Genomic DNA, 72089 nt, shown 5'->3' with positions numbered 1-72089 from the left:
CTTGACCTCCAAGAGGCCTTAGAATTAAAGAGCTGACCCGTCCATAATTAAGTATTGATTTCTGTGGGCTTATATGTGGCGTGAGAGTTGAACCACATGATTTCCCTTCCTTGATTTTCTACACAGTGTGTCTTGGTTCTATGTGATCTCTCATGATAGCTATTCAAAGTAATACTGCTACGCCAAGTGAGCTGGCCTGACAAGCCAGGGGATAAAGATAAATAAAAACACAAATGACCTGCTAAAAACGGAATATCCCAACCACTTGAGTTACCTGCTTGATCTGGATGTTACTTTAGTCTAACCATATAAAAGATACATATAAAAGGGTTCCATGATACAGCAAATTTAAAAAAGACTTCTTGACTGATCAAATAAGTTACTTTCAATCTTATATATATATTCAGTATGCTTCCTCTCAACATGGGTTTGGCAGGTCACGATGATTCTATGACTTGCTAGAGAAGTTGGTACATTATTGACTATCCTGATCTTGATCCAGGTATAGGGAGCAGGCAAATGAAAACTGAGACTTCTGTTCTCACATCCAGCTGTACATCAACAGCAAGTCATATGAACAATGGTGGCACAGTGGTTAGCACTGATGCCTCACAGCGCCAGGGACCCATGTTCGATTCCCGGCTTGGGTCACAGTCTGTGTGGAGTTTGTACATTCTCCCTGTGTGTGCGTGGGTTTCTTCCGGATGCTCCAGTTTGTGCAGGTTAGGTGCATTGGCCATGCTAAATTTTCCCTAAGTGTACCCGAGCAGGTGACAGAGTGTGGCAACTAGCGGATTTTCACAGTAACTTAATTGCAGTGTAAATGTAAGCTTACTTGTGACACTGATAAATAAACTTTAGTTTACTTTTGCTTTAAAGTCAGAGAGAACATTTAGCTTCTGGCACAAAAGGCCGGTATAAAGAGGTATTAAATTGTTCCAAAGTGATTATTTGATGGAATGGGTGAGAAAAAGCAACTAAGTGTACATTTCAAACATGCCAATTATCCGAGAGGTTTCACATGCTGTATCCTTTGGATAGACCAATTTTAGTGATTTTATGGTCATTATGAAAATAATGCAAGTGACGCTTTATGTAAGTGCACAGTTTAATTTAAGTTGCAGAGTTGATTTTCTGAGCAAAGAAGATTGTGGGCTGGATTTTCATGTTAGAGGCAGGTAGTAGAATCAGGGAGGTTTCTGGCTTAGTGCAGCCGTCTCAGGAAAATTGATGCTGAAAGGCATGGGACGGGATTTTCCGGCCATGCTCGCCCCAAGGCTTCAAATCCCTGCCCGAGTTTAACAGACCTTTGCATGGTCTGCCGAAATTCCTGTCCTGTCTGCTATGATTTCTGTGATGGGCAGTACAGGAAAATACTGCCCATGGTTTCCATTGTGGGAGGACAGGTGTTTCTGGAACACTGCCCACTGCCCCCGCTACATATTAAAGCTGGCCACAGGGCTGCAAAATGCTGAGAAGGGTGGATAAAATGCCACCTTGGTTCTCCAGGACTTCATTGTAGTTGTTTTACTCAATGTTAGGCCCTCTAATCCTCAACTATCTCATCCCCTCACATTCCCTCACTCCCACCTTCTCCCTATGCCTCAACCATGCTAATCCATGAACTTCCACCATACCCTCATGCCAATCCTTGCACCTCATACCTTCCAGACAAACCCATGGCCCTCCACTTACAATGGTCCCTCATTCACTCCATGCTAAAGCATAGAGCTTCAATGCCCATTCATCAAGTATGCACGCTATAAAACAAAGTAACCCTATAGTAACCCTAGCATTTGTGCAGACGCTTAAAAAACAGCCATTCATAACTTTCTCTAAAAGACTGCTGTGAATACAACCCCATAATAGTGTCAATCAACCAGATAGCAGCTCTGTCACAGGGTCATCGAGACTTGAAATGTTAGCTGTGTTTTCTCTCTCTTGCAGGTGATGTCTGATCTGCTGAAATGTTCCTGCATTTTCTGGTTTTGTTGAATAAACACATGACAGCTCTCCAACTTATCTAAATAAATCCATTGACAAGGTTGATCAAAGAAAATACTGTGAATCAAGCAATGGTTCCCTTGTGTGCAGCTGTTTTAACAAATTTATGGAAGTCTGAATTCCTCAGCTGAGAAATTTCAGGCAGCTAGGAGATATCAGTCCCCACAATGGGGTCAGTCAGGTGGCAAATGCAAGTTGGAGGCTTGCAGTCTGTACCCCTCCCCTGTGCTAGTGAAAATTAGGTGCAGGGAAAGAGGGCTGAAATTCCAGAATCAGTCTCCATTCCCATTTAGTAAAGGTTTGCTGAGTGTTCCCAACACAATGGGCAGAATCTTACCAAAACAATGGCAAAGTGTTAACTGACTGAAAACCCAAAGAAACAGGCCAGTTTTCTCTGCAAATCTTCTAGCGCTTTGCCAAAAAAAGGCAGGTGTGTTTCATGCCATCATTTTGAGGGGTGAGGCCTAAACATGTTGGTAAAGCCAGCTGCGCAGAGATTGGGGTGCTCTTTTTACCAGCTGGCATTTCTTCCCGGACCCCCACCCCGCATCAGTTAATGCCAGCATTCCCAGCTCCCACATCCGCTCCCTCCCACTGCCAGAAATAAATGAGTGCTCCCCCTAAAGTTCTCCCCTAAGTACTGCTCCCTGATACAGATTGGCACTGTTACTTTGAAATATGTTACACATTTTACTTAGTTTTTCAATACTTCAGTAATTTTCAGTGGAGCTCAATAAATTTTCATCAGGAAAACAACTATTATGTTTTAACTTGGAAACTGTTAAATCAAAATTCACAGACAGCAAAGGTCTGCTAAATGTTTCATTAAGTCTTATTATCAGATATTTTCCCAGTTGCGACAGGGAGATATCAGAATAAAGTCCAACCAGACCTTGAGCTGCAGTCGTTAAACCTCTAACCACGAGAAGCAGTTCTAAACTTGTGTTATTTCCATGTCTTCCTATTTCATTTCTGAGTAAGTACTACTCAAACTTTCTCACAACGTTGATCCAATTTTGTGTAAACAAATACTTTGGCTTTAAATCTGTAAGAGTAAAATTCACGTATTTCATCTTCTGGAGTAAAATTAATTTATTGATTCATATACCCTACTATTTTTTAATTTATTGAAATTGCAGCAATTTATGCACTTCCCTATTCACAAATCAGTCTAGATATTTTTCTGTCAAACATATTTGACAAGATCAGTACACACAACCATCGATTTAACTATTGAATGGCTTTAGGTGAAACAAGATAGGTTTCCTCCAATTGAAAGTGATTTTCTCCCAGTCATCTATTCTTCTCAGCAGGCTGGTTAGAACTTATTAAAATACAAGATTGGAAAAAGACCCAGGTTCAATTCCAGCCTTAGGTGACTATCTGTGTGCACTTTACACGTTTGCCCTGTGTCTGCGTGTATTTCCTCTGGGTGCTCCGGATTTCTCCCACACTCAAAAGGTGTGTGGGTTAGGTTGACTGGCCATGCTAAATTGTCCCTCGGTATTAAGGGAATTAGCAGGGTAAATTTGTTGGGTTATGGGGAGGGGATAGGGCCTAGGTGGGATTATTGTCAGTGATGGCTTGATGGCCCAAGTGGTCTCCTTCTACACTTCAGGGATTCTATGATAAAATTCTATGATCTGCCGGTGACCTATCAATAAATATTCCACCTGAACATAGTTTTTTTTATAGATTTGCAGCAAAACACCAAACACAGATTGCTTGAATTTCAAATTGCATTGGTTCAAACATTAGTAAAGACAGGTAGTATTTAAAACATAGTCCAATTTGTTGTAGAGACATGACGGGGGGTAAAGGGTTATCACAGAGATGAGCATTTACTATACTAACCTTCAATATTATTGCTAGTTACCAGTCCAAACAAAAAGTGGATGGCCCTTGAGAGAGAGCGGAGAGAAAAATACAATAGTTGACAAACTTGGAATAAAAGAGATACCATCAATACAGTTCTGTTTGTAAAAGCAAGCCGCAAAGACAAAAACTCAAGCCTTGATTGTAATTGAGAGTTGGGATTAGGTGGGGAGTTGGGGAGAGGATGTGTAAAGAGTAACTGGGGAAGGAAGAAAAGTGAGTGTCAGATTTCTGGCCTCAGGAACATGAGATTTGGTTAAAATTAACTCTCTACTCTTAACTGGCATGTAGCAATAACTGGCTATCAGGAGATTTCAGGAAATAGGAAGCACCAGCCGGTATGAAAAGAATGGATCCTGAGGGCCTCAAGAGAAGCTACTGACTGGGGAGGCAGGTCTGCCTGCTCCAGAACCTGTACAAGATGAATGGGTTACATCTCAACAGGACTGGGACTAATATCCTCACAGGGAGATTCGCCAGTGCTACAGGGAAGGATTTAAATTAGTTTGCAAGGCGACGGGACCTGAAGGGATAGCTCAGCCTGGAACCAGGTAATAGAAAAGTAGCAAGCAAGATTAGAAGGCAAATGAAACAAAGATGAGCATCAATTAAACTTAGAATGTGGAATGACAGTTAAAAAAGACAAAGTTAAGGGGACACTACCTAAATACATACAGCATTTACAACAAGATTGATGATTTAAAGAACAAATAAAGATAAATGGATATGATCTAATTGCTATTGTGGGAACACAGCTACAAGATGACCAAGACGGGGAACTGAATATTCGCTGATTTTTGAACTTAGGATGGACAGGCAAAAGGAAAAGGGAGTGATGTTGTGATATAATAAGGGATGGGATCAGAACATTAGGAATGCAGGATCAGATCAGAAGAACAAAATGTGGAATCTGTGGAATCAGACAGCTAACCTTGGTAGGCACTGTTTATAGACTACCAAACAGTAATGGTAGTGTGGAGCATGGTATTAATCAGATTATAGAAGCATTTAGCATGAATAATACAGTAATCATGGGTGACTTCAATTCATGCATATGGACTGGGTAAACCTACTGAGCACTAATTGTGTGGAGGACAAGTTTCTGGATTCTTTTAGGGATGACTTTCTAAAGCAGTATGTTGAGGAACTGACTGGAGAACAAATTATTTTTGATTTAGTATTATTTAGTGAAAAGGGTTAATTAATAATCTTGCTGTAAAACAGTCTTTCAGGTTGACTGACCATAATATAATAGAATTTTACATTACATTTGAGAGTGAGGTAGTTCAGTGTGTAGTCAGGGTGTTAAATTTGAAATGATGACGTTATGAGGGGAAAATTGGCTGAGGTGGATTGGGAAAATATATAATGGTGCTTAGGTAATGGATTGTCTTTTAAAACACTTACATATTTCACAGCAACAAACATTCCTTCAAGGCACAGAAACTCAAAACATAAAATCAATCATCCCTGGCTAATAAAGCAAGTTAAGGATTGTATAAGATTAAAAGAAAAGGTCTATAAAGTTGTCAGAAATAATAATAAGTCTGAGGACAGGGAGCATTTCAGAATGTAGTAAAGGAAGAGCAAGAAACTAATAAAAGGAGAACAGAATATGTATGTAAACTAGCAAAAACATTAAAACAGATTGCAAAAGTTTCTACGGATAAATAAAAAGGAAGCATTTGGCTAAGACAAATATGGGTCCATTACAGCTAGAGTTAGGAAAATTTGTAGGTTAGCAAAATTCAGGCACATGGTATAGGAGGTAATATGGATTAAGGATTGGTTAACTGGCAGAAAACAAAGGGTAAGAATAAGTGAGTCACTCTCACATTGGCAGGGTATGGCTACCAGGATATCGGTAGGAATCAGTACTTGGGCCCCAGCTTTTCACAATATATATCAATGATTTGGACATGGGGACCAAACGTAATATTTCCAAATTTGCAAGTGATACAGAACTAGGTAGGAATCTGTGTTATGAGGAGAATGAGAGATTCGATTCTAATCAGTAATCTGTAAACTGTCTGCGCTTTATATGCTCTGTCTGAGGCCAGAACTCTCCATTCACCTGACGAAGGGACTAACCCGAAAGCTTGTGCGTTTACTATCAAATAAATTGGTTGGACTAAAACCTGGTGTTGTCAGACTTTTTACTGTGTTTACGAGGAGAATGCATAGTAACTTCAAGAGGTTTTGTCGCAATAATCAGATTGACAAGGTAACCTTTTTGCCTATATCTCTGCTGTATATCAAGCAGTAACTCTCCACATCATTGAGCACTGAGGCTGAGATGACTTTGTTGCCATTTAAGGATGGGAATGTTCATTGTGTTCTTGCAGTTAGCTCTTTCATTGTTCATCACCATTCATAACTGGATGTGACAGACCTGATTTGTTGGTTGTAGGATCACTTAGCTCTCGTCTATAACATTCTGATTATTCTTGTGTCATTATTTGACCTCATTTTCAGTTTTATAATATTTTGTGTGTGTATTATTTTAAACAAAAACAGTCATAATGCCAACTAAATCAGACCCCAAAAAGTCAAATATTCTTATTTCAAATGAGTTAACAGGATGACTGATTCTCTCTTTAACAAATGTAATGATAAAATCAATTTTAAATCCCACATAATGAATAAAACATTGCACACAGTGTCCAAAACATACTGAAATCGAAGTATTTTCAAACTTATCAATTGCCTGTTTTTCTAAAAACTCGTGAGTATTATAGAAGCGATTCCAAATTTTAAATGATTTCAGAATCTAGTGATATATCTTTAAGTAATATTCATGAGCTTGCCTTAATCCTCAGAGCCTAACAACCTTGAAGAGATGTGAGAACTGTAATCCAGCTTTGTTTAAATGCTGTCTTTAACCACATCTGACTTTGCATAGAGATATGCAACCTCACAATGCAATTATGTTATAGTGACAGTGATTGACCTGGTGAGGTAGTGAGCCTGATAGCTTGAGGTATCATAAAATTACCAAGCAGCAGGCAGAAATATTTAATTCAAAATCTCCCTTCCTTAAGAAATAAATTTAAAAAGATTAATGCGTTCCTTATTGTAAATTAAGCCAGGTCCAAGTCGTCCTGTCTCTGGAGTATTGGAACCCAGATGTACACTCCAAGATGTGCTTTGGGAAACTGCAGAAGTCTTAGACCCTGCGACAATTGCCTGGGAGGTTTGAACTTTCAATGGACAATTCCCCTACTCCTTGGGACCCTCTGAAAAAGGACTCTCACTTCAAGGTAGAATTCTGACTTATTTATCCCAATAGTTAGTCAGGAAATTTTAGACAGAAAATTCCGAAGCTGGTATTGTCGACTGAGAGTTGGAAGAATTCCCATCTTCCCCCCTTTAAAAATGTCTGCCCATACATTTGATTTTTAGTTTGCAGAGGCAAGCTAGATTCGAAGTAGGGGTAGATGACCCTGGAGGGGTCAGAGATGGCCTGGCATGGGTTGGGTGAGTCAGCCACAGATAAAAAGCCGAGCATTCAGAAAGGTGCACTTGAGAGTTTGTCAATTGTGATGACCCTGTGCCTCAAACGAGACTGGCATAGATAATGTGCAGTCATGTAGATGGTGGCCTAGTGGCATTATCGCTAGACTATCAATCCAGAATTCAGCTAATATTCTGGGGACCTGTTTTCAAATCCAACCACAGCAGATAGTGGAATTTGAATTCAATGAAAAAATTTGGAATTAAGAATCTACTGATGACCATAAAACTATTGTTGATTGTTGGAAAAACCCACCTAGTCCTTTAGGGAAAAAAAACCTTGTCTTCCTTATCTGGTCTGGCCTACATGTGACTCCAGAGCCACAGCAATGTGGTTGATTCTCAACTGGCCTGCAATGGCAACTAGGTTCAGTTCATGAATGATGAACAATGTCACGCTCATTATACTGATCCATTTGCTCTCTTGCCACCATCTATCGGATTATGCCCACACTGTTAATCCTTAACCAAGTCCCTCACAGCTGCACATGGTCATGGCGTAACAGTGAGACTAAGAGGAAAGAAATCATTAGGGTTATTAGTGATGATGGAGGACAACATGCTATTTTGGAGTCACAGCTATATATATCGCACAAAGAATTTATGCACAGCCATCCTCTCCATCAGCAATGATAAGATGACAACGGTTAGTGCAAAAGTGACTGAGAGCAATTGGAATTGTTCATGCCTGTTTTTGCCGAACATTTTCTTTGATAGAATGTCATAGAGGAAGCAAGGGGAATGGGTGGTTCCAGTTGCCTCACATGTCAGGACATTTACTAGAAGAGGAGATCAGTCCTTTATCCTGTTGGTTACTGCGATCCACCTGCTGGAATCAAGAATGCCTGGATACGAATTACAGCTGTGCTGATTGTAGCAGGAGACAGCCAATGTTCGCGGATTCAGTGCTGGGAAAGGTTCACTGATGCGCTGCATTTCTGACAAGATCAGTGACTTGACTTGTCACACCAGAGACAAGGGAAGGGTCAGATCTCCATGCTGCATTTAAAATGCAAGACATGGCACACATTGTGGCTTCACTATGGGGTTTCTATGCACACTTCATGAAGATTTGCACAGAACAAGAAGGCAGTTCCTTCAATCCCATCCCAATTCTCAAACACTCATGCACTAACACTCTGTAATTTGGGAACATTTAAACACTTACTAGAGTGTGGAGCTTGTGCTATAAAAGGTGGACATGTCTTCCACACAGAATCTCTCTGGAAGGATTCTTGCACTAGGGGTGGGTTCTGCAGGACTCTCCATTGAATGTCTTATCCTTTTCAATGTCTGCAGCTCAGTGAATAGCTTCCTTTCTGAGCAGATTCAGACACAGTGTTTCAATTCTGATTGGAGGTTTTGGGTCAATGTAACTAAAATTCACAGGAAGTTGAGTTTGATTTAAGGAGAGGTAAGGTACAAACACGTTTCACTCTGTGTCTCTACAACTTACTGCCACATCTCCAAATTCCTTTCTTTCCCCAAAGCTCCTGAATGTGTTTGGATCTCCCAAATATTTACTCAGAACAGCCCTCTGACCTCCTCTGTTCAGGGTTCCACCCCAGCCTGCTCCGAAGATAACTTTAACCCGAGTCACAAGTAACATCCAATCTGACTGTAAAACAGATAGATTTATCCTTCCTTGTCCTCTTCAATCTGACGGAAGCCTTTGACATAGTTGGCCACACCGTCCACCACCAACATCTTTCCACTGTCATCCAGCTGGCTGGGCCTGCTCTCTATCGGCTCAATTCTTATCTATCGGACATAGCCAGAGAATGTCCTGCAGTAGCTTCACTTTGTATACGCTTCCCATTACCTCTGGCACCATTCAGGGATCGATCCTTTCCTATGTCTCCACTACACCCGTACAAAATCATTCAAAAACAGCACTCCTTTTCCTATGACAACAACTAGCGTACCTCACCATCACCTCTCTCCACACTCCCACTGTCACTAAATTATTAAACTGTCCAATACTGGACGAATAGAAATTTCCCCATTGAAATATTGAAACCATTGTCTTGTACTGTGGTAGAGGAGTGATCTATAAAATCCAGTGGGACTGAATACAAGGCCATACATGCTATCATTCAGCTGGGTAGGACTGCTCTCAACTGGTTCAATTCTGATCTATCTAACCATAGCCAGAGAATCTACTAAAATGGTTCCACTTTCTATTCCCATGGAGCAGCCTTGAGATTCAAATAAAAATGCTGACACACTAAGTAAAAGGACACCATCAATGGATTCTGCACTAACTCCCAACTGAAGCTACTGATGCTGAGAAAATTTACCAGAAAGGAAAAGCTCCAGAGACTCAAGAACCTGGAAGCAGACAAGTAAGATTTTATTTAACTCAAGCAGAAGACTCTATTTCATCCTCCTGCAAAGATGAGATAATTTTTTTACTTCTGGGCCAGCTGGCTGTGAGAAACACCTTTTAAGTCATTCAGTCAGAAGCACCGTTTGAGAGCAACTCATCATGAGACCCAATTCCAGAATCTGAGTCTCGGTGTGTGGCTCATGAGTCTGACAAGAGAGAAATCATCATTAATAATTAACTTGATCTGCTCTGGGTATCTCGCGGCTGCCCAGGTTCCAAAACAAATGTTTAATTTATTATGCTCTTTTTCAAGAGTTCTGAACAGTAACACAGGACCGGTGAATTAAGTCAGCAGACAGCCCAGCTCTGTCACCATCATCAGGCAGAAACTGACATCATAGAATCATCATATCATCCCTACAGTGCAGAAGGAGGCCATTTGACTCATCGAATCTGCATTGACCACAATCCTACCCAGGCCCTATACCCGTAACCCCCTCACATTTACCCTGACATTAGGGTCAATTTCCCATGGCCAATCAACCTAACCCACACATTTTTGGACTGTGGGAAACAGGATCACCTGGAGGAAACTCATGCAGACATGGAGAGAATGTGCAAGCTCCACACAGACAGTGACCCGAGGCTGGAATTGAACCCGGTCCCTGGTGCTGTGAAGCAGCAATGCTAATCACTGTGCTGCCCTATTGGACATGTAAGAAAGTCTGCCAAAAACTGGCATGTGAGGGATGATACTCTGTTCAGCACTAGGCTGTGACACTATCTTGGAAACCTATAACCTCTGAAAGCTGTGCCCTCACTTCTAAAAATCTCTAAAAATGGATTGCAATTCCTCACTTGCAGCTCTATGAGGAGCCATCTCCGGCCCAGTCTTTGAAGGGGAAGATCTTGAAGGTACAATGTTGTTTCATCTCTCAATAACAGATCTGAGGCAGAACAAGTCAGTACACTACTTAATTGGACCAATGACAGATGACATGAAGGGCAGGTCATGTTTGACTAATTTGGTGTTATTCTTTGAGAACATTATGAGCATGGTGGACAATGGGGAACCTGTGGATGTGGTGTATCTGGATTTCCAGAAGGTATTTGACAAGATGCTGCACCAAAGACTGCTGCATAAGATAAAGGTGCACGGTGTGACGGGTGATGTATTAGCATGGATAGAGGACTGGTTAACTAACAGAAAGCAAAGAGTGGAGGTAAATGGGTGTTTTTCTGGTTGGCGATCAGTGACAAGTGGTGTGCCTCAGGATTTACGTAGATGATTTGGAGTTGGGAAGCAAGTGTAGTGTGTCAGAATTCACAGATGACACTAAGATGAGTGGCAGAGCAAAGTGTGCAGAGGACACTGAAAGTTTGGAAATGAGTATATAGATAGTTTAACTGAGTGGGTGAAGGTCTGACAGATAGAGTACAATGTTGGTAAATGTGAGGTTATCCATTTGGTAAGAATAACAGAAAAGTGGACTATTATTTAAATGGTAAAAGATTGCAGTATGCTGCTGTGCTGAGGGACCTAGGTATCCTTGAGCATGAAACACAAAAAGTTGGTTTGAAGGTGTAGCAGGTAATTAAGAAGGCAAATGAAATGTTGTCCTTCATTGCCAGAGGGATGGAGTTTAAAAACAGCGAGGTTATGTTGCAGCTGTATAAGGTGCTGATGAGGCCACACTTGAAGTACTTAGAGTTTTGGTCTCACTTGAGAAAGGATATACTGGCACTTGAAGGGATGCAGAGGAGATTCATGGGGTTGATTCCAAAGTTGAGAGGGTTGGCTTATGAGGAGAGACTGAGTAGACTGGAATATACTCATAGGAATTCAGAAGAATGATGGGAGATCTGATAGAAACACACAAAATTATGAAGAGAATAAATAAGATAGAAGCAGGGAGGTTGTTTCCACTGGGAATTGAAATTAAAACTAGGGGTCCTGACCTCAAAATAACGGGAAATATATTTAGGACTGCGTTGAGGAACTTCTTCAACCAAAGGGTTGTGAATCTGTGGAATTCCCTGCCCAGTGAAGCAGTTGAGGCTACCCCATTGAATGCTTTTAAGGCAAGGATAGATAAATTTTTGATCAGTACAGGAATCAAAGGTTATGGAGAGCAGACAGGTAAGTGGAGCTGAGTCCATGAAAAGGTCAGCCATGATCTTATTGAATGGCGGAGCAGGCTCGAGAGACCAAATGGTCTACTCCTGCTCCTAGATTTTATGTTTCTATTAATATGCAACAAATTGTTGTTGAATGATCTAATTTGGTTATATTTTGAAATTTTCAATGTCCATTTCAACTTGAGATTCAATAAGATACTGAAGGGAGAGAAATTTAATGAAAGAGTCCTGTTCTTTCATTAAGAAACTGGACTCTTTCTTAAGAGTTAACTGGAGTTAAGAGAAACATATGAATTGCTTTTTAGCCATTTCTGTAGGATAGCAGAAGGATGTGAATATGGTGATTTAAAGGCTGAGCTCATCCAGGACAGAATTGTGGAGGGTGTTGCAGATATTCTCTCTCTGACCTCATACAAGTTAAAGACTGCCTGAGCTACACAGACAACACAAGACCATTCTACATGGGGCAGCAATCAATCCTCAGGGAACCATGACAGGTCCCAGAAAGGCAGTAACCACCTAAGTCAGGGAAAACAAGCACTGAACTGCCCAGCAGAGTGACTTTGCTAGCATTGTGGCTATAAAGTGTCATCAAAGACAGATCAATGTCCTGTGAGTACTGCCCAATGTTTCCACTGCAATAGAGAGAGACACATAGGTAAACTGTGCACACTGTGATGTATGTGCCATGTTGGAGTTTCAAAATTCATCCATGAATCAAGATGGAGGACCCAGAAAATGCACAGCCACTCTTCTTGGGGGACACCAGACAATGTAGCTCTTTATTTTGGAGTGCTGACATCCTGGCAAATGGCCAACTAACAAATTTTAAATTCAATTCAGGTGCCAGTGTGACAGTCCTGTCAGACAAGGAACCTGGACTCCAAAGTCATTGCATTCAAAAAACAGACTCCACTGTATGGAGTAAGAGGGAGTTCATCTCTCAGTCCTCAACACGATCCTTGAACCACTGAGGTACGGTACAAACCTTTGAACTGATGTATGTCCACAATCAGTCTTTCTCTCTGCTGAGCAGGAATGCCTGCATGGCCTTAGATCTTCATCAGATAGCAGATGTCAGACTACCATTGTCATTAGTTAGCCTGAGACCTCAAATGTTAAAAGGTATCCAGACACTGATTTCACATGTAATCTCTTCTTCACTTTTGCCCATCATCATTCCAGGTCCTGGAAAGTCCCTGATGGTCAGACCCATGGCACCTGCAGTGGAAATGGTACTAGAGAAAGATCAACAGTCTGAGGAGCCTCTCCCTCCAGCTACAATGATGGTGTAGTTGGTAGACACACTAACCAATGTGTACACATGACAACTTCCAGCCAGCCTGGCACAAGGGATGTTGGAACTTCATAGCAGTTTTGCAGCATCAACAACAAAAAACAGATGTGAGCATACTACTTAATCTTCTTGCCACAGTAATATCCTTCCTCAGCCTCAGTGCTTCCTGAAGATTCAAATGAAAAAGGGTGAAAAGGAACCACCAAGCAAACAAATACCACTTTCAGCCACCCTGCAAGAAACAATCAAGAATAACAACAACCATGCACCATCAAACCAGCCAAATCAATCTCGAGCAGTGGAAGAATCTGATGAAACCATGCCTAAATACCAGTCCAACCTCCAAATCAACAACAAAAACCAGAATGACCAATAGAACAGCAAACAAGATGTGGGAAGCTATATAAGGCCATCAGACCACCTGAACCTCTAACTTTAAGAAGGCAGATGGGGTAACGAGAATGTTGTGAATGTGAAACCTGTAATAGCAACAACGTTGGAAGAGTATTAAGGTTGTAACAACAGGACTTATAGCAATGTAAGATTTGGAAGTAAACTAACTATGTATCCATGTGATAAATACATGGAGGGGGGAGGTGTAGCAGCAGGATCTGGACATACACAGTTAATGTGGATCTGAGTCCAATACCACCCATACAGTGATGTATAAAGACACCTGACACAGAGCCGAGGCAATCTGGAGATGGACACAGTTGGGTTAAGACCTAGAATGGAATCAGCTCCATACCTGTACGCTCTACTGTGTACACGCAGATAGTTATGGGCAAAGACAGATTTACAGTTAGTGGGATTAGATACTGGCTCAATGGAAGAATGATGTAGAGATGCCGGCGTTGGACTGGGGTTAACACACCTGGTGTTGTGAGACTTCTTTCAATGGAAGAAGCCAGAGAGTGTTTGTGGAGGATTGTTTCTCTGAATAGTGTGCCGCAGGGATCGGTGTTGCGTCCATTGTTGTTTGTCATCTATATCAATGATCTGGATGATAATGTGGTAAATTGGATCAGCAAATTTGCTGATGATACAAAGATTGGAGGTGGAATGGACAGTGAGGAAGATTTTCAAAGCTTGCAGAGGGATTTGGGCCAACTAGAAAAATGGGCTGAAAAATGGCAAATGGAATTTAACACAGACAAGTGTGAGGTATCACACTTTGGAAGGACAAACCAAAGTAGAACGTACAGGGTAAATGGTAGGACTCTGAAGAGTGCAGTTGAACAGAGGGATCTGGGAGTACAGCTAAAGAATTCCCTAAAAGTGACGTCACAGGTGGAAAGGGTCATAAAGAGGGCTTTTGGTACATTGGCCTTTATAAATCAGAGTATTGAGTATAAAAGTTGGACTGTTACGGTAAGGTTACATAAGGCATTGGTGAGGCTGAATTTAGAGTATTGTGTACAGTTTTGGTCACCTAGTTACAGGAAGGATGTAAATAAGGTTGAATGAGAAGGTTCACAAGGATGTTGCCGGGACTTGAGAAGCTGAGTTACAGAGAGAGATTGAATAGGTTAGGACTTTATTCCCTGGAGCGTAGAAGAATGAGGGGAGATTTGTTAGAGGTGTATAAGCTTTTTCCACTAAGGCTAGGGGAGAAAACAAACAGAGGGCATGGGTTAAGGGTGAAAGGAGAAAAGTTTAAAGGGAATACTAGGGGGGGGCTTCTTCACACAGAGAGTGGTAGGAGTGTGGAATGAGCTGCTGGATAAAGTGGTAAATGCGGGGTCACTTTTAGCATTTAAGAAAGACTTGAATGTGTTCATGGATGAGATGGGTGTGGAGCGATGTGGTCCAAGTGCAGGTCAGTGGGACTAGGCAAAAAATGGTTCGGCACAGACAAGAAGGGCCAAAAGGCCTGTTTCTGAGCTGTAATTTTCTATGGTTCTATGGTTCTAGGTATCAAGTAAGTATAGAGATAGAAAAAGCAGGGAGAGAAGGAAAGAACAAAAGTGAAGGGCCATGGAAGGCAGGAGAGGTTAAGGGTGGTATTTTATGGCCTCACGCGTCCCAAAACCGTCAACAGACCTTTCCAGGGTCTGCCCCTCACCTGCTCCAATTCCTGTGGTGCGCGGGGTGGTAAAATTCCAGCCTAAGTGACAAAAGAGATGAGGATGCAAGACAAAAGGGGCTGGTAATGGAACAATTAAAGGAATATCGCTAACTTCTCTCTGACTTCTCCTTCACACTTTCCCTAGACATAAAATTTACTGTTTTCCAGTTCTGTCAAAAATTATTGATCTGAAATATTAACTCTGCTTTTCTCTGTACAGATGCCTCTTGATGTGGGTATGCCGGCGTTGGACTGGCGTAAACACAGTAAAAAGTCTGACAACACCAGGTTTTAGTCCAAACCTATTTATTTGATAATATACTCACAAGCTTTCGGGGTTAGCCTCTTCGTCAGGTGAATGGAGAGTTCTGGCCTCAGACAGAGCATATAAAGCACAGACAGTTTAGAGATTACTGATTAGAATGCGAATCCTTACACCTAACCTGCTGTTCAAGACCTGAAGTGGCTGATAATGTGAGTGGAAGGAGCACTGATCACAGTTTAAAGAGATGTGTATTGTCTCCAGACAGTACAGTAAGTGAGGTTTTGCAAACCCAGGCAAGTCACGGGGGTTACAGATAGTGCGACATGAACCCAAGATCCCTGTTGAGACCGTCCTCATGTGTGCGGAACTTGGCTATCAGTCTCTGTTCAGCGACTCTGCGCTGTCGTGTGTCGTGAAGGCCGCCTTGGAGAACGCTTACCCGAAGGTCAGAGGCTGAATGCCCGTGACCACTGAAGTGTTCACCAACAGGAAGGGAACAGTCTTGCCTGGTGACTGTTGAGCGATGTTCATTCATCCGTTGTCGTAGCGTCTGCATGGTCTCCCCAATGTACCATGCTTCGGGACATCCTTTCTTGCAACGTATCAGGTAGACAATGTTGGCTGAGTTGCAAGAGTATTTACCGTGTACCTGGTGGATGGTGTTCTCACGTGTGATGATGTCATCCATGTCGATGATCCGGCATGTCTTGCAGAGGTTGCTGTGACAGGGTTGTGTGGTATTGTGGTCACTGTTCTCCTGAAGGCTGGGTAGTTTGCTGCGAACAATGGTCTGTTTGAGGTTGTGTGGTTGTCTGAAAGCAAGAAGTGGGGATAGCCCTGGTGAGATGTTCGTCTTCATCAATGATATGTTGAAGACTCCGGAGAAGATGTCGTAGCTTCTCCGCTCCGGGGAAGTACTGGACGTCCAGTACTTCCCCGGAGCGGAGAAGCTACAACATCTTCTCCGGAGTCTTCAACATATCATTGATGAAGACGAACATCTCGCCAGGGCTATCCCCACACCCCCACTTCTTGCTTTCAGACAACCACACAACCTCAAACAGACCATTGTTCGCAGCAAACTACCCAGCCTTCAGGAGAACAGTGACCACAATACCACACAACTCTGTCACAGCAACCTCTGCAAGACATGCCGGATCATCGACATGGATACCATCATCACACGTGAGAATACCATCCACCAGGTTCATGGTAAATACTCTTGCAACTCAGCCAACATTGTCTACCTGATACGTTGCAAGAAAGGATGTCCCGAAGCATGGTACATTGGGGTGACCATGCAGACGCTACGACAACGGATGAATGAACATCGCTCAACAGTCACCAGGCAAGACTGTTCCCTTCCTGTTGGCGAACACTTCAGTGGTCACGGGCATTCAGCCTCTGACCTTCGGGTAAGCATTCTCCAAGGCGGCCTTCACGACACACGACAACACAGAGTCGCTGAACAGAGACTGATAGCCAAGTTCCGCACACATGAGGACGGTCTCAACAGGGATCTTGGGTTCATGTCGCACTATCTGTAACCCCCGTGACTTGCCTGGGTTTGCAAAACCTCACTTACTGTACTGTCTGGAGACAATACACATCTCTTTAAACTGTGATCAGTGCTCCTTCCACTCACATTATCAGCCACTTCAGGTCTTGAACAGCAGGTTAGGTGTAAGGATTCACATTCTAATCAGTAATCTCTAAACTGTCTGTGCTTTATATGCTCTGTCTGAGGCCAGAACTCTCCATTCACCTGATGAAGGGGCTAACCCCGAAAGCTTGTGAGTATGTTATCAAATAAATAGGTTGGACTAAAACCTGGTGTTGTCAGACTTTTTACTGTAGATGCCTCTTGACCAGCTGAGTGTCTCCAGCATTTTCTGTTTTTATTCATTGTATGTAACCGAGTTGTATCTGTACATAAGTCTTGAACATTGGAGGCAGACAGATGATGCATGAGCATTTGATGCACATAGACAGAGACCATGCTTAAAACTTCGCTGATTTAACAAAAAGAATCATTGTTGTGGTATGTTATTGTTATTTAATAGCACACAATGGTTTCACATTTTTTTAAATTTAAGATATCCTGCAATATTTAACTGTATTTTGAAATTGATGTGTCTTTTTGTGTTTATTTTAAGGGACAGTTTTCTTTAGGGAATTGATCTATAAATAAATCCTGATGGTTGAAAATTAATAGAATTATTGCGTTTGCTTCTTGCCTTATTCATGCAGCAGGCAGTCACTGTCCTGCCTTCGGTTCATGTATAATAAACCCTGATAAAGGTCAGTGATGAATAAAAGCAATCTCTACTAATTTGGGATTTATATTCCTCAGTATTTCATTTGTGACAGCTTTATCTGTGTCATTACACGCTGAGCTTATCTATTCGCCTTGGCAATAGCCTAGCCCTTGCTTATTTACAAAGTCTGCGAAAGTGGAATGTACATCACTGATTTTGTTCTGTTCATCAGCAATTCTAACATGATTGCTAAAAGTTAAAATCCTTTCAATTATACCAAACACTTAAATCATGTCTCAAGGTATTGCATTTAGTACTTGCACTATTTCCAGGCTATTGTTTTCCTTTTATTCAAAAAAATGGGGTTAATTTATGATCCCAATAATTGCTTTTGTTCCCCTCCTGAGTCCTCCAGGGTTAGGTACAGAGTGGATGGTTAGTCTCTTCAGCCCGTTACTACGGAAATGGTATCAGACGTGGGACAGTCAGATTGGTGGGAACGTGCAGCCACAACTTTCTCATCCATCATTGTTCAAAGACCATGAATTTGGCCGTCACCCACCACTTTGTTGTAATTTATAAGGGGCAAGGCTATTTTAACAGCAAGAAACACCAGCATTTTGAAATTGCCTTCTTTGAACTCACAGTAACATAAATATTTTGCTGACATTGTCTGCTCATTATTGTTCTTTAATAATTGCCATGACGTAATGTTTATCTGGCAGTTACTTAACCTCCTGCTGGACATTACTGTTGTTGGAAGATGCTGAAGCCTCTTCGTTACTGAGAAATTTTGGTTCCCTTATGGCTGCAGAGACTCTTTTAATGAATTATTTCATACACATATTGCTGTTAGTCCTAGAACATTGTGTTAAAAATGTTAAAGCTCTGAAAACACTCATTTGAAATCTTGCAACCTAAGTAATTTTCAGTAAAGACACTCTAATGAGTCCAGGCCCTTAGAGTCAAGCACTTAACATTCTAGTAACATGCACGTGACCATGAATACCTTTACATGGAGAACAAGCCAACAGAATGGTCACAGAGCAATTTTAACCAAGAGCCGTGAACTGTATTGCATTTTGTTGTGGTTTTACTCCATTCAAAATGTTAACTTTTAAAAATGTGACGTGATATAGTATAACTATCAGCAGAAAATTATGAATACAATTCAGGAGCCCTGAAAGATTAATCCATTGGGATTGTATTGTTGTGGGAACCTTAGAACAGACACTTTTTGATTGACTCTGATTCGAAAACTTAACCCTATCAAAAGTGGTACAGATAGTGAGGCTGTCAGAAAAGGAAAAACAAATAAACCATTTTATTTGATGCAACTAGGAAATTTTGTTGAGAAACAAGCTGATACAGTTCAGTTTGCTCATTTATCTCCTTAATGATAGATTGCAGTAACATTCCCATCACCAAGGTCAAACTAACCAGTCTATAGTTTCCTGCTTTTTGTCTCTCTCCCTTTTTGAATAGAGGCATTATATTAGTGTGTTTCCAATCCATGGGGACCTTACCAGAACCCAAGGAATTTTGAAATATCACGACCAATTCATCCACTATCTCTGCTGCCACTTCTTTTAATACCTTAGGGTGCAGGCCATCAGGTTCTGGAGACTTATCTGCCTTTAATCCCTTTAGTTTATTCAATACCTTCTCCCTAGTGATGTTTATTGCACCAAGCTCCTCTGCATTGTCTGCTGTTTTTGGAAAATCTTCATTATTCTCTGGCCACCAGAGTGAATTTTGTGCCCTAGTATGGCATCTTGTAATGCCTGATGTATCTCTGAAGGACTTTGAATCTAAGGACTCTTGGTATGACCAACCTATTGTTGTAGATTAATCAGTCATCCTCAATACGGAGATGTCTGCATTATTTGAAGTACTGTTTCAGGATGAAATTGTTCGGAACATCATCCATCCATTTCAAGGTATTTTCTGATGTGAGCACATTCTGCACCTCTTTTTTTGGGCTTAGAACACTTTGTTCGGCTCCATGAGATTCTGGTAAGAATTTTGTTATAATAGAGGTGTATGACTCCACCTCCCTGACCAGGCTTCCCAACAGGAATGTATGACAATGATTCTGCTATTACTTATGTTTGCCTTGTACATATTTGCTTGCTTCCTTTACCTGCTGTTCCAGGGAAATCTTCAGTCTGATGTCGGCTAGGTTTCCCAATTCATCTCCTTTAAAGATAAATTGTAAACTGTGCCAGCTCTCTGGTTTAACAGCAAACATTCCTGATCTTGAGTCTGCTATACAATTTATCCATTCTAATCCCATTTTCCAGCACTTGGTCCATAGCCTTGTATGCTATGGCATTTTGAGTGCCCTTCTAAATGCTTCTTAAATGTTGTGAACATTCCAACTTCTACCGCCCTTTCCAGCAACGAATTTCAGATTCCCACCAAGGCCAAATACTGGAAAACTCCAAGATCTTACCTTGTTCAAAGAGAGAATGGGATAGCGAGAAGACATAGAAGTGCCTTCACATCAACCAGAAGAAGATCATCAATTGAATGAACTAATTATTCATGTGGTCAGGAAGACAACCTGAATAGGGAATCAATATTCTCTGAAGATTTATAAGCTGCTTTACACAGTTGAAGAGAGATTATTCCACATCTGAGAGTGATGTGAACAAGATTGTGAAGATTGGTGTAACCACCACAACATTTATCTCTTTGAATCAAAGGTGAAGATAGAAACTTCAGATGAGATGTAGAATAAGGTAAATGGTATTTATTGAGTCAGAGACATTGGGGAGATGGAGTAAAAAGGGTGAGTGCTAAATATGTAATTATATAATCTACATCATCAGTAACAATGTTAAATGATCGCAGAACATGGAGAGAGAGAGTTCGATGTAGGCCCTCATGCAGAGATGAATTTTAAAATAGTATAATAAAAGACAGAGGGAGCGAATGTGCCAGAATTTGGCAAAGTGTTAGCACAGTCAGAAGCCAGCATGTTACTGCACAGACCAGTTTTCTGTCAAGATTTTGAGTTGAGTGGACGTGATTTAAGCCGTCACTCTGTGGGGTGGGGACTCAGAGTCAGCAACAGACGCCACAGAGATTGGGCGCTATCTTTAAAGGACGTTTTGATCAGAAATAAAGATGATCTCTCCCCCTGTCCTACCGCCTAGGTATGGAAGGCTCTCCCTCACCTCCCCACAATTAGTGCTGGCATTTCCCAACTATACCCCAATGCCGACTAGGGGCGCAGAAGATCTGAAGCTGAGTTCTCATCGGCAAGAACTGTGATTTCCGGATTTTGAGCCCCTGTTGGCAACCTTGCATACAGCTCAAGATTTCATCCAATGTTTTAAGTTCGGAAAATGCAGCACAGCAATGGTAGTCAGTCAGCATCAGCTTATCAATCATGGAATTAAAAACAGGTTTACATTACAAGACAGCATCCAAAGGTGAAATTGGAAGCTGGGTAAATATTTAACACTGACCGGGAAGGATGTTCCAGATTTTCCTCAGCAGATAACCATCCCTCTCATTAAAGTTTCTTTGTTATTTTGTTTCCTTCTCGTTAAGATAAAATAATGTTTTTATGATATCTCTTTTGTTCATTTGTACAGGAGGGGAAAGATGCTCAGGGAGTCAGACTTTGTTTAAATGGTATTAAATCAGATTCCTACCAGTGACTCTGGGTGGGACTTTCCATGGCCGCCCCCTCCCCCCCTCACATCCCCACCTCCACCTCGCTGCATGTTTCATGGCGGCTGGGATGGCCTGTCGTTAGCTGGGAGTAGGATCTTCTGATCCCACTACTGTCCACAGTTCTAAGCCCCCGCTGCTATAAAACCAGCAACAGGGGCTTACAGTCAGGTAGACCAGAAAATTCTGCCAGTGAGAATGGCTGGAAAATTCTGGCCTCTATGCTTGGTACAGATCATTGAAGATGCTGTTACTCCTACCTGTGGTTCTTTACTTTTAAAACAAAGGATGGAGTGGTAAAGTTGCTTGTAACTTTAAAATAATAAAAAGTTTTTAAAAGTTTACAAAATACTATTATAAAACATAGATATGCTGAAATCCTGCTGTTCTTGATACCAGTAGGACCTTACGCGCAGGTTGCCCAGTGGTGGAGGGTGCATGCAACAGGAAACCCCATTGTCAAGAGTGGTACCATAAGATCCCACTCACAGGGGCAGCACACTGCCTCCTGCCACCGGAGGCTGAGTAGATATCCATTAAGCTGTCAATGAACACCCATTTCAAGGCACTGCACTTCGAAATTGACAGAGATCAAATGTTTTCAATGCAATAGAAAGGGTTTCAAAGATTTTAGCTTGTTAGGAAGGCTCAGAGACTTCAAATCAAAGTTGTGTGAATGCAATGGAGCTGAATGCAAAGCTGTGGAACTCCCATTGCCACCACCCCCAGGTGAAATTGACATGTCCTCTTTGTTCGAGGATTTCAAAGGGATCTGCTCACAGCTGCAGCTTCTGACAGGGAGAAAGGAAAATCTCTGCAGCAGAATGGACTGCGGCAGTGATATTAAAGGCTGCCAGGTGACCAGGGGGCTTTAAGTGACCTGGTCACTTCAGAATTTTCACAGCTGACAGACAGGATTGAAGATGTTGATCACAGAACTGTTTGAAATCTCAATGCCAGCATTATCTTCAGGTCTGCCAGGACTAGAAAGGTGGTCCAGCCACAAGACCCCCTTCCAGAGAGAGAATGGAAAGGTTCAAGCCCACTCAACCCCCAGGACTCTTGGGGGACCCTCCCTGTGCAGTCTGGCAGTGGCAGAGGGGCAAATGTCCACTGGGCCTACCTCTTTGACCACTGTTGGTGTCAAAGATGCCAGGCCAGGGTATCTGTGCCAGGGTGCAAGGGAACAGTGCAAGATTGATCCTACCATGGCACAAGGCCTGGTGGCGGGGTGGGGGGTGTTGAGTGGGAGCAGGCTGAATGGAATGTCTGAGTGGCTAAGGAGCCTGAATGGAGAGTGTGTGGGGAGGGGGAATGAAGGGAAAGCTGAGTGGAGAGAGGGTCTAAATGAGTGTGTCTGAGTTGGGAGGGGGTGAGCAGTGTTGAAGTGGGAAGGAGGATGAGTGGAGTGTTGTAGTAGGGAAGGGTGATGAATGGAGTGTTGGAGTGTGGAGGAGGGGTAAATGGGGGTCTGTATGGGGAGGGAGTCTGAATGGGGGTGCTGAGTGAGGAGGGGCTCTGAATGGAGTGTCAGAGTGGAGATGGGATAAGTGGAATATCTGGGTGGGGAGGAGGCTTAATGGAGTGCCATAATGAAGAGGGGGGAATGAGTAGAGGGTTGTGTGGGGAGTGGGGTGAGTGGAGTCTGAGTGGGGAGGGAGCCGAATGGAGCATCTGATTGAGGAGGGGGGATGAGTAGGGGACTGAGTGGAGGGGGGGGGTCAGGTCACCCTCATGCATGCGCGATTGGAGGGTGACCTATTATTTGTAGGTGGGGAGGAGGATGTGTTTTTCCCCCTAATCAGAGAGAAGTCGCCACTTCCTTTTGGGATGGGGAAGGGGACCTGTCTCCAAGCGCAGAGATCAGGCCGCTGGTGGGTTGCTTAGGATGCCTATATTTTTATCCATCAAGTGGATGAATCTAACCTGACAGATGCTCCCAGTACCAACAGGAACTAGTTTTCCTGCTGGCGAGGGTGGGTGGTCCCAATTTGGGAGAACTATGTCCAGTATCCCAGAATTCATGCTGGGTTGACATATTTTGATTATCTGTAAACTAAACTAAAACCAATCATTAAACAACAATTTCCCTACACGTCTTCTTCAATGGTTTGATGACTCTAAGGGTGTATGAATGTTAAGTATTCACCTGGTCCACATGCATGAAACTAAACTTATCCAATTTATGTATTATTTACCAGTCATGTACTCAATTTTCCACCACGGTAAGACTGCCTTAAAGGAAACAAGCAATGCTGACAGTTCTAAAACACACACACATCTTAATATCAAATTTGTGGATTGTTTCTCAAACATCTCTTTCCAGTTCGTTAATTATAAATATTAAAGTTCAATGCACTAAAACTGAATCTTGTGGGACCAGCTGATAACCAGTCTCCAAACAGAATCAGAGCCATTTATAACAACTTTTTGCCTGCAGTCTGCAAGCCAGCTCACAATCAAGGCAGATAGATATGGCCAGAAGCTTTGATTTTATAGACAAACCTCTTTTTGGAAGTCTAAGTAAGCATCAGAGAAAGGTGGGATCAGACTCTGTGGGGACAATCTTACCCGCTTGTGCTGCCAGTTGATTGGTGTGTTGAGCCGGTAAGATGGGCGAGAGGTGAAAAATCGGGCTCATACCTGGTTTCTCACCTTTCGCGGTGTTACCAATCCCATTGTGCTGGCTGATTTAAATTGTCATCATTTAATTTAAATGCGATTAGTGAATCCCAAATACCATCATCTGGGCTTACTTGTCCTTACCGGCTTGCTGGTGGAAGTCCTCACCGCCAAGAATCACATAATGTCCCCGTCAGCAGGGACTTGGCATTGGTGGTGGGACCGGAGTCCCCTGGGTGGTTGGGGGCAGGGCTGAGCTGTGCCTCTTGGACATTGGTGTGTAGATGCCAGTGTTGTAGCTGTACTGAAACAGCTTGGCTGGTTGTAGCAAGTTCTGGGGCACAAGTCTTCAGTACTATTGTTGGAAGATTGTCAGGGCCCACAGCTTTTGCTCACTGCCTTCAGCCCATTCTTGTGGAGTGAATCGAACTGGCTAGAGGCTGACATCTGAGATGCTGAGGAGCACTGGAGGAGGCTGAGTTAGATCAGCCACTCGGCACTTCTGGCTGAAGATTGCTGCAAATTCTTCATCCTTACCTTTTGCACTGATTGTGCTGGGCTCCTCCATCATTAAGGATGGGATATTTGTGAAGCCTCCTTCTCCAGTGAATTGTGTAATTATTCACCACCATTCATGGCTGGATATGGCAGGACTGCAAGGCTTAGATCTGATCCATTTGTTGTGAAATTCTTTCGGTCTATTACTTGCTGCTTACGTTGTTTGGCATGCAAGTGTTGTAGCTTCACTAGTTTGATACCTTATTTTTAGGTATGCCTGGTGTCACTCCTGGCATGCCCTCCTGCACTCGACATTCATGATGTGGAGATGCTGGCATTGGGCTGGGGTAAACACAGTAAGAAGTCTCACAACACCAGGTTAAAGTCCAACAGATTTATTTGGTAGCAAATGCCACTAGCTTTCAGGGCTCGGAGCCAAGGAATGGCTCTGCCCCGAAACCTAGTGGCATTTGCTACCAAGTATACCTGATGGACTTTAACCTGGTATTGTGAGACTTCTTACTGTCTCGACATTCATACAGGAATCATATTCCTGCACTCTTAAGTCTGAGCTGAAATTTTTTTGTCCCTATAGCAGTACAAAGCAAAAGCTAATTCCAGGAGACATTACAAACTTCCTGCAATTCCTCACAGACACAAAGGGCAGTTTCCTGAAAAGGGCCTGTTATTGTGTCCATTTCTGTCACAATTTAAAGGACATTGCCTTATTATTCCGGAGCTTTAGTCCGGAGGCTTGAAGTTTTCATGCATTTTCAGTACACATAGAAAGACTGCTGGGAAGCAGGAAAGAGCGAGGACAACTAAGCAGGATGTGTCATTATAAATATAAATGCTATAGGCATTGTACTTCTTGCTGTGTATGCAGAAGATGTTAACTGTCTAGCAATAATATGTTCATGCTTAAACCCCAGCTCCAAAGTGAAGCATTTAAGCTCAAATACAAAAGCAAAATACTGCAGATGCTGGAAATCTGAAATAAGAATAGAAAATGCTGGAAATGCTCAGCAGTTATGGAATCAGCTGCGGAGAGAGAAACAGAATGGACTGGATTTGACCACAACCACCAGATGTGTTTTCAGTGCGGGGGAGGCATAAAGAAGACAAGGAATGGCTGGCCAGCCACCTTACTGCCCCTGGAACAATTGTGGGTCAACTGAGCTTGTAAACCACATAATACAGTTGGCATGGACAGGCGGGCGAGAGCAGCTAGGCTATTGAAAAGAAGTTGTGAAGCTGGGAAGAAAGCGGGTAATATCACCTGGGGAGCGTCCTTTGCGTATCAGGGAACACTCCTCCCTTTTTCTCCTCCTAAACGCAGCTTTCCACCTCACTGTTGCCCCCTCACGGACTTGCCCAATTCCTCTCCATCAAAGACCCCTGACCTACCTTGCTTGGGCACCGTGGCTTCCTTCATCGTGGGCTTATGGAGAGTCTGAGAACTCCCTATATGATTTCTGCCATCGCTGGGATATGATCAGATTGACCAGCGGCTCTCGAGATTGGGAACTCCTCTCACTGAAAGGTAGAATTCCCACGTCCAGCTTGCTTGGGCCACCAGCCATGTATTATGGCCACAGCCTGGGATTCTTTTTAATGGGTCAGCTGCTGGCTGACTCTTGCAATTGGGTGGGGAAGGGAGGGGAGGAAGGTGGGCAATCTGCGCATCATTACCACCACTCCCCCAGTAAAATCCATCCAAATGCCACTGGTCAATAACCTTTCAGAATTGGGAAATGTTAGTAATGTATTTGTTTTGATTTATTATCTTCACATGTATTTGTATACAGTGAAACGTATTGTTTCCTACGGGCTACACAGACAAAGCATACCATTCAAACTAAAGGAAAGGAAAGAGTGCAGAACGTAATGTTACAGTCATAACTAGAGTGCAGAGAAATAAAAAGGACAATATTAGAGAGTTGAAAAGAGTTAAAGTACAGTTGAGTGTAAAAGATAGAATTCGAGGGTATGCTGGGGACAGCTCGCAAGAGATCACCTCACTCTGGTGCTATTTTAGTGCAGCGATAATGTAATTGGTTTTAAGCAAATTAAATGGATAGGGTGGAAAAATAACAAAGGCAAGGTCAGTGATAAGGTGTAAGACAGGAGAAATTAAATGGTAAAGAGTTAGGGGTGCAAGGCCAAAGAGAGTGCTAACAAGACAGGGAAAAAAACAAAAGGTATGTCTGGAGGAGGGATGAATAAGGAACAGCTTCCTTCTGCAAGCGAAACAATAGATGAGTAAGATCATAACACGCAATGAGAAAGGAAACGAAATGGGGGAAGGAGTTATGGTCTGGAGGTCTGTGATGTTCCTAATCGAAATCTGAAGTGTTGTTCCTCAGGTTTGCCTTGAACTTCCTTTCAATTTCTGTATCTCTGAGTTAGCCAGCGGTGTTCTAGGTTTCTTTGCCACATGAAAATCACTGCAAATTAGGGCAATTGAAAAGAGAAAATATGCACATTGCACTCATGCTTATTGTTTCTACTCCTCCATAACTAGAAGAGTGGGAGATTTACCCTTCCAACACCTTCCCAAATACTGCATCCAGAAAAGCTGTAATATCTTTGTCCTCGATTTGTAATGCGCCACTTTAAAAACACAAGTCTGATAAATGGCCCCTCGACCAATGGAATAGAGAAATGCATAATAATCTCTGTGGTTCTTGACATAGGTCGAAATAAAATTTGTCGAATTAACTCTTCTGTTCCCAATTCTCCTTGTTGATAAGTTTCTAATTTCAGCAATTACGTATCAGAGAGAAACATTGCCACATATATTATTTGTAATCTAAGTATTTTCAAATTTTACATTCAAATAAATTACAAGGGCTGCAAAATTCACATGCAGAGACTAACAAATTTCCTTTGTTCAGAGATAAGTCTTTTATATATATGAATAATATGAAAGAAACATTAATATTATTATATGTTCCATAATAAACTTCAATTTTCAATTAAATTATCACTATGGGCATGATTGGATTTTCTGTATGCTAAATATTTAATTCTTTATTATGTGAAATGACTGATTCCATTTTTATACTTAATTTCTTTCTCCAGTAGAACATCTCTATTTGCATATAAATTATGTTTAAAGACGCGATTCTGTAGCAGTTGAAATTTAACACTTATTCTATGGTTATCGGCTAAAAATATGATGTTATAAGAACATAAGAACATAAGAAATAGGAGCAGGAGTAGGCCATCTAGCCCTTCGAGCCTGCCCCGCCATTCAATAAGATCATGGCTGATCTGTCGCTGCTCAGTTCCACTCTCCCCATAACCCTTAATCCCCTCTCTTATCAAAAACCCATCAACCCGCGTCTTAAAAATATTTAGCGAGGCAACCTCCACCACTTCAACGGGCAGAGAATTCCAGAGATTCACCACCCTTTGAGTGAAGAAGTTCCTCCTCAACTCTGTTCTAAACCGCCCCCCTTTTATCTTGAGGCTGTGCCCCCTAGTCCGACTGTCTTTTTTGAGCGGGAAGAGTCTCTCCATCTCTATCTTATCCATCCCATTCATCATCTTATACGTCTCAATGAGATCTCCCCTCATTCTTCTAAACTCTAACGAGTACAAGCCCAGTTTATTCAGCCTCTCCTCATAGCTCAACCCCCTCAACTCCGGTATCAGCCTAGTAAACCTCCTCTGCACTCCCTCCAAGGCCAAAATATCTTTGCGCAGGTGCGGCGCCCAAAACTGCACACAGTTATACTCAAAGCGCACATTTTGGCATCTTAGTGGCACATTATATGTTAGCAACAAAAGTCCCTGGGGTTACCACCAGTCTTCTGCTTCGGACACTGGAAAAACCCCCAAGGAAATGCCAACCACATGTTTCCAGACTGATACAACAATCATCATCACTAATTTATGTAATTAACAATTATCTAAATCCTGTGTTTTAAATTGAGGATTACAGAGTAAAGTTCATATTTCCTGAAATATATGCTAGTAATTGCGTAAATAGTAAAATATCTGATGAAATATAAATGGAGATGCTTGAACTAACCACTAAATTAAGTCACTCGGACAAGTGTAGACTCGTTAGGGAAAACCTACAGTTTTTGTTCAAAGCACATTGTGCTTAATTAACTTGGTTGAGTTTTTTGATGAGGTAACAGGGATGGTTGGTGAGGGTAATATGGCTGACAGGGACTTCCAAAAGGTGTTTGTTAAAATGCCACATAATAGACTTGCCATCAAAGGTTAAGCCCGTGGAATAAAAGAGACAGTAGCAGAACAGGTAGTTGGCTGAGTGACATGAAACAGAGAGTAGTGGTCAATCGTTGTTTATTGGACTGGCAAAAAGTATACAGTGGGTTTCCCCAAGGGTAGGTACTCAGACCCAATGACCTTGATATATGCGTGCAGGACACAATGCAAATAATTGCAGATGGCACAAAACTTGGAAGTACTGTGAATTGTAATGAGAAGAGTGATTGACTGCAAGAGGACAGGCTTCTGGAATTAGTAATTGAATTTTATTGCAGGGAAGTGCGAAGCACATTTTTGTATGAAAAATGAGAAGCAATATGAAACAAATGGCACAATTCTAAAGTGAGTGCAGGAATAGAGAGACTGGGAGTAATAATAAAGCAAAATATGGTGGGTGCGCACTGTAGTATAAAAACATAGAAACTGGAAGCAGGAGTAGGCCATTTGGCCCTTTGAGCCTGTTGGCTGATCAATATCCTGATTCCCCCTTCCTCCTATATCCCTTGATCCCTTTAGTTCCAAGAGCTACACCTGATTTCTTCTTGAAATCAGACAACATTTTGGCCTCAACTACTGTCTGCAGTAGTGAATTCCACACATTCTCCACCCTCTGGATGAAGAAATTTCTCCTCGCCTCAATTCTAAAAGGTTTACCCTTTATCCTTAAACTAGGATCCCGAGTTCTGGATTCCCCCACCACTGGGAACATTTTTCTCTGAATCTACCCTGTCTAACCCTGTTAGAATTTTATGTGTGTCTATGAAATCCCCTCTCATTCTTCTAAATTCCAGTGAATATAATCCTAACTGACTTAGTCTTTCCTCATATGACAGACTGCCATCCCAGGAATCAGCCTGATAAACCTTCGCTGTATTCCCTTTATAGCAAGGATATCCTTCCTCAGGTAAGGACACCAAAACTGCACACAATACTCCATTTGTGGCCTTACCAATATCCTATACAACTGCAGCAAAACATCCCTATCACTATACTCAAATCCTCTTGTTATGAAGGTCAACGTACCATTTGCCTTCTTTACTGCCTACTGTACCTGCGTGCTTACTTTCAGCGACTGATCCACGAGGGCGCCAAGGTCTCTCCGAATATCTACTTCTTGCAATTTACACATGTTCAAGTAATAATCTGTCTATTATTGCTACCAAAGTGGATAACCTCACATTCATCCACATTATACTGCATCTGCCATGCATATGGCCACACATGATGTGGGTATGCCGGCGTTGGACTGGCGTAAACACAGTGAAAAGTCTGACAACACCAGGTTTTAGTCCAACCTATTTATTTGATAATATACTCACAAGCTTTCGGGGTTAGCCCCTTCGTCAGGTGAATGGAGAGTTCTGGCCTCAGACAGAGCATGTAAAGCACAGACAGTTTAGAGATTACTGATTAGAATGCGAATCCTTACACCTAACCTGCTGTTCAAGACCTGAAGTGGCTGATAATGTGAGTGGAAGGAGCACTGATCACAGGTTAAAGAGATGTGTATTGTCTCCAGACAGTACAGTAAGTGAGGTTTTGCAAACCCAGGCAAGTCACGGGGGTTACAGATAGTGCGACATGAACCCAAGATCCCTGTTGAGACCGTCCTCATGTGTGCGGAACTTGGCTATCAGTCTCTGTTCAGCGACTCTGCGCTGTCGTGTGTCGTGAAAGCCGCCTTGGAGAATGCTTACCTGAATGCTTCATTCTCCAAGGCGGCCTTCACGACACACGACAGCGCAGAGTCGCTGAACAGAGACTGATAGCCAAGTTCCGCACACATGAGGACGGTCTCAACAGGGATCTTGGGTTCATGTCGCACTATCTGTAACCCCTGTGACTTGCCTGGGTTTGCAAAACCTCACTTACTGTACTGTCTGGAGACAATACACATCTCTCTAACCTGTGATCAGTGCTCCTTCCACTCACATTATCAGCCACTTCAGGTCTTGAACAGCAGGTTAGGTGTAAGGATTCGCATTCTAATCAGTAATCTCTAAACTGTCTGTGCTTTATATGCTCTGTCTGAGGCCAGAACTCTCCATTCACCTGACGAAGGGGCTAACCCCGAAAGCTTGTGAGTATATTATCAAATAAATAGGTTGGACTAAAACCTGGTGTTGTCAGACTTTTCACTGTGTTATGGCCACACACTCAGCCTGTCCAAATCATGCTGAAGCATAGAACATAGAACATAGAACATTACAGCGCAGAACAGGCCCTTCGGCCCACGATGTTGCGTCGACCAGTTTTTTTAAAAAAAAACACTGACCCACTAATCTAAACCAATCCCTTTTCGTCCATAAACCTATCCACAGATCTCTTAAACGCCCCCAAACTAGGCGCATTTACAACTGCAGCAGGCAGGGCATTCCAGTCCCTCACCACCCTCTGGGTAAAGAACCAACCCCTGACATCCGTCCTATAACTACCCCCCCTTAATTTAAAGCCATGAATCTCTGCATCTCTGCATCCTCCTCACAGCTCACCCTCCCGCCCATCTTTGTATCATCTGCAAATTTGAGGATAATACATTCAGTTCCCTCTTCCAAATCATTAATATACAATGTGAATAGTTGGGGTCCTAGCACAGATCCCTGCAGAACCCCACTAGTCACTGATAGTCAATCAGGAAACCTATGCCAAATTAAATTCAACGTATTTCTACCAGTAAACACTGTATTTAACACATTTTAAACTTATCATACACCATTACGTTAGAGTGTGAGGTTTTCAATATCTTTCCAACTTACTTGTGAAAACAAGTCCAACTCTTGGGAAATAGCAGAGAAATTTTACCTTTTTTATTTGAAGGATCATTTGCGTGTTAAATCATGTTTAATTTATTTTGGTTCTGGTTCGTGTTAAAGTATCAGTTACAAGAGTAAATCTTGTTTGTAATGTCTTCATTTGGGCGTTAATCAGTAAATCTTATGGTTTTCTTCCAGGGTTCGTGACAATATGTCTACATTTTATTAAAAATTTTGGCCTAGAAATTTTTGGATCATACAGAGCCTGTTTTTGGATTGTGGGGTAGCAAACATAATCTTGCACTTTAAAGAAAGGAGGAAGAGAGAAAATAGGTAATTATAAGTCAGTTAATTCTTATTGAATGGTGGGGCAGGCTCGAAGGGCTAGATGGCCTACTCCTGCTCCTAATTCTTATGTTCTTATGTTCTTAAATTAAGATCAATAGTTGGCAAATTGTTAGCATCTATTAATAGCGATATGGTAAAAGGAAACTTAGGAAGGCATGCGATTAAGCAGATTTGCGATGGACTTATGAAAGACTGTTTATTGAGGATGGAATGAGTAGGATAATGTGGCACCTCTAAGGGGTGGCTGTTTGTGGGTCACATGACCCTCCTGGGGCTATCAGAAAGAAGCATGAGAACCATCACTTATCGAGTGTTAGGGCACGTGTCCTGGTAGGAGAGAACCCTCATTGTGAGCCAAGGATCTATACTGGTAGACTGTATATAGTTTTCACTATGCTGCAATAAATCACTGTTGTGATTCAAGGCTTCCTTGAAAATTTGTGCAACAATATCGGCGATAAAAATTAATCAGCCTACAGTGGCTACAACGTCAACATCTCGAGGGGGGAAGGGTAAGTCCCAGAAAAACCTGCAATAAAAGTAGAAAGTTGTTGTACCAATCTTATCAGGTGGCTATGCCACTGTTCAAGAAAATCGATCCATTTAATCTGGAGGTTGAAAGTTGGGGTCAGTACTTCAATACTTGGTTGCAAAACCAAAATAACCTCTGAAGAAAAGCAGAAAGTTATTTTACTCACAGTTTGACACCCTCGAATATATAAGCCTTACATCGCTGGAGGCACTAGATACAAAATCCTTTAACCAACTATTTGCAGTAGGAAGGGACTACTACAATCCCTGATCCTCCATTATTATGCAGCGATATAAATTCCACTCACCCATTAGGGACCCAGGGGTGACAGCTTCTGCTTTTGTCGCCAGGCTTTGCCAAATGGCTGAACACTGAGTTTGGCCTTTTTTGAAGAGATACGTTATATGATTGTCTCGTATGTGGTATTAACAGTTTGAACATCCAAAAGAGGTTGCTTGCAGAAATTAAAATAACGCTGGATAAAGCGATTGAATTGGCTCAAGTGACTGAGAATGCTGAACAAAGTGCTTTTGAACTGCAAGTTGTGCAGGGCGAGGTGAACAACATTTGGTGGAAAATGGCGGTTGCTTGGAATACCAGTCGTGGAGCCTGAGAGAATGAAGAGCAACCATCAGCCACAAGGGTTTGATGAGTGATATCATTGTGGGGGAGACCATCCCCAAGATAGATGCAAATGTAAAGAGTTCATTTGTTTCAGATATAATCAGAAGGGTCACATACAAGCCAGCTGCAGGTTCAGACAAACGGTGCCTAGATCCCAGAAAAAAAAGGAGGACTCCAGTGAACAAGACTGAGGAAGATTCAGAAGACAAGTAAGAAATTTATAAGCTCAACAATTGTAAAGTTAAAAAAACACAGCATCAAAATCTTGGGCGTCCATTAACTATGGAGATCAATATGGCATTTTGACCATGGTAATAGGTGAACAAACCTACAAGTATTTGCAAGGCGGTCTACATCCTACGAGGCTCAGAAATATCACAGTAAAGTTGGCAGCCATTATGAGGGAGGCACTGAAGATATTGGGTACGATGTCAACACTGGCATCTAACCAGCACCAATCTGCTCAGCTATCCATTAGAAGAAAAAGTAAAAGCAATAAAAGAGGTGCCTGCACCGAAGAATGGAATGGCCTGGATGTCCTTCCACAGGATGGTCAATTATTATGGCCATTTTTTACCCAACTTCCCTCCATTTTGTCACCATTACACTGATTTCTAATATACCACTGCCCCATACCACCCTGCACACAGCACCATACCACCAAGCACACTGCCCCATACCACCCTGCACACAGCACCATACCACCATGCACACTGCCCCATACCACCCTGCACACAGCACCATACCACCAAGCACACTGCCCCATACCACCCTGCACACAGCACCATACCACCATGCACACTGCCCCGTACCACCCTGCACACTGCCCCATACCACCCTGCACACAGCACCATACCACCATGCACACTGCCCCGTACCACCCTGCACACTGCCCCATACCACCCTGCACACAGCACCATACCACCATGCACACTGCCCCGTACCACCCTGCACACTGCCCCATACCACCCTGCACACAGCACCATACCACCATGCACACTGCCCCATACCACCCTGCACACAGCACCATACCACCAAGCACACTGCCCCATACCACCCTGCACACAGCACCATACCACCATGCACACTGCCCCGTACCACCCTGCACACTGCCCCATACCACCCTGCACACAGCACCATACCACCATGCACACTGCCCCATACCACCCTGCACACAGCACCATACCACCATGCACACTGCCCCATACCACCCTGCACACAGCACCATACCACCATGCACACTGCCCCGTACCACCCTGCACACTGCCCCATACCACCATGCACACTGCCCCGTACCACCGTGCACACTGCCCCATACCACCCTGTGCACTGCCCCAGACCACCCTGTGCACTGCCCCAGACCACCCTGTGCATTGCCCCGTACCACCATGTGCATTGCCCCGTACCACCCTGTGCACTGCCCCAGACCACCCTGTGCATTGCCCCGTACCACCCTGTGCACTGCCCCAGACCACCCTGTGCACTGCCCCAGACCACCCTGTGCACTGCCCCAGACCACCCTGTGCACTGCCCCAGACCACCCTGTGCATTGCCCCGTACCACCCTGTGCACTGCCCCAGACCACCCTGTGCATTGCCCCGTACCACCCTGTGCACTGCCCCAGACCACCCTGTGCACTGCCCCAGACCACCCTGTGCATTGCCCCGTACCACCATGTGCACTGCCCCAGACCACCGTGCACACTGCCCCAGACCACCCTGTGCACCCAGACCACCATGCACACTGCCCCGTGCACTGCCCCATACCACCGTGCACACTGCCCTGTACCACCCTGTGCACTGCCCCTGACCATCGTGCACACTGCCCCATACCACCCTGTGCACTGCCCCAGACCACCCTGTGCACTGCCCCGTACCACCCTGTGCACTGCCCCGTACCACCCTGTGCACTGCCCCAGACCACACTGTGCACTGCCCCAGACCACCCTGTGCACAGCCCCATACCACCATGCACACTGCCCCATACCACCCTGTGCGCTGCCCCAGACCACCCTGTGCACCCAGACCACCATGCACACTGCCCCGTGCACTGCCCCGTACCACCGTGCACACAGCCCTGTACCACCCTGTGCACTGCCCCAGACCACCCTGTGCACCCAGACCACCTGCTTCCAATTTTTGGCAGAAAGAGCAAAGCAAACTTCCAAGGCCTCAATGAGGAAACAATCCAACAGGCCGCTGCCCTTCTGATTAGTCAATTTCCAACTCTCAGATAACATGAAGCCTTGTGCAACCACAAGGATTCCGTCGGTTGAACCATTGATAGGTTGAAGTCTGAGAACCCACCTTCACCTCATTTTCCCAAATTTGACAGGGAGAGTGGAAGATAAGTAAACCTCACAGTCTCATGATTGAGTTGATGGAGGCAAGTTACTTGACCTGAAGGATTTGGGTTTTCGTAGAACAGACTAGAATAGAATCATAGAACACTTACAGTGCAGAAGGAGGCCATTCGGCCCACTGAGTCTGCACTGACCACAATCCCACCCAGGTCTCATAGCCCCATGCATTTGCCCTAGCTAGTCCCCCAGCACTAAGGGAAAATTTAGCGTAGCCAATCCACCTAACCCACACCAGAGCACCCAGAGGAAACCCACACAGACATGGGAAGAATGTGCAAACTCTGCACAAACAGTGACCCAAGCCAGGAATTGAACACAGGTCCCTGGTGCTGTGAGGCAGCAGTGCTAACCACTGTGCCACCATGCTGCCCACTGTTTTGTTCGGAACAGTGGTGGTGGCGGTAGAGGGGAGGAAGCCAGCTTGGGTGCTTGGATAATGAGGGAGAGGACGCAGGCCCTTGTTCAATGTCAGAATCTCTTGACCCACCTACCACCTTTATATTCCTTGATACCCTCGGCTTGGAGATCCCTCCCAGCTGCCAAATTGCGCTGCTGCCCAAGAGTCCGGAAGTCACCAGAACGGTTGACTTTATGAACTTTACAGAATAGTACCTTAACTTTTTTTCAATAAATCATGGTTGTGATACAAGTCTTCCTTGTTATGTAACCTTGTGCTACCAGAGATGGATTTTCAAAAAATATTTGATAAAGTACCGTGCAAGAGGTTATTACACAAATTTAGGTTTCATGGGATTGGGATAATGCATTCACATGGATTGAGGATTGGTCAATGGACAAAAAACAAAGAAAGAATCAGCAGGACAGTTTTGAATGAGCAGGCTGTAACTAATAGGGTTCTGCCTGAAAGTTGTGTTGGTTTTAAACATTGAGTGGGATATTCTCCATTCCCCATGGTATGTTTCACATGTTGGTGCATCATCAGTGCTAATCTCTGCCTTTTAATTGGGGAAGCTGCACAAAATGATTTCTGCAATGGAAATTCATACAAAAGGGGGGACAAGAAAGTTTGTTTTTAATTCCCTTTTATAGGATGTAAATATTGCTGGCTAGGCCAGCATTTGTTGCCCAATCTCATTGTCCCTGCAAAGGTTGTGTTGAGCTGTCTGTTTGAACCTCTTCAGTCTAAGTGGCGCAGGTACACCCACAGTGCTGTTAGCAAAGGGCAGGGGGGTCAGGGGTTCCAAAATTTTGACCCAGTCACAGTGAAGCAATGGTGATATCATTCCAAGTCAGGATGGTGAGTGTTTTTGGAGGGGAACATGCCAGATGGTGCCCTCTTTTCCTCTTGGAAGGACCCTTGGTGATTTACTGTGGTGAATATTGTAGGTGGTACATACTGTTACTACTGGTGCAGGGGGGTAGGGTGGTGAATGTTTACGATAGTGGATGGGGTGCCGATCATGCAGACTACTTTGCCCTGATGATGTCAAATTCCTCAAGTGTTGTTGGAGGCTGGATTCATCCAGGAAAGTGAAGAGTATTACATAATATTCCTCTATTGAGCCTTACATGTGAGAGATAGGATTTGGGGAGACAGGAGGTTAAGTTATTTGCCTCAGAATTCCCAGTCTCTGACCTGTAGATGCAGTCACAATGTTATATGGCTGGTCAATGCTTATCCCCAGGATGTTGATGCTTGAGGATTCAATGATGGTAATGCCATTGAATGTCAATGGAAATGGTTAGCTTCTCTCTTGGTGGAGATGGCCATTGGCACTTGTGTGGTGTGAAGGTTACTTGCCATGTAAGAGTTCAAGTTTGAATGTTGTCCAGGTCCTTCCAGATATGGAAATAAACTTTCAGTGTGTGAGGAATTGCAGAGAGTGCTGAACACTGCAATCGTCAGCGAACATCCCCACTGCTGACTTTATGATAAAGGGAAGGTCATTGATGAAGTATTTTTTATTCTTCAGGATGTGGGTGCAGCAACATTTGTTGCCCATCCCTAACTGCCTTGAACCGAATGATTTGTTAGGCCATTTAAGAAGGCAGTTAAGAATCAACCATATTGCTGTGGATCTGGGGTCACATGTAGATCAGACTGGATAAGGATAACAGATTTCCGTCCCTAAAGGACAGACAGGTTTTTCTCACAATTTATGATAGATTCATCATCGCCATTACTGAGACTAGCTTTTAATTCCAGATTTAATAATTAAATTCAAATTCCATTAACTGCTGTGGTGGAATTTGAACCTGTCTCTCCAGAACATTTGTTCCTGGGCCTCTGAATTATTTGTCCAAAGACATTACCACCATGCCACTATCACCAGCTGAAGATGGTTTGGGTCTAGAACCCTCCTGAAGGAGGTCCTTTAGCCTGGAGTTGTGATGATTAATCTCCACAGCCAGAGAGTTACAGAAGAGATCTAGCGGTACATGTTCATAGCTCCTTGAAAATGGAGTCACAGGTGGACAGAGTGGTGAAGAAGGCATTCAGCATGCTTGGTTTCATCGCTCAGAACATTGAATACAGGAGTTGGAATGTCTTGTTAAAGTTGTACAAGACATTGGTAAGGCCACACTTGGAATACTGTGTGCAATTCTGGTCACCCTATTATAGAAAGGATATTATTAAACTAGAAAGAGTGCAGAAAAGATTTACTAGGATGCTACCGGGACTTGATGGATTGAGTTATAAGGAGAGGCTGAATAGACTGGGACTTTTTTCTCTGGAGCATAGGAGGCTGAGGGGAGAGCTTATAGAGGTCTATAAAATAATGAGGGGAATAGACAAGGTAGATAGTCAATATCTTTTCCCAAAGGTAGGTGAGTCTAAAACTAGAGGGCATAGGTTTAAGGTGAGAGGGGAGAGATACAAAAGTGTTCAGAGGGGCAATTTTTTCACACAGAGGGTGGTGAGTGTCTGGAACAAGCTGCCAGAGGTAGTAGTAGAAGCGGGTACAATTCTATCTTTTAAAAACCATTTAGATAGTTACATGGGTACGAAGTGTATAGAGGGATATGGGCCAAATGCAGGCAATTGGGATTAGCTTAGGGGTTTTAAAAAAAAAGGGCGGCATGGACAATTTGGGCCGAAGGGCCTATTTCCATGCTGTAAACCTCTTTGACTCTATGACTATCTTTCTTAGTAATGGATGCAGCACTGGGGGCATTAGTGATAGTGTTGGGCAAGAGGAGAAATGGCATGGTTCAGTGGGAGGGCCAGGAGAGATGGCATGACTTGGAAGGATGTCAGGAGACCCTCAAAACAGGATAGGAACAGGTGGCCATAATGGCAACTCATAAAGTTTGTATTTGGGGACCTCGCAGCAGTGTCACAAGGAGTGTAACGCTATGGCCAACGTCAGTGAATGTATGTATCTACCAACAACCTGTCACACTGCTCAAAGCACCACACACACACATCATTCAGGCAGGACCAGTCCTTGGCACTCAGCACTCTCTCATCTCACCTTCACATATACACCAGTGCTGCTGGCTTCACATCCACCTGTCATTGTCTCCACACACCTCCAGCTATTCAGTGATAATGGACACATCACACAAACACAGTGATGCATAGCCACTGACACTCTGCTTTCTCTCTTGCAAAACAAAGTGGTACCCAATAGAAGAAAGATGACCAAGATGGCAGGGGTCATGTCTTTTTCTCCTGAGCCCGACAGAGAAGATGGTTCTCTGTAACATGGTGCTGGCTGCAAGGAAGCCTATAGCATCTACTGTCACTGAGGACATTGAGGATGACTGTATGTTCCTATTTTTTGCCCCTTCTCCACTCCCAGTCCTCCCTGTTATCTGACATGATGAGCGATCTGTTGCTGGTGTGACCACTGACCTCTTACTTCCCATCCATTTTCTCCTGTAGGTTCAACCATAACAAGGAAACAGATGATGGGATAGCAGAAAGACATTGAATGATAATCTTGATTATTTTGTTATAGAAATCATAGAAACCCTACACTGCAGAAAGAGACCATTTGGCCCATCGAGTCTGCACTGGCCACAATCATATTCAGGCCCTACCCCCATATCCCTACATATTTACCCACTAATCCCTCTAACCTACACATCTCAGGACACTAAGAGGCAATTTTAGCATGGCCAATCAACCTAACCTGCACATCTTTGGATTGTGGAAGGAAACCGGAGCACCCGGAGATCAGAGACTTTAGATCTCTGATCAACAAAACTAACAGTAAAGAAAGAAAATAAACTTATTGGTTGGTAGTACTGAAGAAACAAACATGATAAACAATGGGGAAAGTTCTTCTGGGCTAGGAACTAACAGTCACACTGATAGTGACTAGGCTTTTCATGGAGAACCTTAAAAGGAGGCTGTTTCTCTTGGTTTGGGTTTAATTCCAGTTGCATTGTCTAGAATTTGCATTTTATTGATATGTTTTTATCATATAAGCCACCAACAAAGCTGAAAAAAGTATCCAAGAAAATGAAACGTATCAGAATTTAGCAATGGGATAATGCCACAGTCACATTACCACCTATCATCCCCAAACTCCAGGATAATAAGAGCAACTTTTGCAATCTTATGTTCACACTGGCAGATGTCAGCGTATTCAGGCTAGACCGGGAATCAAACTGGGCCCTTCCTGATCTGTAATTCTCATCTAGTCATTGGAAACCAGAGAAAAGCTCTGTCCTGCTGTTTTTTTGGCATATTATTTGAACAGTATAACCCTTTACATCCTGCCTTAAAGTTTTCAGCTAACTAACTACTTCCCTTACCTTGGGTATGATACAACCTCTGTAACAAAAAGTTGGATCATTACTCTCCAGGTAAGTTTTTTAAAGCAGAGGTATGATCCATGCACTTCAGTGAGAATCAAAAGTTAAAATTAACTTGTGCTGTAATTCCCAATTGTATCAGCACCACAGGACTCACAAATGATTAAGTCTGTCACCCATGGTTATTTCCAAAGCACATGAGCACTGTGACTTCAATTTAACATTTTCTTTCACTCTAGAACATTGGCACAGTGTGCAAATTGAAAAAATATATTGAGTTCTACTCTTGCTAATAGAACGCCCACTCAGAGTCCAATTGCAAAATTAAGTGTAGCATTACTTGCTGAACAAGGGTTGTTGGAGCATTGGGCAGGGGGAATAAGTTGGAGATCAGGGTGAAGGGACCAGACTCAAAATGCAGTAAGCCAGTCAGTATTATTGTTGCACTGAAACAACAGAGCTATGGAATTCTAGTTTTGAGGTTCTGGAAACAAGTAAGTGCAGGAAACTGCCTAAAATCTTGATTTCAACACAAAATTCCCATTGCCCGCCATGGGAATCTGGGCGGTTGAGGGGCTGACCACGGGAAAGTCCGTTGACCTCAGGCAGGATGTTCCGGTTTTGGGACGAGCAAGGCCAGAAATGCAGGGAGCTATGGAACGTTCAAAAATCTCCTGTGGAAACTGCAGTACGACTCCCACCAAAACAGCAGCTGGAGCCCGCTGGAAGCATGCTGCATTGTCAGCATTCTGCTGTTACATGCATTCAGGGTGAGATGTTCCAGCACCCCGTGGCATGTTTTCTGGTGGCGGATGCAGCTCACCATTGACAGGATCTTCCGATCCTGCTGACGTCCTCAACATTTTGCGTGACTTGTCCATCCTGCCACTGGGGAACCCGCCGCAGGGGTCACTGTCACTGGGACTGGGAGCTCCCGACAGTGGGAATGGCCAGAAAATCCCCCCTTAGATTTTTTTAAACAGTTGTGCTCCTCTCTCAAAACCCACACATGGCTTTCCTACATTATCTCAATGTTTAAAACTACCTATTTACAAGCCTGTCATTGGGACCTTTAGTGAAATAACTTTGACCTTAGTTTCTTTTCTGGTGAAAATAGTTAAAATCTCCAGAGAGTTAGTTGGCTTTCCTGCGCTAAATAACCACCCAAAAAATTCTTTGTTTCTTTGAGCTAGGCAGAGGCAAATTGCCAACAGCAGTTTGCTGTTCAGCACACTTGACCCTTGTTTCCTGCCATTTTCAAATAGCTTTCCCCAGGAAATTCTGCCTCTGAGCCTATGAAAAGCCATAGACACAGAACATTGCCATGCTGAAGCTGGCAGTGGATTCTCTGGTGCCACCAGTAGCCTCCCTACTGTGGATTTCCCATTTGTATGTGGTGGCTTCAATGGCAATTCCCATTGGCAGAGGTGGGACCAGAAAATCCCGCTGCCAGTGAATGGCATGCTGCCTCCCGCCATGAGAAACATGCCATGGGGAGGTCAGAGAATCTCGCCCACTGCGTGAGAAGATTTTCCTTGGTTATCATTGCCTCTTAGTTGCCAACAGCAAATCCAGGGTTAGATTCAAGGCAGGAGAACAAAATAATACCGTAGGAAATAAGTGTCAGAGAGTGGGGAAAAGTTTAAAGGGAATATTGGGGGGGGTTCTTCACACAGAGAGTGGTGGGAGTGTGGAATGAGCTGCCAGATGAAGTGGTAAACGTGGGCTCGCTTTTAACATTTAAGAAAAACTTGGACAGGTTCATGGATGAGAGAGGTGTGGAGGGATATGGTCCAGGTGCAGATCAGTGGGACCAGGTGGAAAAATGGTTTGGCACAGCCAAGAAGGGCCAAAAGGCCTATTTCTGTGCTGTAATGTTCTATGGTTCTAATGGCAGGAAGGGACAGAGAGAAAAAAGTTAAGAATATACCAACAGCCAAGACCAGATGTTACAAAGATAAGAAAAAGACAAGACTGAAGGCTCTGTATCCAAACAAGTGTGGCATTTGTAACAAAGAAGGACACCAAAGGATCTTCTAGCCATTATAGAGGCATAGCTGCAGCGTGATAATGATTTGGTCCTGAATATTGCAGGTTATATGATATTCAAGAATTATAGGAAGTGTGGTAAAGATGGAGAGGTAGCAAGAGATTTGTAGATGGATGTGAAAAAGTTGAGTGGGCAAAAATCTGGCAGATGGAGTATAACATGGGTAAATGTGAAGTTGTTCACTTTGGCAGAAAGAACAAAAAAGCTGAGTATTATTTATACGGAGAACAGCTCCAGAATTCCAAGGTGCAGAAGGATCTAGGTGTTCTGGTGCATGAGTCACAAAAAGTTAGTATGCAGGCACAGCAAATAATTAGAAGGCTAATGGAAAGCTTTCCTTTATTATGAGAGGAATTGAACATAAAAGTAAGGATGTTATAATATGATTATACAAGGCATTAGCGAGACCACATTTGGAACATTGTGTGCAATTTTGGTCTCCTTACTTAAGAAAGGGTGTAAATGTATTAGAGGTTGTTCATAGATGGCTTACTGGTTTGATACCTGGAATGGGCAGGTTGTCTTATGAGAAAAGGCTGGGCAATTGGGCTTCTTTCCACTCGAGTTTAGAAGAGTGAGCGGTAACTTACTTGAAGTATATGAAGTCCTGAATGGTCTTGACAATGTGGGCATGCGAAGGATTTTTCTCTTGTGGGTGAGTCCGGAACAATTTTAAAATTAGAGATCATCGATTTATGAAAGAGAGAAGGAGACTTTTTTTCTCTCTGAGTTGTGACTTTGGAACAATGCTTCAGAAAGTGATGGAGGTGAGGTCATTGAATACTTTTAAGGTGGAGGTAGGTATATTCTTGTTAGGCAAAGGAATCAAAGCTAGTTGGGAATGTGGAATTTGAAACACAAACTGATCAGTCATGATCTTATCGAGTGGCAGAGCAGGCTCGGGGAGCTGAATGGTCATATCTGTTCCTATTTCGTATATTCATATGTTTGTACATATGTTTGCGTTCTGCTTTTGCCAAATACCTTAAATCTGTGCTCTCTGATTCTTGATCCTTTCATCAATGGGAACAATATTTCCCTGTCCACCCTGCCCAGACCTTTCTCGGAAATATTACTCCTTATCTCCATTCTCCAGAATCCCCTGAATTTGAATATCTATTGCAAACCTCCACTCACCCTTTTCATTTCCAAGGAAAACAGTCACAATTTCACTAGTTTATTTACTTAACTGAAGTTCCTCATCCCTGGAACCATTCTCATGAATCTTATCTACACCTGCATTAATGTCTACGGTGCAGTGTTCAGAACTGGGCATAATACTCCAGTTGAAGCCAAACCAGTATTTATACTGGGTGGCAGGGTGGGCAGCATGGGTGGCATGGTGGCACAGTGGTTAGCATTGCTGTCTCACAGCACCAGGGATCCAGGTCCAATTCCAGGGTTGGGTCACTGTCTGTGTGGAGTCTGCACATTCTCCCGATGTCTGCGTGAGTTTCCTTCAGGTGTTCCAGTTTCCTCCCACAGTCTGAAAGACATGCTGATTAGGTGTATTGGTCATGGTAAATTCTCCCTCAATGTACGCAAACAGGCACTGGAATGTGACAACCAGAGGATTTCCACAGTAACTTCATTGCAGTGTTAATGTAAGCCTGCTTGTGACACCAATAAATAAACTTTGCACTTTAACATAACTTCCTTGCTTTTGTCCTCTATTCCCCTGATGACAAAGCCCAGGATGCTTTATGTTTTATTCACTGTGTTCTCACCCTGTCCTGCTGCCTTTAATGATTTATGGTCATATACATCCAGGTTCCTTTTGATTTGATTTGATTTATTATTGTCACATGTATTAACATACAGTGAAAAGTATTGTTTCTTGCACACTATACAGACAAAACATATTGTTAATAGAGAAGGAAACAAGAGAGTGCAGAATGTAGTGTTATAGTCATAGCTAGGGTGTAGAGAAAGATTAACTTAATGCAACGTAAATCCATTCAAAGGTCTGACAGCAGCAGGGAAGAAGCTGTTCTTGAGTCGGTTGGTACATGACCTCAGACTTCTATATCTTTTTCCCAAAGGAAGAAGGTGGAAAAGAGAATGTCCAGTGTCCTTAATTATGCTGGCTGCTTTGCTGTGGTAGCGAGAAGTACAGACAGAGTCAATGGATGAGAAGCTGGTTTGCGTGATGGATTGGGCTACATTCACAACATTTTGTAGTTCCTTGTTGTCTTGGGCAGAGCAGGAGCCATACCAAGCTGTGAAACATCCAGAAAGAATGTTTTCTATGGTGCATCTATAAAAGTTGGTGAAAGTCGTAGCTGACATGCCAAATTTCCTTAATCTGAGAAAGTAGAGGCATTGATGGGCTTTCCTAACTATAGAGTCATCAAGGGGAGACCAGGATAGGTTGTTGTTGATCTGGACACCGAAAAACTTGAAGCTCTGGATTCTTCCTACTTTGTCCCCATTGATGTAGACAGGGGCATGTTCTCCTTTACGTTTTCTGAAGTCGATGGCAATCTCCTTCATTTTGTTAACATTGGAAGAGAGATTATTGTTGCCGCACAAGTTCACCAGATTCTCTATCTCATTCCTGTAATCTGTCTCATCATTGTTTGAGATCCGACCCACTATGGTGGTGTTGCCAGCAAACTTGAAAATCAAATTGGAGGGGAATTTGGTTGCACGGAAATTGGTGTACAAAGAGTATAGTAGGGGGCTGAGAACACAGCCTTGTGGGGCACCGGTGTTGAGGATAATCGTGGAGGAGGTGTTGTTGCCTATTCTTACTGATTGTGGTCTGTGAGTTAGGAAATTCGGGATCCAGTTGCAGAGGGAGGTGCCAAGGCCCAGGCCATGGAGTTTGGAGGTGCGTTTCCTGGGAATAATAGTATTGAAGGCTGAGCTGTAGTCAATAAATAGGAGTCTGACATCTGCTCCTGTGACTGCTGTAGAATTAATCTCTTTATTTTCTTTTGTCTCTGGATTCTTTCTACCGACATGAATTACCTCACACGTCTGTATTCAATTTCATCTGTCACCCGTCTGCACATTCCCCCAAACCGTTAATGTTCTTTTGAAGTTCCACACTAGCCTCCTCGCTGTTGACAATACCTCCAAGTTTTGTAGTATCTGCAAGTTTTGGTATTGTGTCCTGTAGTGTCAATCTAAGTCATTCATATATATCAGGAAGAATAAAGTTCCAAACACTGTGCCCTAAGGAGCTCCCATATAAACCGCCTCAACCCCAAAAAACAAATATTTACCACTACTCTCTGTTTCCTGTCATTTATGTGGAGATGTTGGCATTGGGGTAAACACAGTAAAAAGTTTTCTTACTCCTATCATTCAGCCAGTTTCATATCCATGTTACTACTGACCCTTTTACTCCATAGGCAATAGATTTTCTCACAAGGCTGTTTCATGGCACTTTATCTATTGCCTTATAGAAGTCCACATCAACAAAATTAACTTCATCAACCTCTCTGTTATTCAAACGAATTAGACATATTTTGGCCTTGACAAATCCATGCTAGATTTCCTTAATCCACATTTGCCCAAGCTAAAAACCTCACAACCAAGGATAAACTGATCAGCCTATATTTTCCAGGCTTAAGTTCGCATTCATTTTTGAACAAGGATGTAATGTTTGCAGTTTTCCTGTCCTCTGGCACCACCCTGGAGTTTAAGGAAGACTCAAAAGTGGTGACCAGTGCCTCTGCAATTTCCACATTCACTTACCTCAATTTCCTTTAATGTATCTCATCCGGTCCTGCTGCTTTTGCAACTTTAAGTGCAGACATCCTCCTTTTCAGTTTTAAACACTACAGCTATTTGAACTACCTTTTCTTTCGGTGAGAACTGAACAGTATCTTCTTCCTCGGTAAAGGCAGTTGCAAGAGATTTATTGAATACCTCAGATATGCCTTCCGCCTCCATGTGTCAATCTCCTTTTTAGTTTCTAATCGGCCCCATTCCTCCTTTTACTACCCTGTCATTAGCCCATAGAAAATGATTGGATTCTCCTTTAAGTCAGCTGTCAGTCTCTTTTCATATTCCCTCTTTGCTGTTCTTATTTACTTTTACATTTCTCCTCTGAACTTTCTATATTCAGTCTGGCTCTCAATTGTATTATCTATCTGATGACTGTCATAAGTACACTTTTTTCTTCTTTATGTTAATCTCCATCTCTTTCATGATTGAGGGAGCTCTGAATACGTTTCCCTACCCTTTCTCTTCCTTGACCATGCCCTCTCTGCTCTTTAGATATTCTTCAGTTACTATTTTCCTGCAAACCTTTGATTCCAATATATCTGACCCAGAGCCATTCTTGTTGGCTTTCTCTCAGTAAATTATTCTTACTCTGAATGATGACTGTCCTTTTAATGTCTAATATCTTTTATTGCTGTCAACAGATTCTGCAGTTTGAATTTAGCTCTTAATCTTTGCAGACAGGATGAGGTTATTATTTCCTTTAATTTCCCATTACATATTAATTTTCCACTGGGAGAGGTTCCTAGAAATATTCAACCACTTTCCAAACAAGAGGTCTTGCATTTCCCTTTATTTATATGGCCTGCCTTTCTAAGCCAGACTGTTGATGTTTCTAATGCTGGCTTAAATAGCCAGAGACCCTCCCATTTCTGCAGTGCTCTTTATTGGTTTCGATATAGTCAATGAAGATGCATACTGACTTACACAACAGCACTGCAATCTCCAGTAGTGTTGGCATGAATTATTGACTTTTTCCCCCAAGTCCTCAAGGTCCAGTCAGATCCCTTATGACACTCTCACCCTTAAACATGTTATGTAACATAATATGGACTTGTACATATTAGAATAATGCACACTAGGGAAGCATACTATCAAGATAGTCTATCTTAAATTGGCATCATCTTGCATTATTGAAATTTTATCATTGGTATTTTGAGAAAGTGCTAGGGCTTCATGTCATTTTAAGACTGTTCCAGAGTCACCCAATTTATATAATGCTCCAGGAATATGTCCATCTGTGGCAAGTTCATTTAAGCTTTTATTACAATTCCTGTAGACCAATAACTCTTTTTAAAAGCAAGTAATCTCCACTATGCTAACAGAAATAAAACTACCAGACAAGATTTCACTTTTTAAACTCTTTTTCTGCAAAAAACAGCTAAAATCAATATAATTCAGATATTAATTAACAGATGGAGGATATTTTAAATAAAAAGGAATATTTCACTTGTTAGAAAATAGATTAAGTAATTTATATTTGTTTTTGTGGGTATTAGAAATAAGATATGACTTTAAGTTTCTGTTTAATTTGTATTTTTGCATTGCTGTGTTATGAGAGGCTATAGTTTCAGTATTAGTTTCATGTTAAAAAATGATAGCCACAAGACTGTAGGTCAAATTATATGCCTACTTTGTAATTAGGTTTTACAATGTTAAAGCAAATAGTGCTTTAAAAAAAAATTAAGCTGTTGCTTAGCAACCAAGAGCTCAAACAAGAAAGCAGAAGCAGTTGGTGCAGCTTGAAAGAAGGTTACCCAGGAATAAGCAGCTTTCCCAAAAACTGCCAGAATAGGCAAGACAACACCAAGGGGACAAAAGCAAATCCCAGAAGCTAGAGAGTGAAGTCCGAGGAACCAGGGAATGGCACAGAAGAGAATCCAAAAAAGACTGTGAAGTCAAAGGGACAAAGAATCTGGAAAAAATGTTTTGTTCAATTGAGTCAAGAGTTAAGTTAAAGACAGGGCTGCAAGGCGCAGACCTGGAAATGTGGACTTGACAGGAGCCAGATATCTGAGATGATCAAAAGGTTGGTGACACCTTAATACAGCTTGTGAAGCAATGGTGTTTTGTTGGGATGTTTGGGTACCTGAGAGGTTGACTGGAAACTTGAATACACATGGCAACCCAGAGCAGAACAATACTGAATGCAAAGGTTGAAATTCTCAATGGGATCTTTGGCGAAGGTATTTGAGAGGAAGCATTATTTGGGATAACATTCCAAGGTGTGCTCTTCGAGAGCAGAGTTTGGAGATTCTTGTGTGAAAGTGTTTCAGTGAGACCAGTTGGCTTAGTGTGACAATATCTTGGGAGGAATTGAACAGAACTTTATAGAAGTTGTAGTGGCAATAGGTTGCCAGGAAACTCAGCACATGCAGACTTTAGATGAGTGCCACTGTCCAGTGCTGGAAGAAGATGAATGATCATATTCTCTTTTTTCATTTCTCTCTTTCAAATTCATGATTTAACAGTCCTCTCTCACTTTCAAATTTCATTCTCTCTTTCTAATTCACCTTTTGCTAATTTGACTTGGACGTTTGTAAAACCAGCCTTTCCATCTTTAAGCTTCAAATTCTGAGCTATAATCTCTGCCTTCTTAACTCAAGATGTCAAGTCAACCTTTTATTCTTCTGCCACAGCCTTTACGCTTCACTTTGTTAAATGTTCCAGGGCACCAAGAGATAAATTTGTACCCTCTAGGAAGATCTGAGTGGGACAGATCTATTGATTCCACTGAGCAAAGCAAATATAAATGTAAAATATTTCTGATTTAAGTTCTGGAAAATTCCAGAAGTTTTCCTGTTTCAGTATATTGAGATCTCAAACAAGCTCCAATTTATGCTGAACCACTTAGAGACTGATTACTTAAACAAAAGGAATCCCCATGACACCAATGGAAAGAAAACCATTGGGCAAGATTTCATTTTTTAAAACTTTTACTGTACTGTAAGAAACCAATTAAAATCAATATAATTCAAACAAATAATAGGTGAAGGATATTTCAAATTATAAAAAGTAAATATGATTTGATTTGTTATTGTCACATGTATTAACATACAGTGAAAAATATTATTTAGTGCGTGCTATCCATACAAATCATATCATTCATAATTAAAATCACTTACGTTACTTCTCACACAAATGAGGGACCACAGGCAATCACATAACGTTTCAAACTTGGCCTCCACTACGTAGAGTCTCTCACTTCCCACTGTTTTGGCCCCTGAATTAGTATTTACCAGCAGGTGAATTCCATTAGAAGTCCCCAGATCCAGTTACCACTGACAAGATGTACATCTGTGAACCCACTCCCACTCTGGTCATGACAGGCTTGATGGTACAAAATCCCAAGAGCATCCTGTTTCTGAACACTTTGGACGGATGGTCTGAAAGGCTCTGGCAACACTGGGACAGCAGCAATGGCACACGTCTAATCCATAATGCTGCCCTTCCTATTTCAGTCCTCTGCTGTTTGCAACTAAATAGCACACACACTATATAACACAGCACCACAGTTTCCACTCTATCCTGAGACACATGCTTCAACACCAGGATCTGTTTGAAGACTGCCAAGCAAAAAACTATTCCACCTGGAGAGAACCTTTCTTGTTTCCTCTTCACACAAATTCTGTGTGTTTTCAATAGCTGCAATTTGCTTTCGATTTGCCCTTTGACTCTTAGCTACTCAACCCCGTGGCAACATCAGGTCACAGAGCATTTCTTGGAACCTAATGATGTTGTAATCAGGAAACCCTCTTTGTGAGTACTCCCAGCCCACTTTGGTCTTAAAGGGACATTGCAAAAAAGAAAATACGGGCTTTTCTCAGCACATGGTCATTCCATTTTTTTGAAAACTTATTTGCAGTAGATGTCAAGGAAGCTCCATATATTGAGCACTGTCCTATTTTCTGAATCTGCTGTGGCAGATGCTGTCATTTTATCAGGCACTTGGCATCAGAATCTTCAATTAGAAGCTCTGAATGTCAGTACAGAATATATGATTTCAGATGTGCATCATCACTGTCCCAAAATATCTTTTTCAATTATATCTTGAACGAAAGCAATCACCTGTGTTGAAAATTTCTCCCTGGTGAGAAGGAAAGCACTGGAGCTTGAAGGTTAGATAAGGAAGAAGTGGGCACAATCCATTCAGTGAGAGCAAGTTCAAGTCTAAAGCTGGACATGACATAAATCTGTTTCTAATCAAAGGTAATTGGCCTCAGATCAACATAGGACTGCATGGAAGACTATAATATCTAGGACAATAAGTTACTTGGTATAATTGATGTGGATCACAGAGGAAAAGGAAAATTGTGCAAACTTTCCAACAATTAAAGTACTGGAAAAAGTGAAGCTAATTATTGTAGGCAATTTTAATTGTTCCAAAATTCATTGTAATATGGCAAGGGATCTTATATTAAAGGGTCTTTTCATGATGCCTGTGCTAGACTGCTGTCTGACACAGGATGTAAAAGAGGCCGTACATTTTTTGGTTACGCTTGAGGATTTATTGGATATGAAGGTTTTGATGAATTCTTCAGATACAGAGAATTTTGAAGAATAACAGATGCTACCTATTGTGACATTAATATAGAATGGACAGTCTCAAATCTGAAACTCTCAGAAACTGAATTTGACTTCTCCTGAGAACTTAAAGCAAAAGCCTTAATTATAAACTAGTAAAAGTATGGAATCTAATCTAATCCCCAAAATGCAAAACTAAATTTCCAAATCTGTTTTTCTTTATTCAGTCATGGGACATAGGTGCCATGGCTGGCCAGCGTTTATTGCCCATCCATAGCTGCTTTTGAGAAGATGGTGGTGAGCTGCCTTCTTGAACCACTGCAGCCCATGTGATATGGATTGACCCACAAAGCTAACAGGGAAGGAATTCTAGGATTTTGACCCAGTGACTGTGAAGGAATGATGATATATTTCTAAGTCAGGATGGTAAGTGCCTTAGAGGGGAACTTGCAGGGGGTGGTGTTCCCATGTATCTGCTGCCCTTATCCTTTTAAATGGAAGTGGTCATGAATTTAGAAGGCGCTGCTTAAGGATTTTGTTGAATGTCTGTAGAGTGTCTTGTAGATAGTACATACTGCTGTACTGAGCAGCACTCTTCTTGAGTGTTGTTGGAGCTGCACCCATCCAGGCAAGTGGGGAGCATTCCATCACCCCTGGCTTGTGCCTTGTAGATGGTGAACATGCTTTGGGAAGTCAAGAGGCGATTTAATCACCTCTGACATTCTCTTGCCGCCACTATATTTATGTGGCAAGTCCAGTTGAGTTTCTGGTCAATGGTAACCCCAAGGATGATGACAGTAGGGGATTCAGTGATGGTAACATCATTGAATGTCAAGGGGCGGTGGTTAGATTGTCTCTTGTTGGAGATGGTCTTTGCTTGGCACTTGTGTGGTGCAAATGTTACTTGTCACTTGTCAGCCCAAGCCTAGGTATTGTCCAGAACTTGTTGAATTTGAACATGGACTGCTTCAGCATCTGAAGAGTTGCCAATAGTATCGAACATTGTGCAATCATTGGCGAACATCCCCACTTCTGGACATATGATGGAGGGAAGGTCATTGATGAAGCAGATAAAGATTTTAGGGCTTAGGACACTACCCTGAGGGACTTCTGCAGAGATATCCAGGTGCTCCGATGACTGACCCTACTCCCACAACCATCTTCCAATGTACCAGGTATGACTCCAATCAGTGGAGAATTTGCCCCCTGATAACCATTGATTCCAGTTTTGCTAGGGTTTCTTGAATACAGCCTTAATGTCAAGGGCTGTCACTCTCACCTCACCTCTGGAGATTCAGCTGTTTTGTCCACATTTGAACCAAGGTTGAAATGAAGTCAGGAGCTGAGTAACCCTGACAAAACCCAACCTAGGTGTTACTGAGCAGATTATTGCTGAGCAAGTGCTGCATGATAGCACTGTTGCTGACCCCTTCCATCACTTTACTGATGATCGAAAGTAGACTGATGGGGTGGTAATTGGCCAGGTTAGATTAGTTCTGCTTTTTGTGTATAGGCCATACCTGGACAATTTTCCACATCGTTGGGTAGATGCCAGTGTTGTAATTGTACTGGAAGAGCTTGGTTAGGGGAGCAGCAATTTCTGGAGCACAGTACTGTCTTCAGTACTGTTGTGGGAACGTTGTCAGGGCCCACTGTATTTGCTGTATTTGTATCTGAAATGCTGGGGACTACTGGAGCAGGCCTAGATCAACTTGGCACTTCTGGCTGAAGATTGTTGCAAATGCTTGTGGACTTGTTTAGCTCTGTCTATCTCTTGCTGTGTATGGTGTTTGGTGCTTCACCAGGCTGACACCTCATTTGTAGGTATGCCTGGTGCTGCTCCTGGCATGCCCTCCTGCACTCTTCATTTTGCTACCAAACAAACCTGGTGGACTTTAACCTGGCGTTGTGAGACTGCTTACTGTGTTTACCCCAGCCCAACACCAGCATCTCCACATCATGACTCTTCATTCAACCAGGGTTGATCCCCTGGCTTGATGGTAATGGTAGAGTGGGGGATATGCTGGGCCATGAGGTTGTGCTGGAGTACAGTACCACTGCTGTTGGCCCACAGCAGCTCATGGATGCCCAGTCTTGAGTTGCTAGATCTGTTCAAAGTCTGTCCCATTTAGCACAGTAATGGTGCCACACAAGACGATGGAGGTTATTCTCAATGTGAAGGTGGGACTTCACCTCCAAAATATCTGTGCAGTAGTCACCCTTCCTGTTACTGTTATCAACAGATCCATCTGCAGCCAGCAGGTTGATAAGGATGAGGTCAAGTATGACTTTCCCTCTTGTTGGTTCATTCACTACCTGCTGCAGACCCAGTTTAGCAGGTATATTCTTTAGGATCTGATCAGTTCAATCAGTAGTGCTGCTGTCGAGCCAGTCTTGGTGGTGGACATTGGAATCTTCCACCCAGAGTACATTTTGTACTCTTGCCATCCTCAGTGCCTCCCCCAAGCATTGTTCAACATGGAGGAGTACTAATTCATCAGCTGAAGGTGGACATTACATGCTAACCAGTAAGAGGTTTCCTTGCCCATGTTTAACCTTAGGCCATGAGACTTCATAGAGTTCAGAGTTGATGTTGAGGACTCCCAGGGCACCACAGTGCTACCATCTCTGCTGGGTCTGTCCTGCCAGTGACATGACATATCCAGGGGTGGTAATGGTGGTGCCTGGGGTGTTATCTGTAAGGTATGATTCTGTGAGAATGGCCATGTCAGGCTGTTGCTTAACTAGTCTGTGAGAGAGCTCACCTGACTGGCAGTAGCCACCAGATATTAGTAAGGAGGACTTTGCAGGGTCGACAGGGCTGTTTGTTAATATGAAAGAAATTGGATGTACGTAGACATCATAAACTATAGTCCTAGTCATGATCTCATTGTCCAAATGTGTATGGCGTCAATTAAGGACAGATGGTAATACAGGCACTGCTATCGTTCTCCATTTGTTAGTGCAGTAAAACAATATTTATGCAATGGTTTACAATAGGAAACCCATGATTTTACAGCCCCGTCACACTGTTTGGTATTCAGCATGAATTATTGGGGTACACTCTTTTTATCATTAGTGGGAATGGGGTAGGGGCACGGAAAGTTGTTCTGTTTTAAACAAGAATGAATGTCTGGTTCATCACTGATTGAGGTAAAAACAAAATTGGTATAAGACCTTGAAGTTATATTGATTATGGTGGGAATTGAAGATTGAGTCAAATTTATAGCCCTATGTCATAATTCTGGACATAACAAAAATGGTTGCATACTGGATCATATGCTCCAGTGGGATGAGAGTGAAAGCTTTTGGATAGGAGGTTTCAAGATAATGAAGCAAGAACAAGAAGTGATTTATTTGAGAGTTGGAGCTTGAGAGTTGGTGCCATACAAAAAAACATCAAATCTCATTGAACATGCATACAGTAGGGAAGTGAAAATAACCTTCATAAAATACGGGGGTAAAATTAAAATGTAACCATAATAGTTAAATGGGGAGGTTAGTATAAAAGCAAAGACAAAACAGAATATTTGAAATTAATTAAGAAAATGAGGAGGAAACTGGAAAATACACAAAAGAAAATAAAATACGATGTCATGATATTTAAATGGTGGAAAATAATAAAATTCATAGCAGTTTGTCACCATTAAGGAGAAATTTCAGGACACGTTTAGGTGAGTTGGATCTTTCAGATAGTCAAAAGAGCTGTTGTAGCACTTTTTAGGAGCAGATGGAGAAAGTGTAGACTGGAGCTGTTACAGTACAGTTTAATCATAGATATCGACTGTTTCCCAAAGTAACTGAGCACCGAGAATAAAGTAGACACACTTCTATCTGTACTCAATACCAGTTAACACAGGCATACACTTCTATCTACTGATCTGAAAACACAGATGTAAGACATTTGCTGCCTGCTGAAACCAGCATTTGAGGATGCAAATATAGGGCATCCTATCTCCTATACCCAGTACCTGATAACACAGATATAGCACATTCTGCTGATACCCAATGTCTGAGGGCGCAGATACAAGACAGGTAACCAACACTTCTATATAATACTTCTACCAACTGGTACTCACAGAGGATGCAGATATAGGACAGTCTACCTGTTAGTACTCAATGCCTGAATACACACCTATCGGGCATTTTTATCTGCTGGTACCCAATGTCTGGGGACACAGACTTTGGCCAATTTTTCTTGCTGGTATCTATAAGAAGTAGCCCATTGCTAATTACGCATTGTGATCAATAATTTCCCGCCCTGTCCACTGTGGGAATTGTAGCAGATGACCAAAAAATTTGGCAGACTATTAAAAAGTCCGTTGAGCTCGGAAGGAATTTCCGGACTTGAGGAACGTGCGGAAAATCCCACCCAATATTTCAGCTTTAAGATAATGTTTCATCTCACACTACAGGTAGGATTCTCCAACCATTCATGCCAGCAGGATTCTCCCATCCTGCTACAGTGAACAGAGATTTGGGTGAGCACCAAATTCTCCATCCTCTCTGACAGCTGGAGAGTTCTGGCCTATATCTCTTAATTTGAGGTAGGTTGAACATTGACCAATAATTTGTTAACATTATTTTTCATTTAATGTTGAGGTCTCTTAAACAAGGGTCTACTCATTTCTTCTAATCAAGGTTAACAAGTCATGTTTTTTTTTATTCTAGGCTTGAAAGCATATAAGCTTCTTATTCCCAAGGTATTTGAAGAATCTGTCTTAATAATTAAATGTTAATAATATGTTTATAATTATAAAAGTTATATACTTCTGTTCCAAATTACATTTCCAGTATTTCTAACATATCTATTAATCAAATTACCTATTATTTAATTGTCTGACAATTAAGGTGGTCTATTTAACTAATCTGACTACTTTCCAATAATACTGAATTAGTTTTTATCAAAACAGCTTCCTGTGATTTTAGTACAAAATGCTTAAGAATGTACTAATTCAAACTACAAAACGATAGAAACGTTATAACTGTGATTTTGGAACAATCAGTATACTAAATGCCTGATAATGCATATATGGGACACTGTTTCTGCTGGTTTCAGATATAAGTCACTCTATCTGCTGGTACTCAATATCTAAGGATACAGATATGGGGCAGTCTCTATCTGCTGGTATCCAATATCTGAGAACAGAGACATAGGAAACCCTATCTGCAGGTACTCAATATCTGAGGATGCAGATATAGGATATTCTCTCTTCCTGTTGGTGCACAATATCTGATATAGCATACTCTACCTGTTGGTTACTCACACTTGTGAACACAGGTAGAAGATAATCTTCCCAGTAAGTACCCTATGCCCGAGGCCAGTTAGAGAACATACCAACCTGCATTATTGCAAGAGCAGCAACAACCCGAAAAGATTGTGGAAGGCAGACACTTACAGGTTGCTAGGCGTATTCAGGCAAACTGCTGCAGGAGATTTTCTCTTGACAATGATATCTGAACCTATGTTCCTCTGTAAATCTTCCCACTCTCCTACCATTACCATGTCATAGTCTTCCTGTGCTCATTGTTCTGAACTAATCTACACAATCAGAGTCATTCCCAGGCCTTATGAAAAATAATAGCTCAATATGACCATTCTCACCTGATGCAAATAGTTGGTGGAGGCTGGCTTGCCCCAGTCTTTCCCACTCTGACCCAGGACACATTCTTCTGTACAGTGGGTTTTTCTTTAAATATGCACCTTGGGTGCTGATGATGCAATTGGCACCCAATCCACATTGTTAAGCATAGACATAAGGAGAGCCAGGATTCAATTTGGCTTTCTTTTCACATTTTACAGTGATATCAATCTCCAAAAGATTTAAGTTAAGTTGACCTGGAAAATTCACCAGAGTCAGAGGTGAGCCAGATGTGCAGGAACCAGGTCAAATAAACCCAGTAGGAGGAACATCACAGCTAATATATTTTTATCTGTAACGCGCAGATTGCTTCAAGGGTGATCGCTCTTAGCACCTTGGTGGATGTTCTTGTTCAGGTGTGCTACATTGATCACCAACCTCTGTACAGTCTGCAGAGCTGCATTTTCCAGTACCTCCCTTTCTATGAATGATTTCATTCATCTTGCATTCTGTCAAAGGTGCCTCTAGTTTCACTATTTGCCATTTGTTTTTTCCTTCCTTTCCACATTAGAGCAGTGTGAATTAACGACAGGATATGCAGGATTTTTTCTTTTTGCACAGTGCTTGACAGTGGTTCACCTGGAATTCTCACATTGGATATACATTGTGGACGTTGGGAGCTTTGGTGAACTCCACTTATAAAATTAATTATTTGTGACTTCAGATACAGATTCGGCTGAGTGTGCAAGCCACAGGAGAGGGATATTAGGTGCAGCACATGAGTCAAAGGGAAACTGATGTGCCTTAGTGGAGCAATGATGGTTCCAGCACAGCAAATAAATAGTTATTGCTTTGACAAAGGTGATGGAGAATACTGCCAGTATGATGGAGGTAGAACATCTCCTCCCTCTCCTCCCTTGACTGAGAGTGCTCCACTGCTGATGATGCAAGGGAAGGTTCCCAATGTCTGCCCTCTGGCTTACTGGAAAGAAGTGACTGTACAAGTCATTGTCATGTTATCTGTAAGGAGGCCACTGGTAAAGATGATCTTTAAAAATGTTTGTTGGGCTAAGGGCATTTGCAGGTAATAAATAGCCTGGCTGGAACACAGACTTACCCCTAACTATCTGTAACTTAGCATGTGATGAGCATTTAGGGTCCTATCGTCTCTCTCACAGAATCATAAAGGTGTCTATGTTTATGTAAAATATTCTTCCTGTCCCTTTCCCTCTTTTAACTTGTTCAAATCCTATTACATGTAAATATTTCTTCAGTTCTGATGAAAGATCCTTGAACTGAAATGTTTTGCTCTCCACAAATTGATAATCAACCCTCTAATCCTGCCAACAAGCCCATGGCAATCAGTGAGAGTCATGATGTGGGTATGCCGGCGTTGGACTGGCGTAAACACAGTAAAAAGTCTGACAACACCAGGTTTTAGTCCAACCTATTTATTTGAGAGTGGCAGAGATTGTCTGGTTAGCCATGCTTGATACAGGGTATTGCCCCTGATGCTATGACCACTTGTCTCTCTGTGGAATAAAGAGAGATGGCTAATGACAGACCACAGTACAGTCTGAGAAAAGGACTGAAACCCAGGAGTCGGCTCAACTTGATGGATTTTATTCGACAATAGACATAATTGATATAAGCAATTCAAAGCTCTCTGCAGTCACCCTTAGAATATTAATACTGAAGAACATTACAGTCCAGTCTGTTCCTAATGTCATGTTTGTTTAACTAAGAGATTTATACCATAGTTATATATTTTCTTTAAACATATCTACTTATATCGATTCTTTGTTAGTAAATGGACCAGCCATATAAATACTGTGACCAATAACTCCTGACTCTCCAAAGCCTGTCCACTATCTACAAGGCAGGAGCCAGGAGTGTGATGGAACACTCCCTACTTGCCTGGATTAGTGATGAGCAATAAACGCTGGCCTAGCAACGCCCACATCCCGTAAATGTATAGAAAGAAATTGCCAATGATCCAGATTCTTATTTATACCTGACCTTGATGTGACTTAATCATTCTCCTAGCCATATACGTAACTCTATAAATTCTGTCCTCTTTGAATCTATTTGTGCTTTTCGGAGATACAATCTTTTGTCCTTTTAAACAATAAAGTCCCATTATGTTGTAAGCCTGTTTAAACAATGTGTCCTGAAACTCTGCAATATCCCAGATTGGACAACCCCCCCTTTTCATGTTAGTAAACACTTTCTGCTGAAGTATACTGTCTCTTCAAAGTGTAGCTTTCCTACTTCCTACCAACACGACACAGGATACACAAGCCATAAATATAGTTATCAGACTTCCCCTGTTGCTGGGGCGTATTTGAGCTTGTTCTTCTCTAGTCGGGAAGTAGGAGTTTAGACAAAGCTAACTTACTTCAGAGCCTCTCGGCGTGAGAAGACTGCAGTAAGAGCTTACGATGCTCCGTTTAGTGTTCATCTTCCTCTGCTTACAAAATGATTGGCAAATGTTCGGGGCTCAGGCCCACTCATCAACACAAGAATTTTGCAATGCTGGCAACTGTTATAGTTTGCACTGGAATAAAGTTTCCTTTGAACATGCAAAGAAGCAATGCGAGGAGAGGAAAGGAATACTGACCACTATGGAAAGCGAGGCCGAAGCAGAGAACGTTAAGCAGCTCCTAGCAAAGACGGTGAAAGGCAGGACACAGCCTTACCACCTATGGATAGGACTCCGCAGAAAGGCCAAGCAATGTTACATCTCTGATAGACCTTTACGCGGATTCTCCTGGGTCAGTGGGACTGACCAATCCACTTATAGTCCCTGGATTCGAGAACCTTCACAGACCTGTACACATGAGAGGTGTGTGCAACTTCAGGTGAACTTCAGTAAGCAAGTCAAATTTTATTGGGTAACTTCCCAGTGTGTCAAAGAGTATCATGGTTTCATCTGCAAGTACGAAATGTGTGAAGCTTTAAATACTAATATTGGAAAGGTGGTTTATCAGAAAGCCCTCCAGAGTGAAAGTCAGCCCTTCCCTGGAATACCCCGAGGTTCACTAGCTATCATTAGCTGCACCAATGGCAACTCTATTGCTCTGAGATGTGAGCTTCAGAATGGGCGAATCGTGTGGTCTTCTGAAAAGCTTGAATCTCTCTGCAACAAGTGCTGGAATCAGACCAGTGATGGCCCTTGTCAAAACGGCTGCTTTGAAACCCCCCAGGGCTTCTTCTGTTATTGTGATAAAGGGTTTTTAGTGGACTATCGGCAGAATACATGCATTCCTGGGGGAGCTTCGGAAAGTGACTTCAATGCGTTCTCCAGGACCCGTCTCAAAGACACCCAGAGTCTAGCTGCCAACACCACCCCTTTCCTTGTACCTACCGCAGCCACCAAAGCTCCAACAACACACTCCCTTCCACCCACTGAAAATGCAACTGTTACATTTTCTCCAGGGTTCCGGACTCCAGGACAAGGAAAGCGGGAAGCTCATTCAAACGCGCCCTTCCTGGTGTATCAGGTGGCCATAGGAGTCTTGGTTCTGATGTTGCTCATTGCAATTGCGGTGATAATTTTCAGAGGAAGGGGCAAAACAAGCTCTCAGGAAACAGTGCCCAGTCGCGTGGTGCCTACAAACACAGATTCTCTTCTGCAAGTGAACGAGAAAATCCCGGAGGAAAGAGGAAATGCTCCAAATGAGAATCATTACGTTGAAACTCCTTCAGCGAGTGAAGGCGATGTTAACACCCCCGTGGATAATGGTGAAATTAGCCCGTCTGCAGCACATTGAGGAACCACTGGGAGGCGCCCGCTGTATAACTGCGTTACCCCAAGTGCCCACATCAGTGTGTATTCACTTCAATGGAGATTTCTAATGGGAAAATATAATGGCGATAAACACTGACCTTTCTGGTTATAGATCAGGAAGAGTGGACTTCCTAACAACAAATACTCGATGTTTGGCCAGCAAGGGAAATAGGGATCATGTTGGGCACTCCGATCAGGTGCAACGCTGAGAGATTTTATTATTCTCAATTGTATATTTAATTATCTTACTGTTCAGGGGGAAATGGGAATTTTGTCCCTGCTTGACCGTTTGTTGCTGCGACTTACTTTGTGACTATGTGATATGCTAGCAATCTGTACAAGAAAACATGTTGCAGAAGGCATGTGGTCAAATAGTCATTAACTTTGCAAATATGACAACAACGCAAACAATCCAATAGGAAGTGTAGTTAGTCTTACTTCAACCATATCAAGTGGATGGTTGTATTGACATTGATCGGATGAGTAAATGTCGTTTCCCGGATACACAAGTTTGGAGGGATGCCATTAAAACACTGCCGCTTCATCCGAGAGCAAATGCACCGAGAAATGTACCATGGCTTTGCTTAAAATATCTTTCATTTCAACCTTAAAAATGCTAAGCACGCTTAACACAGACTTGCTCTTTAATGTGTTGGACTGTTAAGTAATACTTGGTTCAAATAAGGACACGGGTCTGTGAAAGTCCCGACATGAACTGCCACACTGAACAATAGAAACAGCAGAGATGATATGGCGATGGACAACATTCTCAACACATTGTAATCATTTACAAAGCAAACATATTGAATTCATCTGTTCACATCGTGTGTTTCCCCTTTTCCTGGCAGTCAATATACATCAATGTGTGAATAAAACCCAGTGTAGACATCAGCTGGGACTTGCAGCTTTGATTTGATTCAATAACCGTAGCCCGTGCCACCAAGGTAAGCTGGGATGAAATGTATTGATAGATTCCCTGTAAAATGTAGGCAGCTAAACTGAGCGAAGGGTGTCAATGGGTGTGCGAAACAACAAATGCAACGTTACAAGGCCGACAGTAGTGCTGCCGTCTTCACTGTTAGAAGAGATGAGGCTGGGAATATCTACTGATTTGAGTCCAAATAATAAAACAGGATTGCCTCTTCCGCCAACTCTGTGCAGGTTGGAATGAATCAACAGCCCCGACAACGCGAACGTAACATTTTAAAACGTGTCTCGCCCGTTTTGTCTTCCTGGCCAACTAGGGTTCGCTGTGGAGTAATACAGTGATATATAATTACTATAAATAGAAACGCCTGGATTCAGATCCAAATGCACACGAGCTCTTAATGCTGAACTTAGAAGAGTTGTTTCTAGTTCCGCTGCGTCCTTGCGTGGCATTTGTACAGATTTGCATCTGACATTTGGAAAATATCCCCCTCGTCACGGCAATTGTTAACACAACAACTTAAAAAAGATATTTTCAAGTGAAAAGTAACAGGGCACAGACTGCACTGGCGGACTGAAGTTTTAACTTATTAATCACTTCTTATTTTATTAAATGTAGAACAGTGAATAAATCACCCTTCAATAATGCTACCATTAATTCCTTGTGAAATTCATGCTGAGACTAGGGATTTTTCTCTCAATCAGTACTCATTGAAAGAAGCGTTTTGATTGTCTCTAAATGGGGATCTATTTCAGGGAGAGTTGTAATAACAATCCTTCATTTCCAATCTGAAGCAAAGTTCAGAATTATATTCTGCCCTTTCTCAGTATATGTGGAGAAAATTCACTGACTTTCACCATCCGGTCACTTTTTAAAATTGCCACCCGCCCTCGATATGAAACTACGGAAACTCGAAATAGTTTTAAATGTCCTAATACGTGGATTTTTTTAAAAAAAGGCCTTGAAGTCCACATATAAACATTTAAATGACGCTTCGGGCGCGGCAACATTTTACCTTCAACTGAGAAGAAAACCCGTTAAAACCAAGGTTCAAAACCAAAGTTCAAACAGCAAGAATCGGGCCTTAATAAACATTCATGTGCAAATGCTAACATTCCCACAACCAAAGGCAACAGAAGAAAGGAGCAAAATGAGAAATAGCCGGCAGAAATCTGTCCTAATAGAGAAGGACACAGTGATCTTCTCTGACATTGCCCCATGTCCAGCTGCTGTGTACTAACTCACAGGGTAGTGGTCCTAGATGTACAAGTACCGTTGCGATACACACTATTGGACTCCAGCGGGTCCTGCTGGAAGTCTTCAACGCTGTAAGCCCTGCTTTTGAGAGCCGTGGCATAGTAATCTATGGGCTCCTCTGCAACATTGTCCATCCACCGTAGGCACAAGATTCTCTGGAAAGATCTCTTAAAGTTGTCCGAGAGGAAGCCGTACAGGATGGGGTTGGCACAGCTGTTGGCATATCCCAGGATGACGGCCAGCTGGCTGACGGTCGCATCTTGTTGGCCCACAAAGACATTGACCAGCTGAACGATGTAGAATGGCATCCAGCACATCACAAACACCGTCACCACCATCATGACCATCAGGGTGATCTTTCTCTCCGACTTCTTGCGTTGCTGCCAGCCTGCTTTCAGAGCCACCACTCTCATCTTCACAATGATGAGGATGTAACACAGGCAGATGGCAGCCACAGGAATGAGAAAGCCCATTAGAAACGCGTAGACCACGAAGCCCGCCAGCCACTTTTTCGTGGGTTTCGGCATCTGCATATTGCAGGCAACCGAGCCATCCGAGTTAGTGGCCGTGTCTGCAAAAATAATGATGGGTAGGATAACCATGATGGACATGAGCCACACCGCTAGGTTGACCATCTTAGCAATGGTGGGTCTTCTGTAACTGGCAGCTTTGATGGGATGCACTACAGCGATGTATCTGTCCACGCTGAGGACGGTCAGGCAGTAGATGCTGGTGAACATGTTGATGGCATCCACACTGAGTACAAGGCGACAGAGCAAAGAACCGAAAGGCCAATGGCCCAGCAAGGTGGAGGTCACCAGAAAGGGTACGCTTAACATCAGCAGCTCATCGGCGATGGCCAGGTTCAGGATATAGATGTTAGTGGCTGTCTTCATTTTGGCGTATCTTAGGATCACATAAATGACTAAAGAGTTGCCACACAATCCGACGAAGCACACCACTGAATAGATGAAGGAGATGAGGATGGCACTGCACTGGGTGCCGATTGAAGTTCCGTTCCGGGTAACATTGGAAGTGTCCATGGCACTATCCAGAATGGCCAGGTGCTTGGCAGAGTCATTGGGCAACATCTTCTGAGTATTGCCGTCTCAGATCACCCCTTGCTGGCAGCTCGTTGCCAATGCCAGCTGCCTGTCCCGGAGTTTGCCTCTTTCCTCCAGCACATTTTCACTCAGGGCATCAACTGCTGACTGAATAGGGGGGAAGTGAGGAGGCAGCAATCTCTCCATCGCCGGCTTCTCTCTCTCACGGAACACACAAGCTGCAGAGGCATTAAGTGCTGTCTTTTTAAAACCCCGAATGATTAGCAGCCAAACGTCAGCGGTTAAAGTGGCGACTCAGATTGCGGATCTCCAGCAGACAGCCGCCTGGATCACTGATGTGTGTGTGTGAATAAAACACAGCCCATCTCTCAGAGCTACACACACCCTGCATCCAGGCAGCTGAGAATGTGAGCCCTCTGAAATAGATGTACTGCACACCTTTCAGAATGAGCAGCTCAGAACAGATTCTCAATCACCAAGGACATCTTTCCGACTCCCTCAGGTATTGGTGCAAATTCAGAATCACGTGTATACAGAATACATGGCAACGAAGCATTGTGCATGAAAAATCTGTACACCGTGTAAAAGTTTAATCCAAGTGTGGCAGTCTGACAGAAATCTGCAGACACAATTAAAGGAAATGAAACGCACTATTAGAATGAGTCATTTTTAACACACTATAAAAAATTATTTTTCAATGTCTCGTATGCCTCGAGGCGGCTATTACTGAATACGGTTCTCCGTCTTGTAGTCTCCTCCACCCCGCCCCCCCCCTCCCCCCCGCCACCCCCCAGTGTCAACAGGGACATGAATGCACAGATTCTTTCAGTACAAGTTCTGGTTTCCTAGTGCTAACCTTGCCCCCTGTTACCGCACCCCCTCAGTGCTAACAGGCCTGCTGAACGAAGGCAATTGCAGTCATTTTATCATCTTCCTGCTGAAAATGATACTGGGAGCAGGGATCTCGGCGGGAGTCCGTCTCAAATCAAATTGCGGCAGCTACGCCTGTCTATTGTGGGTTTCATTTTGTCAATACAGTAAACGCGCTTCTTCGGGTTACATTGTGGCTAATTTAACCTCCTGTTCAAAGGCATCAGTCTGTTTGTAATGTCTCTATTGATTGTATTCTCTCTGTATTTGCTGTGCTGTTACAAACGCTTTGTCAGTCCACTGATAATTTAACTCATCAATTAAACTGTGCGTCTTTGTTTGGCCAGAATTGCCTTTTCCTTCAAAATGTTCTGCATCTTTTTGCGGATTAAAATGTGTTATTTTCTACCAGCACGGCTTCTCACTTGTATTCATGTATATTAGTTTATCCCATTATCACTTTTCCTCATCAGAACCTTCTTTTGAGCAACATCTGGGGGTTTTGCGATTCTTTCAAACTATGAAAATGGGACTTTTCAGGTTGTTGGAAGTATTCGGAAGATCAAACCTTAGAAATGATTGTGGTAGATGATTACGGACACAATTCATTCGCAGGACATTTGCCAATCTGTTATCTCAGGTGAACCCGTGAACTCACTAAACAGAGCAATTCCAGCCTGCGTTAGAATAGGAAATTAAAACATGTCAAACAAATGCATATGGCCACTTAAATCTAAAACAATGTCAGCCTTTTATAATTCCCACATTATTCGTGCATTGAATGTGTTTATACTTCTTGCTATATTGCATACTTACCTTTATTCTTCCTCTTCAACTTTCTCTTTATTTAAAGCATATGGACATATCTTAGTATAAACGTTTTGATTCTTAGTGCTAATTATTAGTGCCAATGTCATTACTATGTCCCACTTAAATTTCCACTCTGCTCAGCTTGCAAGCTTGACCAGCAGTAGAGCAGATCAAAGTTATCCTGCAGAATAACAGCTACCCTGATCAGATCACTGGGTAGAGTGCATATTCACAAATCAGCCAAAGAACACCACTTTTGGATCTGGAAAGTGGCAGTCTGCCTCAAATCACCCTGGAAAGTTAAAAAAATCTCAAACATTTGCACGAGTTCAGCAAAACACCTCATGTTGCTACCATGCAATGACACTGCCAGTGGTATTTTCCACTGACACCAAGGACTACTGTCATCACCCCAAAAATACTTCTTTGCCGACCATACAGTTAAGGTATATCGGTGATAAAACTCAATGCTGATGTGATGTCAGTATGTAGGCTGTATGTCCCAGTAGTTGGCTGGTCAAATTAATAAACATGTTTCTTTGATTGTAGCAGCTTGAGTACAGACCATTCTCAGCCAACCCGCACTTGCAAAACCCAAAATAAAATGTCTGGTGTTTCATAGAATCCATAGGATCATTACAGTGCAGAAGGAGGCCATTCAGCCCATTGTATCTGCACTGCCTCTCTGAAAGAGCATCTGATCCAGGCCCAAACCCCCATCCCCATCCCTATAATCCCATGCATTTAAATTTATTTATTAGTATAACAAGTGGGTTTACATTAAAAGTACAATGAAGTTACTGTGGAAATCCCCTATTGCTGCACTCCGGCGCCTGTTTGGGTACACTGAGGGAGAATTTAGCACGGCCAATACACCTAACCTGCATATCTTTCGGACTATGGGAGGAAACCAGAGCACTGGCGGAAATCCACGCACAACGAGGGTGGAATTTTACCAGCTTGCCCCACCCATCGATGGGCGGAGTGAGGCAGTAAAATTGTGTGAGAGCCAAGAAATCAGGATCACACCAGGTGTCTTGGCTCCCATGATTTTACCACACCCGGATTTGCGGCATGGTCAGCCTGTCGCCGGAAATGGGTGAGAGGCTGATCAATTTATTTAAACTTGTATAAATATTGATTTCCGTGTGTTTAGTGAGCCAGGAACACAATCGTCCAGGCTCACTTGCCTTTATAGCTTCACTGGGAGATATTCTCTCTGGCAAGGAAAATACCTGGGTAGTCTTGTTGGCCTTGCCAGTGGAACTGGAGGCCATTGAGGTCCCTCAGGGAGGTCAAGTGCAAGGCACGGGTGCCCCTTGGGTAGTGCCAGACTGGCAGTGCCACCCAAGCACCTGGGCAATGCCCACTGGGCAGTGCCAGGGATGGGGTCAATGGGGGCAGGGGCCAATTGGGTGGGCCAGGGGGCTGGGCCAATGGAGGTGGGCCGGGGGCAGGACCAATGGGGATTGGGGACTTTGGAGGGGGGCCTGCTGCCACTCTGCCTGCAATCGGTGAGGGGGTGAGGAAGGGGCCCTGATTGGTCTGGGTGGTGGGGGCTGCATCTCAGACCGCAACTCCCGCAATTGCGTGGGTGGCGGGAAGCTAGTTGAGGCTACCTGCAACAGCAGGGGCCTGTCAGCTCTCTCTCCTTGTCAAAGAACAAAGACAAAGAACAAAGAAAATTACAGTACTGGTACAGGTCCTTCGGCCCTCCAAGCCTGCGCCGACCATGCTGCCCATCTGAACTAAAACTCCCTGTCCTTCTGGAGGACCATTTCCCTCTATTCTCATTCTATTCATGCCCCTTAAAAGTCACTATTGTATCTGCTTCAAATAACTCCCCCGGCAGCCAGTTCGAGGCACCCATGACCCTCTGTGAAAAACACCTGCCACGTACATCTTCTTTAAACCTTGCCCCTCCACCTTAAACTTAGCCCCCTCGTAACTGACTCTTTCATCTGGGAAGAAGCTTCTGAGTTTCCACTCTGTCCATGCCTCTCATAATCTATTACGTCACCCCTCAACCTCCGTCATTCCAGTGAGAACAAACCATGTTTCTCCAATCTCTCCTCATAGCTAATGCTCTCCATATCAGTCAAATGGTAACTCTTTTCTGCACCCTCTCCAAAGCCTCCACATCCTTCTGGTAGGGCAGCAACCAGAATTAAACACCATATTCCAAGTGCAGCCCAACCAAGGTTCTATAAAGTTGCAACATGACTTGCCAATTTTTAAACTCAATGCCCCAGCCAATGAAGGTAAGCATGCCTTATGCCTTCTTGACAAGTTCTTTACCTGTGTTACCACTTTCAGTGACCTATGTAACTGTACATTCAGATCTCTCTGCCGATCAATATTCTTAAGGGTTCTGCCATTTACTGTATATTCCCCACCTGTATTAGACCTTCTAAAATGCATTAGCTCACATTTGTCCAGATTAAACGCCATCTGTCATCTCTCAGCCTAAGTATCCAACTGAACTATATCCTCCGATGGTCCTCATCACTATTTACAATTCCACCAACATTTGTGTCATCCGCAAACTTACTAATTAAACCAGTTACATTTTCCTCCAAATCATTTATATATATATTACAAAAAGCAAAGATCCCAGCACTGATCCCTGAGGAATGCCACTAGTCACAACCCTCCATTCAGAAACACACCCGTCCACTGCTACTTCTATCTTCTATGACCGAGCCAGTTCTGTATACATCTTGCCAGTCACCTCTGATCTCATGCAACTTCACCTTCTGTACCAGTCTGCCATGAGGGACCTTGTCAAAGGTCTTACTGAATCCATGTGGATAACATCCACTGTGTAACCGTCATGAACCACCTTTGTTACTTTCTTGAAAAAATCAAGTTAGTGAGACATTACCTCCCCTGTTCATCAGGCCCCTGCTGCGGATAATATACAGGGAAGCACCGGAGGTGTACACATTTTTTTTCCAAAAATATACTTTATTCATAAAAATCTCAAGTAATCTATTACAGTGTACAGGGCTTTGAGTAGCAAAACAATGCGAAATCAAAACATGTTTGCAGATCTGTCCAAATTACAGTGTCTACATTTCAATACTTAAAAAAAAACTATATGCATGTCTCAAATATTTACATATTTGTACTAATTACAAGAATTACATTTCAGTTCTTAAAAATATATACATGCCTCAATAGATTTCTGTGTGCCGTTAGTGCTCAGATTGGCACACAGTTACGCAGGTCGAGGGTATTCTGCAGTTCCTGGGCCCTCGGTCTGCCTCCGTTAAAAGGCCTTACAGTGTGGCCTTTCCCCACTGTGCCTTTGCGGCGGCTGCCCCAAGCTTCAGCCCGTCCCTCAGCACGTAGTCCTGGACCTTGGAATGTGCCAGTCTGCAACACTCGGTCGAGGACAGTTCTTTCAGCTGGAAGATCAGCAAGTTTCGGGCGGACCAAAGTGCGTCCTTCACCGAGTTGATGACCTTCCGGCAGCAGTTAATATTTGTCTCGGTGTGCGTTCCCGGAAACAGCCCGTAGAGCACAGAGTCCTGCGTCACCGAGCTGCTCGGGACGAACCTCAACAAATACCACTGCATCTCGCTCCAGACCTTCTTTGCAAAGGCACATTCCAGAAGGAGGTGTGCGACCGTCTCGTCAGCCCCGCAGCCGCTTCGAGGGCAGCGTGCGGTGATGTTGAGACCTCGAGCGTGCATAAAGGATCTGACGGGGAGTGCCCTTCTCACCACCAGTCAAGCCAGATCTTGGTGCTTGTTTGTCAGTTCTGGTGATGAGGCGTTCTGCCAGATGACACTGACAGTCTGCTCAGGGAACCATCCGACAGGATCCGCCGTCTCCTTTTCTCTCAGGGCCCCAAGGACGTTACGCACTGACCACTGCTTAATCGCCTTGTGGTCAAAGGTGTGTTTGCGGAAAAATTTCTCCACGAAGGACAGGTGCTGCGGTACGGTCCAACTACTCGGAGCGTTCCGCGGCAGTGTGGCCAGACCCATCCTTCGCAACACTCGGGACAGGTAGAACCTCAAAAAGTAGTGGCACTTGCTGTTGGTGTACCGAGGATCTACGCACAGCTTGATGCAGCCGCACACAAAGGTGGCCATCAGGATGAGGGCGGCGTTGGGAACGTTTTTCCCTCCGTTCTCTGGAGATTTGTGCATCGCCTCCCTCCGGACGCGATCCATCTTTGATCTCCAGATAAACTTGAAGATGGCCTGTGTCACTGCTGCAGCGCAGGATTTGGGGATAGGCCACACCTGCGCCACGTACAACAACACGGACAGCACCTCGCACCGGATCACCAGGTTTTTCCCTGTTATGGAGAGCGAGCGTTGCTCCCACAAGCCCAGTTTCTGCCTGGCTTTCGCGATGCGCTCCTCCCAGTTTTTGATGCATGCCCCTGCCGCTCCGAACCATATCCCCAGCACCTTCAGGTACTCTGCCCTGACGGTGAAGGGGACAAAGGATTTGTCGGCCCAGTTCCCAAAGAGCATGGCCTCGCTCTTTCCCTGGTTGACTTTGGCTCCCGAGGCCAGCTCGAACTGCTCGCAGACCTGGAGGAGCCTGCGGACAGACGAGGGGTCCAAGCAGAAGACAGCCACGTCATCCATGTACAGGGAGGCTTTGACCTGCGTGCCTCCGCTGCCTGGGATTGTCACCCCTTTGATCCCTGGGTCGCTTCTGAGGGCCTCGGCAAAGGGTTCAATGCAACACACAAAAAGGACGGAGGAGAGAGGGCAGCCCTGTCTGACTCCAGACCTGATTTGGAAGCTATCTGTTTCCCACCCGTTGACTGAGACTGCGCTACTGATGTCTGTGTAGAGCAGCTGGATCCAATTGCGGATTCCCTCCCCAAAACCCATTTTGGAGAGCACATCCATCATGTAGCTGTGCGATATTCTGTCAAACGCCTTCTCCTGGTCGAGGCTGATGAGGCACGTATCCACCTGCCTGTCCTGCACGTAGGCGATCGTATCCCTCAGTAGCGCCAGGCTGTCAGAGATCTTCCTGCCGGGTACAGCACAGGTTTGATCAGGATGGATTACTGACCCCAGAGCAGACTTGACCCGGTTGGCGATGACCTTGGCCAGAATTTTGTAATCCACGTTCAATAGTGAAATGGGTCGCCAATTCCGAATTTCTTCCCTCTCCCCCTTCTGCTTGTAGATGAGGGTAATGATGCCTTTCCTCATGGATTCTGACATCCTGCCCTCCAGAAGCATACTCTCGTATACTTCCAGGAGGTCCGGGCCCGTCAAGTCCCACAACGCCGAGTAAAACTCAGCCGGTAAGCCGTCGCTTCCGGGAGTTTTACCCTTCTGCAAGGACTCGACGGCCTTGGTCAGCTCTTCCAGAGATACCGGTCTGTCCAGGCTGTCCCGCTCACCGTCGTCTAAGACCTGCGTGATAGACGACAGGAAAGACTGGGAGGCCGTGCTGTCTGTCGGTTTCAGGTCATACAGTCCGGCATAGAAGGATTTGCAGATCCTCAGAATGTCAGACTGCGATGACCTTACTGAGCCGTCCTCTTCCTTCAGGCTGCTGATCACAGAGGTTTCTCTGTGTACCTTCTGGAAGAAGAAACGCGAGCACTTTTCATCCTGCTCCACGGAGCGGACCCTGGACCGGAAGATGACCTTGGCGGCCTCCGAGGCAAAGAGCGAGGCTTGCTGGCTCTTCACCTCCTGGAGCTCCTCCCTGACATCGACCCCCATCGACTGCAGTTGGAGCAGTTCCTGCATGCTTTTCTGGAGTCGGGACATGTCCCCCCATCTCTCCCTGGCCTTCTGAACCCCTTTGCGAATGAAGAACCTTTTGATGTTGCCTTTGATGGTTTCCCACCAGAGCGATGGAGACTCAAAGAAGGGTTTGACGGTCCTCCAACCGTGGTAATCCCTCCTGAGTTCCTCGAGGTTCTCTGGGGTCAACAGTTCTACATTCAGCTTCCAGGACCCCCTGCCCACTTTCTGGTTTGCCTCCAGCTGACAGTCGGCCAGCAGGAGGCAGTGGTCAGAAAAGAACACCGGCCTGACGTCGGTGGGCCTGACCGTGAGCGCGCGGGACACAAACATAAAGTCGATCCTGGAGCGGACCGACCCGTCGGGCCGCGACCACGTGTACCTGCGCTGCCCTCCGTCTGCTGGGTTGCTGAAGACGTCGAGCAGCTTGGCATCTTTGACCGTCTCCAGCAGGGCTCTGGACGTAGCGTCCAGTTTGTTTTCAGCCCTGCTGGATCGGTCGGCCTTGTCTAGGATACAATTGAAATCCCCACCCAGAATGACCGGCCTGGAGGTGGTGAGCAGCTGTGGCAGCTGCTCAAAAACCGCCAGCCGTTCGGTTTTGACGGCAGGGGCATACACATTAATCAGCCTGAGAGGGCAGTTTTTGTACGTGACGTCTGCCATGAGAAGGCGTCCCCCCACTACCTCCCTAACTTCGGAAATGGTGAAGCCACCTCCCCGCAGCAGGATGCCGAGGCCCGAGGAACGGCAGTCGTTCCCACCTGACCAGATGGACGGTCCGTGGGACCACACACTCGACCAACGCCTGTAGCTGCTGAGGTGAGGGATCCCACACTCCTGCAGGAACAGCAGGTCGGCTTTGACGTTGGCCAGGTAGGATAATGTGGACGCACATCTCAACCCGTCTTTGACACTGCGTACATTTACCGAGGCAAACTTAAAAGACATTTTTAAAGTACAAAAAGATTTGGCAGTTCTTACATGTCCGTCAGTCAGCATGCACCCGGTTCCGCATTCCTGTGGTGCTGACGAAGTTCTGCAGGGCGGCAGGGCTGATGTATCCGTCCAAACCTGCCTCAGATCCTCGTCGGCGACTGGGTGACATCGTCGGAGTCATGTGGCCGTCGGCTTGCGTCGGGGTTGCTGGCCGGTCTTCGTACCGGACGGTGTCAGCGTCCTTGTTCCTGCTCTGCGGAGTCAGGATCGCCGCGGCCGCAGTGTTGCCTCCATCGTCTGGATGGTCTGCTGCTGCTGCGATGGCGTCGGTTCTCCCCGTCACCTGTGGATTCTTCGTCGCTTTTGAAAAGAGCCTCTTGAGGTTCTGTCGTCGTCTGGCAGCTTTTCTCTCGTCACCGTTGAGGGGTCTCGCTGCCACGGATTTCCTTTTCCGTATCTTTCTCCTGGATTTGACGTTCAGCCAGGGGCTTTCGAGCTCCGAGCTCTCCTGTTCCATGGCTTCGGCGCTCTCTGCTGGTGGTGCTGACGATGCGTCCTCCTGCTGCACTGGGGGGTCCACTCGTCCTTCCGAAGCCTTTTCCGGGCCTGCTTCTGGACCGGTCGTCTGTCCCTCTGAGGTGGCACGGACGCTTGCCTT

General features: G+C 43.6%; 2 protein-coding genes across 2 annotated transcripts; one reads left to right on the top strand and one right to left on the bottom strand.

Moving 5' to 3' along the window:
• The first annotated feature begins 58418 nt into the window (after positions 1-58418).
• On the top strand, positions 58419-59818 carry LOC145352668 (complement component C1q receptor-like). Its single transcript, XM_080202841.1, has one exon. The coding sequence runs from the start codon at positions 58477-58479 to the stop codon at positions 59806-59808; it is 1332 nt and encodes a 443-aa protein (XP_080058967.1). The 5' UTR covers positions 58419-58476; the 3' UTR covers positions 59809-59818.
• A 2169-nt stretch (positions 59819-61987) lies between these two features.
• Positions 61988-63818, bottom strand: sstr1a (somatostatin receptor 1a). Its single transcript, XM_080202842.1, has one exon. The coding sequence runs from the start codon at positions 63099-63101 to the stop codon at positions 61995-61997; it is 1107 nt and encodes a 368-aa protein (XP_080058968.1). The 5' UTR covers positions 63102-63818; the 3' UTR covers positions 61988-61994.
• Positions 63819-72089: the final 8271 nt, after the last annotated feature.

This window comes from Carcharhinus amblyrhynchos, chromosome 14, assembly GCF_965287045.1.
Source record: "Carcharhinus amblyrhynchos chromosome 14, sCarAmb.v2.hapA, whole genome shotgun sequence".
Lineage (NCBI taxonomy): Eukaryota > Metazoa > Chordata > Chondrichthyes > Carcharhiniformes > Carcharhinidae > Carcharhinus > Carcharhinus amblyrhynchos.
The sequence above is the reverse complement of the archived record's forward strand: the minus strand, read 5'-3'. Positions and strand labels throughout refer to the sequence as shown.

What these genes read in the sequence shown, in the direction of transcription:
- LOC145352668 (XM_080202841.1), top strand. Translation starts at nt 58,477, where the DNA reads ATGCTCCGTTTAGTGTTCATCTTCCTCTGCTTACAAAATGATTGGCAA.
- sstr1a (XM_080202842.1), bottom strand. Translation starts at nt 63,101, where the DNA reads ATGTTGCCCAATGACTCTGCCAAGCACCTGGCCATTCTGGATAGTGCC.